This window comes from Myotis daubentonii, chromosome 10, assembly GCF_963259705.1.
Source record: "Myotis daubentonii chromosome 10, mMyoDau2.1, whole genome shotgun sequence".
NCBI lineage: Eukaryota > Metazoa > Chordata > Mammalia > Chiroptera > Vespertilionidae > Myotis > Myotis daubentonii.
Genome location: NC_081849.1, coordinates 57,602,368 through 57,674,456, shown reverse-complemented (window position 1 = coordinate 57,674,456; position 72,089 = coordinate 57,602,368). Strand labels below are relative to the sequence as shown.

At 40.3% G+C, this 72,089-nt stretch overlaps 1 protein-coding gene across 2 annotated transcripts; it reads left to right on the top strand.

Moving 5' to 3' along the window:
* Positions 1–53,191: 53,191 nt before the first annotated feature.
* AGR3 (anterior gradient 3, protein disulphide isomerase family member) lies at positions 53,192–70,591 on the top strand. Of its 2 annotated transcripts, none has more exons than XM_059656157.1 (8): positions 53,192–53,294; positions 56,450–56,585; positions 61,059–61,122; positions 67,119–67,171; positions 67,699–67,775; positions 68,019–68,082; positions 68,426–68,509; positions 69,975–70,591. In XM_059656157.1, exons 2-8 carry the CDS (start codon positions 56,480–56,482, stop codon positions 70,022–70,024), a joined length of 498 nt encoding a protein of 165 aa, XP_059512140.1. In that variant the 5' UTR covers positions 53,192–53,294; positions 56,450–56,479; the 3' UTR covers positions 70,025–70,591. The 2 variants fall into 2 exon arrangements, with proteins under 2 accessions (XP_059512140.1, XP_059512141.1); XM_059656158.1 differs by lacking the exon at positions 53,192–53,294 and adding an exon at positions 53,443–53,449.
* The last annotated feature ends 1,498 nt before the right edge of the window (positions 70,592–72,089 follow it).

Here is a 72,089-nt window from a genome sequence, read left to right as displayed (position 1 = left end):
CACTATGTTGGGTTCCGTGGGAATATAAAAATGAATGACAGCCTCAGCCCTTCAGAATAATAACTTGTTCAGGGAAACAGACATCTATACTATAATACAAACAGAAAACATACCAAGTGGAATTTTAATTAGTGATACATATATGACACCATGTAGGTGGGTGGGTGAATAGAAAATCTTAATTCATCTGGGGGAATTTAGGAAGGCTTTCCAGACAGAAGAAATAGTTGATGAAAAAGTTTACAAAAAGTATAAATTTTAAAGTGGATGGGTATGTACAGGTTGTTGGCAGCAGTGCCCAGGGAGAGTATAGGGCAGGGGTGGGCAACCCCTGGCACGTGTGCCAAACATGGCACGCCAGTTACTTTTGCTGGCACATGACACCCTCTCTTATAATCTTCCATTTACAATTTTTTTTTAATATCGACTTTTTTATTTTTCAGATAAATTCAGTGTAGGTGCATCTTAGATAAATAAATAATTTTACATAACAAGTTATCTTAAAGACCATAGACATGGATTGACGAGAGAGGGGAAGAGCAATTTCTATGCCTCTGCCTTAACTCTCCCTGCCTTCCTAGATCCGACCAGTGTTTTGGTTTCAGCCTCAGGCGCAATGGGTTTTCGTTGACAAGACAACCGCCTCACCTACTTATTCAAAATTTAACTCTATAAAAATGAAACCTTCTCTCTTGCTTTGCCCACCAGCACTAACAAAAGGGGAATAAATTTCTATGTTTCTCTCGGAAGCAAAAGTCCCACTGATAATATCAAACGGAGTCATAAAGTTTTCTGTCAGACTATCAGTGTACATGTATACATTAAAAAATAAATGTATTTTTCATCATCATATACTGTGTTTTTGTCGCTCGAATGCATTTTATTATTTCTTCAAGGTTCTTCACATACATACACCTTAAGAGATATCAAGTAGGTGTAACATGTTCTCTAAAAATTAGGATTAGCAAGCAGAAGAATTTTGAGTCAGAGATTTTGCTGGTTTTGGCACGCACTCACAAAAAGGTTGCCCACCCCTGGTATAGGGGAATGTGATATGAGAAAAGTGAATGAATGGCTCATATGAAGTGTGAAAGACTCGGGAATTCTAATAGCAGGAATACTAGTATATTCGTGCTCCAACGTATTTACGGGCTTGGGCTGAACCTGGCTGCAATGGCAGAATCTAAAGGGACAGGTACAGATTCTGATGCAGAAGAGGAAATGAGATACAGTCCTAGAAGAGTAATAGCAGCTGTCATCTTCAAGGGACAAGCCTAAGAAAAGGAGGAAGAACTTAGGACCACAGACCTGGAGTATGTACATTGGAACAGGTGATGGGTTAAGATGTAGGCCCTTCCCAGCCAGCGTGGCTCAGTGGTTGAACATTGACCTATCAACCAGGAGGTCATGGTTCAATTCCTGGTCAGGGCACAGGCCCAGGTTGTGGGCTCAATCACCAGTGTGGGGCATGCAGGAGGCAGCCAATCAATAACTATCTCTCATCATTGATGTTTCTATCTCTCTTTCCCTCTCCCTTCCTCTCTGAAATCAATATATATATATATATATATATATATATATATATATATATATATATATATATATATATATATATAAAGATGTAGACCCTGGACACCTCCAGCCATGTCCTTGTGGTGTAGGAGGTGTCCATAGGGGTGATGTAGCCAATTTTATGACCCAGTGCCAAGATGCAATGACTCTAACGTCATCTTGGAAAAGCAGATGGTTTTCTTGTCCACATAATGCAAAACAACTGGTCACATAAATTTTTTGTTTGATTTGACTGATTCTTTCAGAATTTATAAAGCTGGTCTTCCTTTCATACGAACTCAGAGATGACTTAGATGCGACAGCACACACATTTTGGTTTAAACAACATGCTTTATTAATTGGAATGCATCACTAGCACATATTTTGGATTCTACAGATTATACCCCAAGCCTTTTTCATATTAGTATTTTGGAAACTGACACTACTTCTCATGAAACCTGTAATTAATGAGCCATTTAATAATCATTTGTACATACTTGGGAAAAACAGAAGATGTTATAGTTCTTAACTATAGTAAGAGACCAAAGGTAATACAAGTTAGAAGACCAACACTTGTATTTTATTCTACCCAATTTTATTTGTATCTATATTATAAAAGAATTTAGTAGCTCATTTTAGAGAGATGTTGACATGAAATTTCTGCTAATGCCCAACACTATGTACCCCTTAAATACATCCCAACTCTCTTTCATCCTGCTTCCAAACTTCTAATATATCCCTGCCATATCTTTTCCTCCAAAACCTAACCCATGTTTTCCTGCATGATTTCATGATGCAATCAGCAATGTACAGTACACAAACTAGTCTACCTCCTTGCGAACATATGAGGAAAGGGGAAAGGATTGTTTTATAAAGGTGGTCTCCTCTTCTTGTCATACCACCCCAAACACCTTTTTCCCCACAAGAATTCCCTAATAAAGGGGCGGGGGGGGGATACAAATAAAAGAGTAGAGATGAGAGTGTGAGAGAAGAAATAGAAAGTCCAACAATGATGGTTCAGAAAGCATCAAGGTAAGTCCAAGAAACAGGAAGAGACATAAGTAACTGAACTTCAGACAATGAATACGAAGGGCAGTGAAAACTGTGATAATTGGCTGCAATTGCTAGAACCTCTGTTTACAAAAGCAACCATGTAGTTCAATAGAGGTCATTCCAGTTTTAGCCCCAAGGTGTTTGGCCCTTGCCCCAAAACTATTAGTTCCTGCTAAAGGATTTTAATCATTTTTCCCTAGGTTTATTGATTATATAATCAAATATAACATTCTATAAATTTTAAGGTGTATGACATGATGATTTGACACACATATGTGTTGTAAAATGGTCACTACAATAAGGTTAGAAAGTGGAGAATAAATGATGTTATTAGTGTAAACCAATAATACATTATCAATCCTTAAAAATCAATTTTACAAACAGTTGTTAATACTTCAATGTATTAATCATATCAAAATAATTGAATAAAGCAGGATACAGAAAGGAATGGAAGATTTTAAGCCAGGAGGTAAAAAATGCAGTGTCTAAGGTGGTCCTTAGTTCCTGACTTAAGCAATCACTGAGATAAGAAACTCTGGGAGAGATCACGGTTTGGGGAGGAGAAGTGGGTGTGGATAGGAAAACCTTTGAGGAGGAATCAGGTGGAGTATGTGGAGAGATCAGGAGTTTTAATTCCTTGCTCCAAGCCTGGGTAACACACCTCTTCCCTGTGATTGCATAATTCTCCATCATGGCAGATATCACACCACATCAGAGCTATTTTGATTTATTTGTTTGCTTGCTTCCTTCATTTTATTTTGTTTTCTTTATGGAGTTTATTTTTAAAAAATTAAGAACATAATAACCACTGGCATTTCTGAGCACTGAAAATGTGCCTGTTATATTGCACCAGATATTAGTTGCACCTATTCATCTGCTGATCAACAAATGAGACAGGTGCCATTTTATCCAGGAATAAAAGATTTAAAAAGTTGCCAAAGGCAACCAAGCTTAGAAGCCACAGAACCAAGACTTCAACCCTGGAGGTATAGCTCCAAAGTCTATGCTCTTAACCTCTCCACTCTGTTTTCACAGATCAATGATTATATCATATCTAGAGACAAATACCCTTTATATTCTCTTGACTTCTTGTCTTTTAATTCAGTTCACTCAAAGAAAATATTTATTAGAGTATATTCACTCTGTGAAACTGGCAATGAAGCGGTAACAAATCCTTGTTTCCATGTTGATATGTAATAACACAGGTGTTTCCTATCTCTCTGGTCATCTTTTCCTCTGTTTACAAAAGCAACCACGTAGTTCAATAGAGATCATTCCAGTTCTAGCCCCAGCCCTACCATTTGCAGAACGGCCTTGGTATTCTAGGCCTCCCTGGGACTAGGATCGCTAACATCCTCCAGCTTATAATTCTGGCATTTTACCCTGGTCGCATTACTTTCATCCTCCCAAAATGTCTTTATTACATAGGACACATTTAATCCAAATTTCTTGCATGAACAAATTTAGGACTCCGCACATTAAAATCGCACTGTTTGCCCATTAAAGACAGCTTGCCCATTGAATCCTGACTGTTCCAGGGCGGGTGGGAGAGCGGGGAGACCCAGCCATCCTCTCTTCCATCCACTAGTTCTTGCTAATTCCAAGCCGATGACTTAACTGCCTTTATGGGCCATCCAAAAGCCTGTGATTCACCACATAGTTTAGCGTTTACTTTGTAGACTTCAAATAGAGCCCTGCCAGGCCGCTCGCGGCAGCTTTCATGTGCTGTAACTCCAGCCCGTCCCCAGGATGGGTGTTAGTACCGCCATCTGTGTCTGAAGAGCTGGTGCCCAGCCCTCCCTGAGCCGATCTCCGGAGTGAAACAAACGTTTGTAAAAAGGCAGAAGCGACTGCTTACATTTCACTTCTTCAAAGCAGTGCCTACAACACTTTTTCTCCCACGTAGTTATGCTTCCTCAAAATCCCGTCTCTGTGCTGCCGTTGTGGGTTTTTAAGAAGCCATTTTTCCAAGTCTTTTCACTTCTTGTAAGGGCACATCCCTTAAATTCAGATTTAGGATCCTCCCAATCCCCCCGCCCCCATGCCAAACAGAACACGTGGTTAAAATCTAGTTTCTTACTATTTAAAACAACAAGCTTGCCATTTTATAAATATGCTGTGGCAAGCATCCTCAATTCATGGTGAATCTTCAATCTCCAAGACTCCAAATATTTTTTTATGCTCATATGAAGGTGCACATGTTTACAACTTAAAAGCATCCAGTTATTAAAATTGTATAACCGAGCTAAGAGTTTCTGGCCAATTTAATCCCATCATTTTAAACTCCAAACAAGAGCAATGAGAAGCCAGTGGCAAGGTTCAAAGAATACACAGAATTTTCAGGCTACACAAGAAGCTTAAGATGATTCAGTCCATCATTTCTTTCACTACACGGTGATTTTAGGTGTCCCACAGGAAATAGTAAATAAATATGTGTTTTATATAAGTAAATAATGTATACATACAAAAAATATATGCAAAATACAAATTTAAATGTATGAATTACTTGAAAATGGAGAAATACTGAAATAAGTAGGAGAGGTTTATTTTTATGTAACTAGAGCCATGGTGGGCAAACAGCGGCTCGCGAGCCACATGTGGCTCTTTGGCCTCTTGAGTGTGGCTCTTCCTAAGCTTTAGGAGTACCCTAATTAAGTTAATAACAATGTACCTACCTATATAGTTTAAGTTTAAAAAATTTGGCTCTCAAAAGAAATTTCAATCATTGTACTGTTGATATTGGCTCTGTTGACTAATGAGTTTGCCGACCACTGAACTAGAGCAACTATATTGTGCATATAGACAAATGATTAAAAAATAATTACTTCTAAATACATTTTAGCATGCACAAAGTGATGGGTTACAAAACTTGTCCATATCCCAGACAGCCCTGAAAACAAGAAGCCAATACTTTTATGAGAGACAGAAAACGAGACACAGGAAACCTAGTAGCAAATTTAAAATGAAATCAAGGACAAGATTCTCTCCAAACCCTAAATCCTGGAGCAGTCGGGGCACGAAGAAGGCAGACCCCATCTGCTGAACTGGGTGTGTGAGTGCAACCCTGATGGGTCTGTGGGTCTAAGTGAGGCATGTTGGATGTTTGAGTGACAGGCCTGAGAGAGAGAAGGCAGAGCAGTCACCTCCAGTGGTGTCCTAGTTGAGTCTAATTTGGGATTCCGAATCTGGGTACACCAGGTAGACAGAAGGGAGAAGTCTTCGTAAGGCGTCCTTTGTGGTGGGTCTGGAGACTGCAGAGAGTAACAAACTGAAGCTCTGTCCTCGGCGGGGCTTCCCATAGATGTCACCCAGGAGAACTCCGTTTTCAGTCATGCCAACGAAACTCTTTGCAGAATATTTTTTGCAAAAGGAAAAGCAGCAGCCAGGTAGTAACTGTTATCTAGTGACAAAACCTTAGTGTCAAAGGAGTAAAGTGATTTTAGTCACACAGAGATGGCTGTGACTCCAACCACTACCTAGCTGAGCCTGGACACATATTTGAGTCCCTAGTTAAAAGGATTTAAGTAAGAACATAGAGTCTAGTTCTGTTAACCCCCTGACGCCAATCAGCCTGGACTCAGGCCTCTGATGCAGTGTGAGTCTCTCAGGAAAGAGCCTTTCTTCCTCTCTGCACTTCAAATTACCAGGACATTGTAATACCTTTAACACACAAAACACCCACGGGAACTGTGCCTGGAAAAGAAGCGGGGAAAACAATGCAGTACATCTTTGTGCAGTAAAACAGAGTGGACCGACACTGCAGCAGTGCTGGCGTGTAATTTCGGTGCTTCCAAAACACTTGGAGATAATGCTCAGGGGAATGGAGTGTCTGCATTAGTATGTGTACGTGTCAAACTAACAAAATTTACACGGATGTTCTGTGACCTTGTTACTACCTATTGCCTGAGAGACTGCAGAAATGTTAGTTACAGGCTATGCTTTAATGTGGCATAACTACTAGCTACTAATCCTCTATAATAAAAGGCTAATATACAAATCGACTGAACAGCAGAATGACCAGTCACTATGATGTGCACTGACCACCAGGGGGCAGACACTCAATGAAAGAGCTGCCCCCTGGTGGTCAGTGCACTCCCACAGGGGGAATGCCGCTCAGCCACAAGCCAGGCTCACAGCTGGGGAGCGCAGGAGCAATGGCAGGAGCTTCTACCACCTCCGCGGCAGGGCTAAGGATGTCCGACTGATGGCTTAGGCCCACTCCCCACCAAAGGGCACAGGCCAGGCTGAGAGAACCCCCACCCCCCCGCCCCGAGTGCACAAATTTTGTGCACTGGGCCTCTAGTAAATCATAAAAGAAGCTATAGTCGTATATCTTTCATGTCTCTGCTCAAGTCCTTGTTAGCTCCCCTCCACAAAATAGGAAGAGTTGCTAATCAGATTGGTCGGAAATGGAGAAATTGATTGATCATGGTAACTGTTGGGCAGGGTGACCATGCCTTAATAAGTCAAGGATCTGTGAGTCATCCCTCTCCTCGTAGCAGAATAAAGGAGCCATGTTGGAACATGGATTTGGAGGTCTGTTCCCATCCTCACTTCCAGATTCCATGGAGTCCCATCTGAGTTGTGCATCCCTCCCTGTCTCTGGACACACCTAAACATACTAGTCCTGAGCTTTAGAAGGGGGTGGGAAAAGAGTGGATGGAGGAGGAAGCTTAACTCAAAACTCTAGTCTAAGTTATAGAATGTAATGTGGCCTTTGACCAGAGTTCTACTTTGCAATATGGACGTGTCTACAGCTATTAATACAGGGATCACTTTATAGCCCTTTTAGCCTACATGGAAGAAAAGAGATTGATAGGCAAGATTTAGATTTATTTATATGCATCAAATATGTCAACACCTTCTACCCGTCATTTCTCACAATGCCATAATAATTTTGTTAATTCTGAAGAATGTAAAAATCTTTATGATATAATTTAAATAAGTACCCTGAGATTGCATGATCACAGCAGAACATTTCTATATCACAGATTTGTATCAAACTCTTTACCCTTCTCTCCCAATACACCATTGTGAACGGTAATGCAACCTCTTGATGTTCTTTGCCAAGAGAATTTCTCCACAGGGAATTCACATCCATGCCCACGCCGGAAGGAATTCATTAACATGATTTCCTCAGATGACTTAGGAGCCAGGCTCCCACCTGCCACTGTATGCCCCACTACACGTCGCAAATACACCTGTTTTATGTAGATCTATCCAGAGAGGGAGTGTGTGTGTGTGTGTGTGTGTGTGTGTGTGTATTTGTGCATCGACTGTGTAATATTAAATCACAGTCATCCATCTTGTTTGCTATTTTCCACGTGCCCGCAATATGTCTATGCTCCTGTATTTTCTAAAAATTCATCAGTTAAGCGATATTTCATGAAATCCTTCAATGTACCTATTGCTGCTCTAATTTCCAAGTGTTGTCCATTATTCCAGGTACTGAATAACTACTCTGCAACTATTGTTAAATGTTATGGAATACAAATATGATGACTATAAAGATTTTTAAGAGAATTTTCAAGAGTTGCTTAGAAAAAAAAAAAAGAGTTGCTTAGAAAACATGGTGACTCACAGGGAACCCTGCTGTGATCACTTGGCAGGTTGATACACATGAGGACACAGGGCTTGTGATCTGTCTCCACTTGGATTTTCACTGTGGTTTCTGGGGGTTACTTGTTAGCCATTCCAGATGTTGGAGGCAGTGCCTCTGGAAGGTCCAAGATCAGGTGCCACTTAGTGTGCTGGCCACCACCATTTATTGCTAAACTTGAGCTTGGACTGGAAATACTGATTCCATCTTGGAATGTTGGCACTCAAACAGAGTGACAAGGAACACATGTAACTTTCCTTTATTGTATTTTAAGCTCTTTTATCATGGCATCTTGACCAGCTAAGTCATCACAATTCTGACTGCCTCATCATAGGATTCACAGTGACTTCTGAAGGTCCCTAACTCAGTTCTATAACCCAATTAGCCCAATAAACACATTATGATATATTTTATCCTTTCAGAAGATTATTACATAGTGAACCTAAAAAGATGTGCACATACTTTTTAAAATACGTTTAGTTATTATGAAATATTTGTAGCTGAAATGATATTTTAGGTTTGTTTGAAAATCAACTGACTGGGTTGGGAAGAAAAGGTAGGGGTATAGCAAAAATAATATTGCTCGTGTATAGTTATTATTGAAGCTCTGTGATGAACAAAGCAGGCTCATTATAATCTTCTATTCACTTTCATATATTTAATTTTCTATAATAAAATGTCTTTTGAAAAATGCAAGTAGTACTGGGACATCAACTATAATTTGGGGGGAGGTAATTAATTTATTACAAAGTCTAGTACTTCCCCTTCTTAGAAAAATTTTTAAAAGACTTTGAAGTGGGCAGAGGTTGCTAAGGGTCTCTATTGGTTTCCTCTCACTATTGTAATAAACCACAAACCTAGTGGATTCAATCAATGCAAATGTATCACCTTATACTTCCGGAGCTAAGAGGTCTGAAATGGGTCTTACTGGGCCTATCATAGGGCTGCATTGCTTTGGGGGATCTAGGATCTGTTTCCTTGACTTCTCCTGCTTCTGGGGGCCACCTGCATTCCTCAGCTTACGACCTCTTCTTCCATCTTCAAAGTCAGCCTTGTATATAGCATCTTCACATCTCTGACTGTGACCTCTCCTCTTGCCTCTCTTTTCCACATTAAAGGGCCTGCTAGTTCCATCAAGATCAAGATTATAGTTGGACTTTAAGATGAGAAAATTGTCCAATTTCCTCATCTTAAAGTTCAACTATAATCTTGATCTCTATAGATATATAATCAAAGTTGCTCAATTAAGAATCAATTGTGGAAAAAAAAGAACCAATTGTCAATTTAGCATAAATATGTCATGAGGTCTTGCCCAAATGTTGCTATAGAAGTATCTATTAATCAATCAGCAAATGTTTGGGTAGCTATTATATGTAAGCACTGTTGGAAATTAAAGGTGAATCAGATATAGATCCAGTCCCCAAATAGCTTTTAGCAAACTTTAACAAAGATAAAGTTTGAATATGTGTAAGAGGAAAACAAGAAAGTGTTAAGTGACAGAGACAAAGCTCTCTGAGAGAAAGTTATATCATTTTAATAGTATGTCCAAGATGGAGAGAGATGGCCAGGATTCCCGAGCCTACTACTGGCTACCTGTCATACCCCCAAATGGATCTCTTATGTCTCTTAATTGTGTGCGTGTGTATGTGTGTGTGTGTGCTCACATGCACATACATGGGCATGCATACATGTGCACACAAAGGACAAGGACATCCAAAAGCTAAAGTAGAGCTTTTTTCCAAAACATACAGGGAACTCCCGACCATGGAAGTGTGTTGACTGTGGAAGCAAAGCGCCTCTCTCCCTCCTACCCCAGATGGAGGCGGAGTAGCTCTCTCAGCCCCGATCCCTCAGTCCCTCAGGTCACCTCCTAACCTAGGCCCACTAGATTGTCGCAGTCCAAAAGGGGAAAGAAGCCAGAAAAGATGAATTTAAGCAAAAACCTGTGGAGGAAAGAGGGCATTTTCCTCTCAGGCCATGACCAGTATTCAAAACAGTTCAGCCCAGTCTCCTTTCTGCTGGGTTTTCCAGGAGCTCATTGGCCGCCCATGCGAGGGGGGAGGAGCGAGCCCCCCAATCCCTTTTAGCTTCATGGCAGAAACATAGAAAGTGAATTCAAAATCAGAGTTAATCACAAGAAAAAGGTCGTACCTCCAAAAAGACGAAATCTCATTAACAATTCATATACAAACACTTGCACTTTTAACCTTCTCCATCTTCACATTAAAATGCCTGTGCCTAGTGCTGTTATCCCATAAGGACTCTGAGGACTCCACGTTGTCCCTGACCCAGGCCACTGTCACCCCCCTCCTCTTCCTGACTTAGATGAAAAGAGTCTTCATTTCCCATTAGAGGAACACACAGAGCATTGAATGAGATACTTGACCCCTGTTGGAATCTCGCATGTCATACAATTGTTTCCTTTGTGCATTTTTCTGTTCTTCTTACAGGAAATTAAAAAGAAAAGTCTTCAGGGCTATCACTATTTCTGACCTAACTCAGAATCTGAACCACAGTTCAGTTTCACCTACTTTTCATTTTAACACACACATTATTTTCTCTGTGCACAAGAACGAACCAATCTCACCACCCAGTGATCCATGACTACATCTGAAAGGCTTCCAGCCATCGCAGTATATTTGCCGTACAGACTCGGTGCATTACCAGAAATGTATGAAATGAAGTCATATATTTTCAATTACTCCATTCATGGAAATGCCTTTTCAAGCACAGCTTCTTACTGTGAGCCCAGCTGTTTGCTTCATATTACAGTTCAAGAGCCAAGTTTCAAGGGCAATAAAAGTTGTGCTATACATCACTGTCTAAAAGACAATGACATACCAGCTAAGCAAAAAACAAAGGTTTTACAGGCTTTCCATCGTGTAAAATCTCCCACAGGTCAAGGGCAACAGTTTTCAATACTGGTGAGGATCATTGAAAAAGTAACATACCTAAGAAAATTTCCAAATTTGGCTGAAGGTGGGTTTTGTTGTTGTTTGCTTGATTGTTGTTGTTGGTTTCTTGGCTATAAAATCATGCTATTGGGAAGATATACCTACCTAAAAACAGAATGAAGTATAATAGATTATGCTATATGAATTGGCCAGTCCAGAAAATTGAATCCCATGTCTAGTTTAGCCAAAAACTTTGAACAGAATAATGTACATTATTGTTGAAGATATATACAAGGATGAGGAATCCAATTTTTTTTTAAGCTTAAAGTATACAATTTTACCTGCCATTGATACTTTGGAATGGAGGCAATGAGCATGAGTGTCAACCTATTTAATCTTTGGGCTGCTATAATTACAGAGACTGTGTCTACTTCTACTTGAGAAAATCACATAAAGTTACATTTACTTAGCTAGAAGTAGGCGTTCATGAAACAAGAGTAGATGAAGAAAGCAGGAGATAGGTAGAATTTCCATAACCTAAATTTAACACAGCTTACACTGAGCTAGAGAATCAAACTGTCCATAGGAGCCTTCATCTTCTCCCCCACACATGTATTCAATTGTTTTGATTGATTTTAGAGAAGGGCGGGAGAGAGAGAGAGAGAAACATCAAGTGGTTGCCTCTGATCCAGGATCAAACCCACAACCTAGGTATGTGCCCTGACCAGGTATTGAATCCACAACCTCTGGTGTACGGGACAACACTCTAACCAATTGAGCCCCTTGGCCAGTTAATGAATTTAATGAAATAATGAGTTGAGTGTATTTAGGGAAAATATTAGAAAGCCTCCCCAGGATGGAAGAAGAGTAACCTCATCCTATATAATAAAAGGCTAATATGCAAATTGGCCAAACGTCAGAACAACCAGTTGCTATGACACGCACTGACCACCAGGGGGCAGATGCTCAATGCCGGAGCTTCCCCCTGGTGGTCAGTGCGCCAATAGCTGGGATCAAGACTGGCGAGTGCAGTGGTGGTGGCGGGAGCCTCTCCTGCCTCCACGGCAGCGCTGAGGATGTCTGACTGATGGCTTAGGCTTGCTGCCCCCAAACTGCAAGAGGGCACAGGCCGGCTGAGGGTCCCTCCCCTCCCCCGCCCCCCCGCCCCCACCATGAGTGCACCAATTTCATGCACCAGGCCTCTAGTTCCTTTATAACATCATAAAAAATCACATGTACATCAACGTGATTGGGTTAAAATATTGGCATCTGAGGTCACAGGTAAAACATAGAGTTTAACCATTCAATGCTTTATTGAGAAAGTATTTGTTATATAGCCACAGTCAGTACCTGTGATTTTATCCAATAAGATTGAAATTAAATATCAAATTCTGTTCATTTCATCAAAGAAAATAACACCTAGAAAAATTATCACTCATAGGACTGAAATGAAATCCTATATAATAAAGAGCTAATATACTAATTAGACCGAACAGCAGAATGTCCAGACGACCTTCCAGACGAAGCCGGGGTTGCGAGGGCCAAGCCCCTTGCACAATTTTTGTGCACCAAGCCTCTAGTTTTATAATAATCCCCTCACAATGAGCAAACGGCCATTTTCCATATTACATACACTAGCAGTTCAACAACTAACAATAGCCATGTTTGGACAGGTTACTATCACTGACAGCCTTAGACTTAATACTTTCTAAAAATACAAGGACTCTGAAAAGTAAAGTGCCTCTGCTCACCCCAACCAACCAGCTTTGTGAATTCTGCAGGCCTGTGCCTGACCCTGCAGGATACCTAGGCTGGTTGCTTCAGCAAAGTCAATGTGTGGTTTTATCTCCTTGATTCTTGCTTGTTTCTGGAGACATGCAATCAATTCTATTCTACACTTGTAGACTGAAAAATGTTTTTCAGTGATGTATGTTGTTCAGTGTTTATCTCTCTGCATGGTCAGGAGAGAAAAACTGAGAGAAAGTAAAGACTTTCCTGGCAAACACACACAATCTAATGTTTTCTTTTACAATCTAAGACTGTGGGTGTAAGACTCTTGAGTGGGTCTAACCTTTAGTCTGGCTAACCGCCTTTGATTCTTCCTGTTTATATACAAGTTAATGTGTTTAGAATGCTAAGGATTTCACTTTACCTAATCTTAGCTGAGGAACTAAAACTACATAAACAGGAAGACTGAAAAAAATCAATTTATTAAATAGACCCAGGTTAGATCTGAGGTTAGCCTCAGATTTGAAAAAGAAAGTGACAGACTTTTGTACAAATATGTATATTCTTTTTTCTCTATAGACTATTTTAAAACAATAGGTGTATAACTGAACTATTCTTATATAGCATAGTGATTTCTTATGTGAATATTATTATACACATAGGAAGGTCTAAACACCATTCATCATTTTTTAAAAAACATTAGTATAAATATAAAATTAAAATGTCAGGTCATCAGATCCCAATCTACTAACCATGTTAAATTCATCCAAAAATTATGTGAGCTTTTGAAAAGCTAAGCTCCTTTAGACAGGTTCATGACTTCACTGTTGTCATTGTTACTAACTTCTTGTAATGCCTGACACAGTCCATGATGATGTACAAGTGCAAATAAAATACTTGGTATATTTTGATAGTTACAATCTATCAGATCATTCCAAATAACATAATCCAAGAATGACAGTGCATGGGCAGATAGTAAGCCTATTTAGAGGATGTGAAAGATAACATCATTATAATGTTATTTCATATTTTGATAAGATTATTTAAAATTCACTATGTAATAATACCCATGATTACTAGAGTAAAGATACGCATATTTAAATTCTTCTAACCAACAGTTTCGCAACAGTGATAGTTTCTCCAAGAGTAGGTTTTTAAACAAAGAAAAACACTTTCTTCATCCAAATTATTTTGTTTCTTAATGCTTGAATAATGGTGCCATTCCTTCGACATAAATTTCTGGTAGACTTAATAAATTAAGAAAATAGTGACATGTAAATAAAAAGGCAAACCATAAATATATTCCTAGTAGTAGTGTGTTAATTGCATATTCAGTTTTAACACGACATTTAATTCATCCAAGGGAAGTTTATAATTATTCAGTTATTTCTAAAAATTATTGTCAGTGAAGATCTATAGCTTAAACTTCTTAAGTTATTCTTAGTCATTTTATGGTTTTTGAATGGTGTTTTCAACCCACAATATTTCCCATACATTGCTTATAAATTGAGTAGTTTCCCATTTCTGCTTATTGTCTTGTTAAGCAGCCAACTTGCCTCTTTGCCCGTTTGTTTGTTTTAGTTCTTGGTTTTTCAAAGAAGAAAAACATAGATGCAAATATTGACACTTTTTTCTTCTGGATCTATTTTTTTTTAGTCACAGTTCTTACTGCACTGATTAGAATTTTTCAAGTGACATCAAATAATAATGCTGTTACAAACAGTACCTGTGATGTTACACTAGTAAGTATGTTGTTAGCTCTCATTTTATGCTACACATTCCACATTATGTCAAAAAATTCTCTTCCACCCTAGCTGGTTTGGCTCAGTGGATAGAGCATCAGCCTGTGGACTGAAAGGTCCCAGTTCAATTTGGATCAAGGGCATGTTCCTCAGATGCAGGCTCAATCAGGGCCGAGGTGCATGCAGGAGGCAATCAATCAATGTGTCTCTCTCACATCAATAGTTCTCTCTCTACCTCTCCCCTTGCCTTTCACTCTCTCTAAAAAATCAATGGGAAAAATATCCTTGATGAGGATTAACAAAAACAAAAACAAAACTTTTGATTACCTTCCTATGTTTGAGGATGTTTATGCATTATTGAATCTATGAATCCCCAAGTTAGAAGCCAGAAACTCATTTCTCCAAAGAGAATCTCGTTTCTCCTCTTACAAAGAGAAGTCCCATCACATAACACAGATCAGCTAATCAGATATACACACAGAATAACCTAATGTCTACGTCACTGCCATGGAGAAGCAGGTAGTGCATAAACTCCAATCTGGTGAGCATGGCTGCTGGAAGGCCCAGCTGTTGAAAGCAGCAATGGCCAGGTTCCTGCATCCTCCACATCAGCAGCACAGCCGTGAAGTCTGTGCCCAGCAGGACCAGAGAGTCTCCTGAGCAGCCCCATGGCTGGGTGTGTGGGCCTCAGCCCCATCTGCAGAGCCTCTGCCCCGTGAAAGTGTAAGCTACATCTGGTAACTTTATTTCTACTAAAGCCAGAGTGGATTCTGGCTACAACTGATTGAATTAACAATCTCAATTAGAGATTATTAATTGAGGTAATCCTATATGTTAATTGAGATAATCCTATATAATAAAAAGGCTAATATGCAAAATGTCCCCTCAGGAGTTCGACCAGGAGACTGGGAGTTCAATCGCTTGCTATGACATGTGGTGACCACCAGGGGATGGCACAGAACATGGTGGGTGACCAGTGGGGCAGCGGGATACTGAGGGAGCGAGGGAAGGGGGAGGCGGGGAGGCCAGGAGGTGGGGAACCTGATCACCAGCCAGGCCTAGGAATACTACCTGTGCATGAATTTTATGCACTGGGCCTCTAGTTAATATATAATTAATTTTATATATCTACTAGAGGCTCGGTGCATGAATTCATGCATCAAGGTGGGGTCCCTCGGCCTGGCCTGTGGGGATTGGCCTGGAACCAGCACTCTGACATCTCCTGAGGGGTCCTAGATTGTGAGAGGGCAGTTCTCGGGTGATGCACCCCGGAATCGGGCTCCCTCCTCTCTGGTTCTGGGTGTCTCGCCCAAGAACCACAGCTGCCAAGTCACTGCAGCTCAGCAGCTCCTGCGTTGAGCATTTGCCCCTTGATGGTCAGTGCACATCATAGTTACCAGTCTGATGGTCAATGGTCGAATGGTCACTTAGGTTCTTATATAGAGAGATACAGCATTCTTCCCATATACAGTGTTATTTTATAAATAAACTTTAAAAACTAAACCTCAGAGAGGTTGGAACTTGCCAAAGTAACTTAGATAAACATGTTTTCATTTCTGATGCAGAGTCTTCTCACTTCTCATTTTTGCAGAAAGATTAAAATAATATCATTAGAACTACTACTATTGGTTGATATCCTATCTAATAAAGAGTGAATATGCTAATTGACCCTCATGCAGTCGCAAAGATGGCGGCAACCACAGTCAATAAGGAGGCAATATGCTAATTGACTGCCCCACCCTCAAAGATGGCAGCGCCCACAGCCACAAGATGGTGGTGTCCAGTCCCCTCAGCCCCACAGGGGCAGCAGGCGCGTGGTAAGGCTGGGCCTGGCCTTGCCACATGTCTGCTTCTGGAGTCCCTCAGTCCCCTCAGCTCTCAAGCCGCCCAGGGTTGGCCAAGGCTTGCGCTGCTGGCAGTGGCAGCAGCAGAGGTATGATGGGGGCATCACCTTCCCCTGATTGCCAGGTCACCTCCCACCCCTGAGGGCTCCCGGACTGTGAGAGGGGGCAGGCCGGGCTGAGAAACCCCCCTCTCCAGTGCATGGATTTTCATGCACCAGGCTTCTAGTTCAGTGGTTCTCAATCTTCCTAATTCTGCGACCCTTTAATACAGTTCCTCATGTTGTGGTGACCCCCAATTTCATTGTTACAAATTGAACATAATTAAAGCATAGGGATTAATCACAAAAACAATATGTAATTATATATATGTTTTCCAATGGTCTTAGGCGACCCCTGTGAAAGGGTTGTTCGAGAACCACTGTTCTAGTTCCTATATAATAGGTACTGTTCTAATGCCTTCTTATTTGAGTCTCATTTGATGGGGGGGATAAACACTATAAAAGTAAAATTATTTTCCCCACAATTGAAACTAAAAATAATTCATTCACCCCAGGCACGGGAAGCCTGGAACAGAGGCCTAGTTGTTCTTCCAGATGTAAGGAGTGGGTAACGTTTCCTGTCTCCTTCAGCAAAAATAACCTCAGAGTTCATGTCTCTCAGTAAATTATCCAGAGTTATGGAAGGAAGGAAGGGAGGAAGGAAGGAAGGAAGGAAGGAAGGAAGGAAGGAAGGAAGGAAGGAAGGAAGGAAGGAAGGAAGGGAAGGAAGGAAAGGAAAAAAAGGAAGGAAGGAGGGAGGGAGAGGGAGAAAGAGAGATTGTAGTCTATAATACTCTGCTTCAAATAATGCTGCATTTCTTTGTTAAAGAGAAAAATTGCACCTGATGGTTGTTAAAAATAGCATGAAAGACTTTATTCAAGACTTTATTCAACAGTGGTTTAGGAAAGAGAGATGGAACTCAATCCCACTGAGACCAAGTGGGGTTGGGCACTGTCACTAGGCTATCTGCAGTGGCTAGTGGGTGCTTCTCGAAGTTGGATTCCAACCCTCACACGAGACTGAGAGACAGGGGCCTTGTTTCTTCATGATTGAATTTCCAGGTCCTTGAGAAAGACATTCCTGGGGTGTAGAAAATTTACATGTCAAAGAGGCAGAGAAAAATTTACAATTGCAAATCAGGGGCCTCCAGTCTGGACAAAAACCTGTCTAAAATTTGCCAAGGTGAGAGAAACATTAAGACTGTGTTGGGCCTGACCAGCATGGCTCAATGGTTGAGTGTCAACCTGTGAACCAGAAGGTCATGGTTCGATTCCTGGTCAGGGCACTTTCCTGGATTGTGGGCTCAAACCCCGGGGGGGGGGGGGGAGGAGGAGGGGGCATGCAAGAGGTAACCAATCAATGACTTTCTCTTATCATTGATGTTTCTCTCTCTCTCTCCCTCTCCCTTCCTCTCTGAAATCAATTAAATAAATTAGAAAAAAACAACAACTGTGTGGCTTGGTGAAGTATGTCATTGTCTAACCATTATACACATCTGAAGGGAATATAAAACACCATTGAATGTCAACTGCAATTGAAAAGATAATAATAATAAGGCTGTGTTGATCATCTTTGTCTCTAAATCAGATAAATCTATCCCACTCATCTCCTAGCTGTCAAGTTCTTCTAAATCATAAGTGGTTAAGGAGAGGACTCTCTCACTCTTCAGCGTTTTGGACGAATTTCAAATGCTTCACAAAACTTGGAACATTTCGGGGTGGGGAGAGGCTCTATCTCAGTCCGCACTAGACACCACTGACACACGCACTGCCCAAGTTCTCATGGTCACTCACGAGGAAGCTCAGAGCTCCAAGCCTTCCTTGCCAATCTGCTTTCTGGGAATGCCTCATTGACCTCCCAAGATCACAGCCCTTGGCAACCTCCAGACTGCAGGGGCACCTCACTGCCTCTCATGATCTGCCCTATGACCCAAACCCCCAAGGGGGAAATCCAAATATCAGCAAAAATTTGAATCCTTTTTTTTTCTGAAGAATGGCCTGTTTTTGCCTTTCTCAGCATATATTTAAAAACAAAAGTATAAATGGACATTATTTTCTGAGTGCCTGGCTACTTTTGCTTTTGGTCAGCCAACACAAAAGTCATAAATAAGAATTTTGGAGCACAATATATGGCAACCTTCATAGGAAGCAAATATGATAGTTCTTTGTATTTCTTCCAGATTCCTATGGCAGTGAATGAAACAGAAAATAATAACAAAGTAAACTCATTCTGTGATTTAATTAGAAATACATAAACTTTGAGAATGAAGATAACAAAGATTAGCAACGTTGCCTTTTTCCATATAGAGAGAAAATTAATGAACGAGTAGTATTTTATTATTTATGTTCCATTATCATTTGTTTTGATTTGCCTGCATGTTCTATGATAGCCAACATAACATCAGGGATCTCTTTTGAAATGAAGAAATAACAGAAATTACAAAAATCATTAAATATTTAATGTAGGTGAAGCTCATAAAGAAAAGAAAATCATTAAAGAAAGGAAATAGGAAAAAACCTTATAGCAATAATTTTAGCACTCCCAGAAAATGAATATTGTAGGTGAAAACTTGACATGAGTAGCTAATATGAGATTTTAGGCATAGCAATCCATTTTTTCCCCCCATAATAGTCTCAACTATAATGGTCTTAGGAGAAATTAAATGGTGAAAAGTGATATATTGATAGAAATTTGAGCATGCACCGGGACATTCTAGGACAAAGTGTCTACTAATAACCTTGTGTGAGGGTTTCACACAGAATATCTGTTACAGACATGTTTCCATCTTATATTCCCCACACAATACCCAGCCACTATTAGTCTCAACTATTGAACCAGTTCAGTAAACATTAGTCTAGTAGGCTATTCTTCTCTTCAGAACAGTGCTTCAAATAGTAAAGAAAGTTCTACATTCTATGGGGGATTAGTTATATAAAAAAGCCGCTACTAAGAATAGAACAAAGGTACCGTATTGCAAAAAGGTTTCTTACTCTCATATTTTCATTGTATATCTTTTTCCCTCCAGGGCTTGCCCCTGAGTTCCTCAAACAAAGTTTCCAATTAACTAAAAGGAAGTCCTGTCTAGACTAGATAACATCAGGTTTTTCTTATCTAAAGGATAACATTTCTTATATTTCTTGTTAATGTTCTAGATATGTTTGCCTATTTCAACTAGAATGTTACAGTCCTTACAATCTTGCTTCTCGAATCAGTGATCAAGGAAAGCAGCTTTAGAATAACTAGTGTTACTATAAATGGCTACTTTTTATTTTTAAGAATCAATAATTTTTTTAATAAATAGTTTTGGGAAAACTGGACAGATATCTGCAAAAATTTGAAACTGAACCACTTTCTTATATCATATACAAAAATTAAACTCAAAATGGATTAAAGACTTAAATGTGAGACTTGAAGCCATAAAACTTCTTGAAGAAAACATAGGCAGTAAACTCTATGACACTGTTCTTAGAAAAAAAATTTATATATATAAAATGTGTGACTTTTAATGTGTGACTATTTTTATAAATATATATCATCAGGCAAGGACAACAAAAATAAACAAATGGGAATACCTCAAACTAAAAAGCTTTTGCATAGCAAAGAAAACTTTCAACAGAACAAAAAGACAACTCACTGAATGGGAGAAGATATTCGCAAATAATATCTCCCATGAGGAGTTAATATCCAAAATATATAAAGCTTGTATAATTCAGCACAAAAATAACCACACACACAAAGAATCTAATGGGTAGAGGATCTTCATAGACACTTCCTAAAAGAGAACATACAGATGGCCAACATGAAAAATTGTTCAACAACACTAAATAAGAAATAAAATGATATATAGGTAGATGATAGGTGGGAGGGTGAGTGGGTGGATGGAGGCATGGAAGAATGCATGCATGGATGCATGGATGGATGGATGGATGGATGGATGGATGGATGGATGGATGGATGGATAGATGGATGAACAGACAAGTGGACAGACAAACAGACCAACTGGACTATTCCCCAACAATCTTAGAATTGTTCAGCTATTTCCCCAAATAGAAATTCCTCTGTCTATTATCAGATCCTGCCTTAACAATCTATTCTTTTTCTTCTGACTGCCCAATTTAAACTCCCAAATTTCATTTATACATTTCTTAGAATCTTAATGCCATGAGATACTTATTTGTATAAGGATTGGGACTGCCACCTATTCTTTCTACTTTCTAACATGCATTGTGAGTTGATCCCTGAGACATCCTGCAGTAGGGAAGACTGTTTATGTGTGTTTAACCAGCATTTCTAAACTCATTTGACCTTGCAACTCTCTTTGGGTATAAACTTTGAAAAAGATGGCTCTTTTCTATTTAATTTAATTTTATAGATCCCAGTCACTTCACCTGGGATAGAGAAAACAGAAATCAATCATATCTGTCTATTTAAAAGGGAAATCATATTAAGTATATCACAACAGCACAAATTCCAGCACACACATTCCTTTTTTATTTTCCTCTACATTATAATGTGTGACTATTTTTATAAATGAATACATGCTCACTGCAGAACAATTCAGGCACAGACATTTTCACTAGTCATTCCTGATTGAACTCCTTTCTGCAGATACCTTCAGAAATGTGATCTAGCATATTCAGATCCTGGTCCTACCTCTTTGCTTGAAATAGGGTGGTGAATTAGACACAGCCTCCCTAAAAGCAAACAGCGGGGGTGGGGGGGCGGGGAGCTCTGCAAGTATCTGTCACTGTCAGTAACACACCTGTAACAGGTGAGGGGCCAAATATAGCAGTGCAAGAGGCAAATGGACTCATTTTTAATAGCAAAAAGTAAATCCGGTCACTTCAATACAAATAAAGCAAAGTAGTTTCAATAATCCAGCAGAGCAGGAATATCATTACAGGAGTAAATGTCCTTAAATATTTTTTCAAACAACATCTTTATTTGATGATGTTAATAAGATTAAAAAAACCAACCCTTTATATTTTAATTTTTATTAAAGCAATATGTGTATACGCTTTTAAATTTTAAAAAGCAATCACTATAAAATAATCTTCACATGGAAAGCAAAAGTCTCCAACCCCACCCCTACCCACCCAACCCCATATACCACTTCCTACTTCAGTTTCTGTTTTTAATTCTTGTCGTGGTTCCCTGTCCCACTCAAAATAATACACATAATGTATGATTTATTTTGCTTAAACATTTAAGGCACTATCTATTTACTTTAGCTCTCAGAATGAGAATTCATTTTGTTATGTTTATTTTAATTGTATTAGCTACACTTGTATCTGCTAACTGTATACTTATTTTGTATTCTGTTTACCTTAAATATTGATAGTATTTTTGTTCTGTGCTGCAGCTTTATTTTTTTTTTTTTACACCTTCCATATTTTACCTATAGGTTGATTCTAAAAATTGGAAATAAATAAATTACCTGATGTTATCCTTAGTGGAGGATTTTGCTTATTGGTAACCCACATGCATTTCCAATCTGTTGTAAACTCTGTCTTCTACTGCGGGGGCGGGGGGGGGGGGCACATTTCCCTCATACTCCCTCAGTAAGATTCCATTCAAAGCAGACCAGTGCGATGCATTTGGAGAAATGTTGGCCGGCAGAATGGAGGCAAAAGCCATTTTCTCCCTATCAGAGGTGGTGGCAGGCACACCAGACTTGCAGTGGTGTGAGTGTGTTCAGCCGACAGCTAGATTCTATGTGACCCGCCAGCCCCCTACTCTGGGGCCAGCAGAGTGCTGGTAACTTCTGGGATGATTTCCTGCACCTTTCACCCCTCTGGGGCAATCGCAGCTTCCAGAACTCCAGATCCATCTTGCACGGGGGGACTAACGATTCTACTAGTGGCAGCTTCCTTTTCACTCCTCCAGTCCTTCCCATGATCACAGGAGCTCCTGATCCCCTGCCTTAAGCCCCTTTGTCTTTGGAAGACTTTGCAGTGTTTTTCCACAATAAAACCTGACTGGCACGTATTTGTGTATTTTTCATTGAGAGAATAGCCAACCAATGTGTTAGAAGTACATTTTCTTCTCCATAGGCCCAATGTCATTATCACTGTGCCACTCAAAAGAGAACATTCTCTTATTCCACATCACCTGCTCCATTTCACACCCCATGTCTGTTTGCTTCACACATGAGCCATGGCTTTGTTTATCATAGAATTGGCCTGTTTTCTGGTTGAGGACAACTATGCTTTCATCACCATGTCATTAATATCATCTAGCTTCTTAATCATATCCATTTCAATTTTCTTCTTTAAAACAATGCTACCTACATTTTAGAACTATTGTCTTCCAGGTCTGCTAATACAAGCACTCTCCTAGGATTACCTCAAACCAAACTCCTGAATTAGCACCACAGTTTATCATATCCTTTAAAATCTTCCCTTCCCTTCCCCTTCTTCTTAGCATATTTCTTTGAGTAACTTCTTCCAAATATAGATACATAAATGTATAGTAAAGGAAGGAAATTTGATTTTGGGTGGTGCACACACAATGCAATATACAGATGATGTACTATAGAATTGTAAACTTGAAACCTATACAATCTTATTAACCAACTAGAGGCCTGGTGCACAAAATATTGTGCACTCGAGGGGGGTGGTCCCTCAGCCCGGCCTATGCCCTCTTGCAGCCTGGGACCCCTCAGAGGATGTCCACCTGCTGGCTTAGGCCCGCTCCCTGGGGGATCAGGCCCAAGCTGGCAGTCAGATATCCCTCTGGCAGCCCTGCAGCCCTCAGGGGATGTTCACTTACCAGCAGGGAGCAGCCTAAGTTGCAGTCAGACATCCTTAGTGCTGCTGAGGAGGCGGAAGAGGCTCCCACCACTACCACTGTGCTGGCAGCCATCAGCCTGGCTTGTGGCTGAGCAGAGCTCCCCCTGTGGCAGCGCACTGACCACCAGGGGACAGCTCCTGCATTGAGCATCTGCCCCCTGGTGGTCAGTGTGTGTCATAGTGACCAGTCATTCCAGTTGTTCTGCTGTTAGGGTCAATTTGCATATTACCCTTTTATTATATAGGATAGAGGCCTGGTGCATGGGTAGGGGCCAGCTGGTTTGCCCTGAAGGGTGTCCCAGATCAGGGTGGGGGTCCTACTGGGGTGCCTGGCCAGCCTGGGTGAGGGGGTGAGGGCCATTTTCAGGTTGGCCACACCCCTTTCAGGGAGGGGGGGTCTTGCTGGGGTGCCTGGCCAGCCTGGGTGAGTGGCTGATGGCTGTTTGCAGGCTGGCCAAGGCCCCCAGTGGGAACCCTCACCCCATGAGCATGTGGCCAGCCTGGGTGAGGGGCTGATGACTTTTGCAGGCTGGCCACAGCCCCTTCAGGGTCGGGGTCCCTGCTGTGGTGCCTGGCAAGCCTGGGAGAGGGGGTGAGGGCCGTTTGCAGGCTGGCCACAGCCCCCAGCCACCCAAGCTCCCAGTGGAGGCTGGCTGGAAGCAGGTATCTGGGATTTATTTGTCTTCTATAATTGAAACTTTGTTGCCTTGAGTGGAGCCCACAGCAGGCCAGGGCAGGCAGGAAGCTTGGCTTCCTCCATCACCGGGGCAACCAAGCCTCCTGCTTGCTCTGGCTCATGGCTGCTGGCCACTTCTTGGTTGGGTTAATTTGCATATAGTCACTCTGATTGGCTGGTGGGCTTGGCTTGTGAGTGTAGCAAAGGTACAGTCAATTTGCATGTTTCTCTTTTATTAAATAAGATGTCACCCCAATAAACTTAATTTTAAAAACTATACTTCCTTGGTCCCTGTACTTTGAGGCACTGTAGTTTGCTTTCCCACTGATTAATAGTTTGGTTGAGGATAAAATTCTAGGTTGAGACAATTTTTTCTCAGACTTTTCCTGGCATTGCTGTTGTTCTCTGGTATCCAGGATTTCTATGCTGTTCTGATTCTTCCTAATCTATGTGAGCATTTTCCCCCTGACTTTCCAGTAGCATTTAAGACTCTGCATTAGTATAAGATGGGAATACAGATGTGTCTTCATTTACTCTGAAGACTTGGTTCTCTCTTTAGCTGTGGGAAGTTCCTTTCTCACATTTCTTTGAAACTTTTCACCCCACACTTTTCTTTGTTCCCCATTTCTGGACCTCCTATAACATTAAGGTTGACTTGTCTCTGTTTTATCTTTTCTTTCAAGCTTCCTTGATTTTTGTCATTGCCTCATTTTCTAGGCAATTTCTTTAGCATTCAAACACTCGTCTGAAAGATTTCGCTTTAGTAAGGACATGTTTCATTTCTAAAACTTCCTTCTTATTCTCTAATTTTTCATATGTTCTTGATTTTTTTTCATTACGTTATCCTCTGTTTACGAATTATCTGTTTCTTTTGGAATCTATTCTATTTCTTTTTGTTGTTTTTTCTCTTTCGTGCTATTGGCCGTCTTCATGTATCTGGGATGTTTTCCAAATTTAAGAATGAGGGCTTGCGTTGTATTCCCAAGTAGGTGGTAGGTTTCCTCTGCCTGGTATGTGTTGACTTCCTTCACTTGGATAAATAAATATATGCATTTATTCTTTAATTCTAGTTCTTTTCAGTGTGTAGGAATGTGTGTACATGGGCAGGACTTGGAACTCACTGCCTTTGCTTGGGTCCTCAGATAGGAAACCAAGCTTTAGGTGAGAAAGTCCTCCAAGTGCCAGATTTGGGGAGGAGTTAATCTAGGGCAGAGGTGCCCACCCCGGGAACCTTACATTTCAGAACAGGAACTCCCTTTTTTTTTTTATTTTTGCCTGCTCTGAACACAAAGGCAAAAACAGAGGGAAGGCAAAGAGCTTAAGGAGGAGACAGTTGTAGAAAAATGGAGATCTACCTAGTGAGGATGTTTAGAGGAAGGTTGGGTGGGAAAAACCATAACCAGAGAACCTCCTGAGGAAACATCAGGCAGCCTCAGTAGCTGTGAATGAGGGGGAAAAAAATGTAAAAAGGAAAGTGGTACCCAGGGTATAAAATTTATCAAAGGGCTCAATCATTTAATAAATTACAAATGAGCACTCTCTGTGCTTAGATCTTTTTAACTTGATTGTAGGTGGGTAATTCTTCTGACTTCTGACTTCAACAATCTAACTAAAGAGTTTTCTTCCTGCTCCTGCCTCTCAGAAGACTACAGCACAGGTCAGAGTGGCCTATGCATGTCCTTACCTGCTGGCAAGGCCCTGGCTCCTGGGAGGGGCAGAATCTTGGCTCCGTTAACATTTATATCACCACAGCCTTACAAAGCTGAACTCCATAAGGAAGTTGCAAAAATTGGAGTCGGGCTGGGAGCAGCTTCTAATTCTGATCATGTTATTTGTCCTTCCAATTACATACATTAGGTACACAGTATTATTCGGAATTATTGTAACAGTATGAAAATGTATGACTTTATTTTTATAAGCTCTTACATATATAGGATGTCTCTATATTACATATTTATTATAAATGTATGTCTTTATCATTTGCTTACTCTTTAGCCCCTGGAAAATCTGATGGGATTTTTTTAACTTTTTGAATATTTTCCTAAATCAAGATTTCACAAAGTGTTGTCTGTGACTCAAAAAACAGAGGCGCTTGGTGACAAAGGAGTCTCCTGGAAAGTTTCTCCAAACCCAGGCTATTAAAATGGGCCTCCTGCGCATCTGCATTTTAACATGTGTGCCCAGGGTGATGCATTAGCTCTTTATGAATCTTTATGTGCATAATTAAGTACTGTAGGGGATGCAAAAGACTACCCTGACCACCCTGTGTTGTGAGGACTAGAGACTGGCAAGAGAAGCCCATAGCCCTTCATTGTCAAGTGCAAAGGGAATGCCAATAGCAGCTGTACACTCAATGGTCTCAAAGGCCTTAGGCCTCTCGAATGGAGTTGCCATTGTGGGAGTGTCAGCTTGGAAAAGCCCATGAGAGTGAGTGTTGGGTCCAGGTTTTGACAAGGATAAGCCTGGACAACAATAAGAAAAAGTATTGGTCACCATTAGCAATTTCTTAATTAGGAGTCTATTGTTTCCTCTTGAACTTTACCTTAGAGTAAACTACCCACACACAAAGACAACATCCATTCCTCCCTGCTTACCAGGTGAGCTAGCGTCTCACTAATATTTTCTAGCAGGGCCAGGTAGTTCAGGGCTGCAAGTGTGCACATATACGGAGAATTAATTAGCCAGGCATGGGGAAAATACTCCTGGGAAGAGTAAACATTACGTTTTTTGTTTAGATGAAAATGTTGATTTTCCTTCCTTAAAGGGGAGAAAAGAGGTTTGTTTTGGTTAAGACCTTGGGACTGCTGAGACATAAATATACATAAACAGTGAGCAAACAGCCCCACCCTCACCGCCAAATGTGCAGTCCTATTACCCCCCATGTTCCAAAAAAGTGCCAGCAAAAGCGGTGGGTTAGTTTAAGGTGGAAGCTCATGTAAGTGAATGGGCATTTAAATATCCTGACAACGACCTCATAATGACTTCAGTGTTCTTTTGAAAGCATGGATTCTGATGAAACAAAAATGAATTTTTTCAAAAGTTAATTAAAATATGAGTATACTGTCACCAACATTATGGATAGCGGAAGGAAAGAATTGCACTTAGAAGGAGAAGCTCAAAGGAAAGAGGAAGCTGGATATCAAAATGGGAAACAGCTCGGAAGAACTAGAAAGACACAGGAAGAGGGAGTACAGCAGAGGAAGTAGCTGGGCCTGCCCCCGTCTCACAGCCATGGACCCGAGAGACAAACATCCCTACAGCCTACTACCCATGTTTTCAGATACAGATGCTAAAAAGTGGCACCATTTTCCATGGCTCATCACACTACAGCTGAAGTAGGGGCAGAAATAGAATATTGGGGACCAGCTAGACTTGTAAGAAATATTCATCATGCTCTGTTAACTGTGATTGTTTTGTTCTGATTAAAGAAGGCACAGTCTAACCTGGCTGGGAGTTGCACGTGGGACCTGGGAGTTCACCTGGAAATGTAGCCCATCCTCCCCATCAGGGAGCTGCCTATTATTATGGAAAAATTAACAACCTTGTTGCAGAAACCAACCAGAGCCGCTAGCTCTTTGAAGACCCCCAGCCTTTGCATACCCACAGGCCTTTGCAAATCTCCAGCCCACATTACCTGTAAACTGCCCATTTGCATCCCCTTTGTCTACTTCCCCGTGTACTCTTTGTCCCCCTACCCTATATAAGCGGCTGGCTTATGGTGGGGTGCAGAGCAGATTTTTGTGGATGACCTGCTGCTCTCCCATACAGCTGGCATTATTAGAATAAAATAATATATAGGATTCAATCCTGTCTCTGCTTAATTGGCTCAGTTTAGTGCAGGCAGCCTAGACCCATTGGTTGTCCCTTTATACATTTGGATTAAAAACAAAAAATAAGAGGGGGAACCATAAAAATATCTACTCTTTTTGTTTGTTTGTTTTGTTTTTAAGTATATTTTTATTGATTTCAGGGAGAGGGAGAGAGATAGAAACATCAATGATGCTAGAGAATCATTGATCGGCTGCCTCCTGCACACTCCCTACTGGGTATCAAGCCTGAAACCCAGGCATGTGCCCTGACCAGAAATCAAACCATGACCTCCTGGTTCAGAGGTTGATGCTCAACCACTGAGCCACACCAGCCAGGCAAGATGTCTACTGTTTTGACAATGTTTTCTCATGCAGATGAAAACTTGCAAGAGCCTGGGTATAAAAGATTTTAGTTGTTCGTGTTGTCCGTCCATTTTATTGTTGGCAGGACCAATGCAAACACATTGAAGCAGTGGTTCTCAACCTTCTGGCTCTTTAAATACAGTTCCTTATGTTGTGACCCAACCATAAAATTGTTTTTGTTGCTACTTCATAAGTGTAATGTTGCTACTGTTATGAATCGTAATGTAAATATCTGATATGCAGGATGGCCTTAGGCGACCCCTATGAAAGGGTCGTTTGACCGCCAAAGGGGTCGCGACCCACAGGTTGAGAACCGCTGCATTGGAGAGGCATCACTTACTCCAATCTTATCACATGGTCCTCAAAGTGGAGAAGCAAGAGGAAAGTACCATGAGGATAGGAGACGGGATATAAAAAGCCACAGCTCCTAGTACTGAGGAGTCACTTTTTATTTGATCTCACCATCCTAAATTTTAGTTAATTTATGAAAAAAGATTTCATTAATATAACTTTACAAATTTTATAATCTACTGAGGATTTTTTAACAGCTGTCTTTGTTGTTTCTCTAAGGTAGAAGCCATATCTCCTTTTTTTCCCCACTTCTGCTTAGAGAGAAAGCAATTCATTCTGTCCTACTTGAGACACACATGCCACATTCCTCCTGAGACAAGTAACGAAGAAATTATTTTTTATTTTTAGCTCCTGTTTCCAAAATAAATCAGAGCAATATAGGACTGTTGGCAGAAAGAAACAAAAAGTTCTATCAAGCAAAAACGAACTCACAGCAGATCCCATGCCGCTACCTTTTCCCATCAGCCAAGAGATCATTGTCCCTCCTTACCCCCTCCGCCCGCCACCCCCCCCACCCCCCCGCACACACACACGCACAGTCTTCACAAACCCACAGCAACAGTTGTACTCGTGCCTTCAGGTGTTCACCCAGCCCTGCCTGGTAACAGCACAGGAAAAGACCCTCCCATTGATAAGAATGAAGCAATTGCCAAGAGGACCAGGAGCAATGCAAAACTCTGCCTAAGACAGTGGCTCCCAACCTTGTCTGCCCATTAGAATCACCTGGGAATCTTTCTAAAATCCTGATTTCCAGGCCTCATCCTTCGGAAATTCTGTTTGTTACTAATGTTGTGGCCCCACCCCATAACAAAGAAACAGAATTTCCGGAGGATGAGGCCCAGAAATCAGGATTTTAAAAAGATTCCCAGGTGATTCTAATGTGCAGCCAAGGTTGAGAACCACTGGCCTAAGAGCAAGCATGCCCAAACTGTCCAAAGCACTCTGCACTGAGGGGCCTTCTGAAGTAAAAAAGAAATTACCGCCTGATGGTTGAGGTGGTTGAGCATCAAGCTATGAACCAGGAGGTCACGGTTCTATTCCCAGTCAGGGCACATGCCTGGTTGTGGGCTCCATCCCCAGTGCAGGGCGTGCAGGGGGCAGCCAATCAATGATTCCCTCTCATCATTGATGTTTCTATCTCTCTCACCCTCTCTTTTCATCTCTGAAATCAATAAAAATATATTTAAAAGAAATTACAGTTTTCATTGTGTTTCAAACCTTTATAGTCATAATGACTTGTGAACTCAGAAATGCCTATCATCTCTGAGGTTAAAAAAGTAAATTCAACTAAAGAAAAGAACTAATGCATTTGCCATCTCAACCTATACCTAAAAAATGTTGACATACACACACACACACAAAAAAGCCCTAGCTGGTTTGGCTCAGTGGATAGAACATCGGCCTGAGGACAGAAGGGTCCCAGGTTCGATTCTTCAGTTCCCGTCAAGAGCACATTCCCAGGTTGTAGGCTAGATTCCCCAGTGGGGTTGTGGAGGAGGCAGCCAATCAATGATTCTCTCTCACCATTGATGTTTCTATCTCTCTCTCCCTCTCCCTTCCTCTCTGAAATCAATAAAAGTATATTTTAAAAATGTTGACACTATTATTTGTTAAATATATATATTTATTATAGATAATTTTAGAAAACATTTTAATTTTATATAAAAGATTTTTTTGTTTGTTTCTGTCGCATCACTGTAGAGTTAGTTCTGCTTTTAAATTCAAAATCCTGCACAGGGCAAACATAAAGCATTTTGAAAGTAATGTTAAAATATGAAAAAAATAATTATTAAATGTTTAAATTTCTAAATGAATTGACAGTTTTGAAGGGGAAAAAACTTTCTCTCCAAAAACCTTTCTCTCACTTCCTCATGCATCCACCTTCATAAGAGTGTCAGTATTATTTCTCTTAATCATTACAGGGTTTAGTAGGAAAATGGCTAAATTTGTTTATGTTTCTTTCTAGTAAGAGGAAAATGTGTCATATCAGTTAGATCAAGACCTTTAGAAAAAAAGAAAAGCTTGGATTTCTAATAAAACACTTCAAATAAGGAAGTTAGAAGTGAATGGTAATGATCCCCTATGGACCTCCCCTTCACCGAGTCTCTTACATAGCTAAGGGGAGTGGGGTGGGAAGACTTCCCAACTTTTAATATAGTGGCCTCAATGTTTCACTCCTCTTTTTGTAACTTGACTTTTAAAATAAAAGTTTGGGGATGGGCGGGAATAATTAGTGGTTGAACATCTACTTTGCCAAACATCTAAAGGGAAATAAGATTACTCAAAAATAAAGCAGCATTTAATATTGGCTAGGCCAAAAAAAAAGTAAATTCATATTTGGAGTGAAAGTGAAGGAGAGCTTGGAAATAAGTCATGGAAAATTTTCCGTGATGTTGTCAGTTGTCTGACATAATGGGGACTAAAGAAGAAAAGCACACTGGAAAAGCATATTCAAAAGAGTGGATAGGGAATTCATGAATGATATCTCAATTTAGTCTGGACAATCATAATGCTATCTACAACAAAGGTAGTGAAAGCATTAATTTTTTTAAGGAATTTAAATAGTGGATTAGAAAAGGAGTACCACCTGATTGATTGATTGATTGATTGATTTTAAAAAAAAAACCAGCTGGTATGGCTCAGTGGTTGAGAGTTGACCTATAAACCAAAAGGCCACAGCTTTGATTCCCAATCAAGTCACATACACAGGTTGTGGGCTCAATCCCCAGTGGGGAGTGTGCAGGGGGCAGCCAGTTGATGTTTTCCTTTCTTATCAATGTTTCTATCTCTCTCTCTCCCTTCCTCTCTCTCTCTAAAAAATCAATTAAAAATATTTTTTAAAAATGAAGAAATTCTGGAACTTGTATTCTTAGATGGGAAAATACAGACAGATGCTAGCATGCTGAGGTTGGCACCCTGTGGCCCATGGCATTGGCGGACCTCTTCTGAACTGTACAGCTCCTTCTTTCTCTGCCAACTGTTAGCCCTGAGTGTTCTCCTTAACATGTTTAACCCTCTTTGGACAGGTGTCTAAGCTCTACCAATAGACTTGGAGAGTCTACAGCTGCAAAGAATGTCTTCTATTTCGGGACGTTCAGCCTTTACTATGTAGAGGGAAATGGTGTTTGTTTGGTGTTAGTGGTATCCCTTACAACATTAATGGAGAATACTATATTTTCCTATAAAGGCAGCTTTAAAATTAAGAGGAAAATGCTTGATGTTCAATAGATATACAATGACCAAACTTTAAATGGAATCCACTTGAGAGATTTTAAAAACTGCCGGGAGCCGGTCCATCCTTGCTGTTTCAAGGGACCTGGCATATATGGCATATGGTTCTTAATATGTTTGCTCACCTTCTTGGCGCTGTGTTTTAACCAAGGTCACCTCTCCGAGAAAGGTTGAATCCCCAGGTAGGGATTTTCCCCTGAAGTTAGGGAGGGAATAAAACCCCTCAACTAAGTGCCAGGCAGGTAATTAATCACTTTAACTATGAACAATCATGCTGAAGCTACATAATCTTTACTCCCTGGAATGGAGATAAGAAACGCCCTAACCTTTGGAATAGAGATTGATAGGATTGCAATCAACTGGTATAAATACAGATGCAACAAGACAACAACAGACAGAATTCAGAACACAGAACCTACACAGAACGTTCTCTAGAGACAGAAGAATTTCGCTGGAGAGAACATGGCAAAAGATCCTGGACTGAACCTGACTATAGAAATTGGCAAGAGAGCCTGACTAGAACCTGGTGACTGAACCTGGCTGGAGATCTCAGACAGAGCCTGGCTGGAGAGCCTAGTGAGGGAACATGGCCACAGAACTTCCCTGGAGATCCAAAGCAGAACCTCTCTGGAGATCGAGACCAGAACTTGGCTGGAGATCCTGGCTAGGCTGCTGATCAACTGAACGCTATTTCCGTGTCATTCCTTCTTCACCGACTCCATCCACACCTTTGGGGACCCCTGGACCTGCTGGGGTTGGACCCCGGCATCTGGCGCCCGAACAGGGACCCCTAGGTAAGCGCCCCGCACTCGGAACGGATCGGACTCCACCGTAGGAAGAAGGTGGATAGTCTTCGCCGACTCCGTCCACACCTTTGGGAACCCCTGGAACAGGATTCCCCTAGGTAAGCCCCCCCCGCATTGAGAACCCCACACTCGGGGCGGATAGGACTCCACCAGGGTACTGCAGACCCCCCTACAGAGGATAAGTAGGGTAAGAAAGTGGATAGTACAGAACTTAGATTGAGAAGATGTGCCATACTGAGTCCAAAGAAAGAAGACTCTGTATTGATCCTTAGATTGAGAAGATGTGCCATACTGAGTCCAAAGAAAGAAGACTCTGTATTGATCTTTAGATTAAGAAGATGTGCCATACTGAGTCTAAAGAAAGAAGACTCTGTATTGATCTTTAGATTAAGAAGATGTGCCATACTGAGTCTAAAGAAAAAAGACTCTGTATTGATCTTTTAACATATATGCTTGTTAGCAGAGGAATTAAGGTTACTCCCAGTCAGACAGAACGTTTTATACAAGAAGTATGCCCATGCTTTTCTGAGGAAGGAAAGGTAAATGTAATGGCATGGGAGAAGGTAGGCCCAGGGAGCCTTATCCTTAACCCCACTGCAGCCTTTCTACCATGGGAAAGTGCAGGATTGGCAAGCTCTCCCTGGGATGATAGATCAGGACTCAGGTAATAGCAGAAAGCGACAATCCTACTCTTAAAATGGATATAAGAGAGCATTTCAGGTTTTTCTTTTTAATGCTTGCTTTTAAAAAATAAAAAAGGGGGAATTTGCCAGGAGCCGGTCCATCCTTGCTGTTTCAAGGGACCTGGCATATATGGCATACGGTTCTTAATATGTTTGCTCACCTTCTTGGCGCTGTGTTTTAACCAAGGTCACCTCTCCAAGAAAGGTTGTATCCCCAGGTAGGGATTTTCCCCTGAAGTTAGGGAGGGAATAAAACCCCTCAACTAAGTGCCAGGCAGGTAATTAATCACTTTAACTATGAACAATCATGCTTAAGCTACATAATCTTTACTCCCTGGAATGGAGATAAGAAATGCCCTAACCTTTGGAATAGAGATTGATAGGATTGGAATCAACTGGTATAAATACAGATGCAACAAGACAACAACAGACAGAATTCAGAACACAGAACCTACACAGAACGTTCTCTAGAGACAGAAGAACTTCGCTGGAGAGAACATGGCAAAAGATCCTGGACTGAACCTGACTATAGAAATTGGCAAGAGAACCTGACTAGAACCTGGTGACTGAGCCTGGCTGGAGAGCCTAGCGAGGGAACATGGCCACAGAACTTCCCTGGAGATCCAAAGCAGAACCTCTCTGGAGATCGAGACCAGAACTTGGCTGGAGATCCTGGCTAGGCTGCTGATCAACTGAATGCTGTCTCCGTGTCATTCCTTCTTCACCAACTCCGTCCACACCTTTGGGGACCCCTGGACCTGCTGGGGTTGGACCCCGGCAAAAAACTAGGTAAAAAAAAAATAAGGATACAGGCATGTGCATTGCACCAAGTTCTTGGTAAACCTAATGTGATTGAATCATAAGATTTAAGTCATCCTCTCTTCTCAAGTGTGAAAAAAAGAAAAAGACAGGGAATATCTATGTATACAAATTGGATTGAAAGGAAATGTGAGAAAATGAAACTTAGGCAATAGGATTTTAAAGATGGACATAGTTCTTTAAAAAACAGATTTGACCACAAAACATCCCAATTACCACCAATAAATGAAAGGGTGATAATCACTAATGTATTTATTGCTAAGATTTCCTGTGTCTACGATTTTGGCACTGTCTCAAAATATAATTTTCCCTTTTTTAAATATAGTCTTAACAAACATTTATAGAGGACCTTTTGCTGAGGACTAAGATTCATTCCAGGTACATGCACATAAGCAAGGCAGACACAATCCCTGCTAACTTTTCAGAGAGGGAGACAGATGATGAGGGTGAGGGTTTCTCAATTATTCACTCGTGCCACGGATAGTCATTGAGTGCCTCCTACCTGACTCTACTGGACCCTTGAAATATAGCAGTGAACAGAACACACAAACCTCTTGTTTCCATGGAATTTAAATTACAGTGACAAAGAGATGCCATCAATAAAAAGGTAGATATAGGAAAAGTTTAAAAATGCATCAGAGATAAATAAAGCAGGGCCATGGGACAGGAAATAGACTGGTTTGGCTCAGTGGATAGAGCGTCGGCCTGTGGACTGAAGGGTCCCGGGTTTAATTCCGGTCAAGGGCATGTACCTTGGTTGCGGGCACATCCCCAGTAGGGGGCGTGCAGGAAGCAGCTGATTGATGTTTCTCACAGATGTTTCTAGCTCTCTATCCCTCTCCCTTCCTTTCTGTAAAAAATCAATAAAATGTATTTAAAAAAAAAGAAAAGAAAAGAAACCTGGGGGAGGGAGGTGTCTGGCATGAATTTACATAGAACTAGAGGCCGGATGCACGAAATCATGCAAGGGCCTTGGCCTCAGCCCCTGTAGCAGCCCCTGCCCGCTGCAGCTTTGTCCGGAAGGAAGGACGTTCGGTCTAATTAGCATATTCTGCTTTTATTATTATAGATGGTCCGGGGAGCCTTCCCAGAAGGAAGGGAGACAGGGAAGAGATGGTGACGACAGCACTAGTAACCGGTGACAGACACAGGGGCCTTGTTATATGCCAGGCAGTGTTCCACACACTTTGCATGTATTAACAGGCTTCATGACAACCCTGTGTGGTCAATATTATGCTCACTTTACAGGTGAGGAAACTGAGGTATGGAGCAGCCCGTGATGCATCAAGGTGCACAATTCAAAGTATGGGTAGCCACAGTTTGAACCCAGGTAGACCTAGAAAAAAATTCTTTTTGAAAAACAAACAAAAACAAGTGCAAGCTCTGGTGAGTGGCTAAATGCTGTGGATAAAGGAAACGTCTGCTTAAGATAAGGTCAAAAGGGAAGGCCTCTCCGAAGAGACCACATTTCACCTGAAAACTGAAGAATGGAAAGGAGTCCTCTGAAGGGGCATTGCAGGGAGAGGGGCGAGCATGTGCCTATGCCCTGTGGTCAGAGGGTCCGGGCTAATCGGAGGAGCCGGGGGAAGACCGGTAAATCTGGAGCTCACGGATAAAGGGAAGTGCCTTGAGAGATGAGATGGTTCTGAGAAACAGGCAGAGGTTGTGCTGGCCTGATAAGGATTTGGATTTTATTATAAGTCACTGGTGAGCCACCAGGGCTTTATCCGGTTTTGCTTTTAAAGAATGTCACTTCAGTTCCATGTGAGAAAAAAAATCAGGTTTTTATGAACAGTTGATAGAAACTGTATTGGGAAGCGGGGGGTTAAGTCTCATATTTTCTTTATACATAAAGCATACAGGCAAACAGCTGCTATGAGTATGATATACTAGTATGATGCACACATATATATATGAATCCTTGTGTCCAATATTTACTTACAGAAAAATCAAAACTGTTCTTAAGACAATAGTACAGTGATTACAAGAGGGAAAGGCAGGAGTGGGGAGGTAGAAGAGGGCATGGGGGGTGGTAAACAGTGATAGAAAGAGACATGTAAATACACAATACAATATACAGATGGTGTATTACAGAATGATACACCTGAAACTTATATAATTGTATTAACCAATATCACCCCAATAAATTCAATTAAAAAAGTAAGAAGCAAAAACAAAAAAACCACAAAACTATGTTTAGGAAAACTGTGCAGGCTGTGCTCACTTTGTGTTTTTAAAACAGGCCTCATGCAAGGGGCATAGCCTGCCTGCGTTCCCTGGGATTGCTGAATCCTCGCTGTCACTGGACTTACTGAGCGAGGGAGGGATTGTGTTCGCTGATGCTCATGAACTTCATCCTTTAACTTTTTGGCCATTTCTCTAACTACAGCAAGTCATCAGAATGCTAGCTATGGTTTGCCTGGACGTGACATGTCCAAATACCTTCAGCCACACATTAAGTGTGAGAAGAGGCTGTTGACAGAAGACTGCTCTGGAACTGCACAAGCTCCACCTTCGTCTGTTCTCACAGGATGTTCGATGTTTTATTGCACACTGTGGTTTCCACTGAGGATCAGATTTGGAACTGAGCAGCTTTCTGTTCAGTGGAGCTGAACTAAAATGTCACAGCTGTGAAGATGTCTTTTTATTTTTCTTTTTAAGAAGAGAGCATTGTCCTGCCAAGAGCACCCCCACGTGGCCAGGCAGTGCTGCATCCCAAGATGTCACTTGATTGCAAACTCCCGCCCAAAGACCAGACTGGCTGTTTACATGGAGAGGATCAGCTTCAAGCACACCTTTTGATAAACGAAGTCCATGACTCAGGGAATTCATTTGTTAAACTTTTCCGAAATTTAACGAAAGGATAAAAATCACAGTATTTCAGAGTCTGAAGTATTGCTATTATTAAGAAAAATACACACCAAGATTGCCGATTCAATCCCCAGTCAGGGCACATGCAAGAATCAACCAATGAATACATAAATAAATGGGACAACTCTCCTCTCCTCTTCTCTCTCTCTCTCTCTCTCTCTCTCTCTCTCTCTCTCTCTCTCTCTCTCTTTCTCTCTCTCCTTACCTCCCTCCCTCCTTTCCTCTCTCTCTCTAATCAATCAATCAATCAATCAATCAATCAAAAAGAGAGATGCACCACCTCATTTAGAGTTAAGAAGACTGATTCTTTCAGAGAAAATAAATTATTAGTTGGTGGCCGAGAGCTGACAGCTAGAAACAGGCCAAGCTGCTTCTCTCAGCAACAATCAGGTGAAAGTTGAGTTTTTAAAGTACCACAGTGTTTCTTTTACTTTTCCCAGGACTCCTGCAAGATGGGTAAAGAAGACGTCATTGCTAATTAACCATTTAAAAACTGGCATTAAAGGGGGAAGTAATTTGCCTAAGGTCAGACAGAGCTAGAGCTGGGAGTAAAACTCTAACCCAGTTTCCCTCCCTACCATTCTTTTCTGCTACAATCTATAATTTTTACGTCATCTACTATAAGAATAAAAGCTGAAGTGACTAAAAGACCCAAAGAAATTGGGAAACATAATTAGATAGACTTTTTCCTAAGAAAAAGTGGGGCTAAAAATGGAAACTATTTATGTTATAATATTTACACACAATCATCAGAAAGAGTAAAAAGGGCATATGCACAAAAATCATACTTTATTTTCTTATTGACTTTTAGAGTGAGAGAAAGGGAGAGGGACAGAAACATCAGTGTGAGAATGAAGCATCGCTCAGCTATCTCCTGCACAGCCCCTACTAGGGATTGAGCTAAAAACCTACGCATATTCCTTGACTGGAAATCGAACCAACTGGCAACCTTTAGGTGCACAGAAAAATGCCCAACCAACTGAGCCACACCAGCCAGGGCACAAAAGTCATACGGTGAAGTCATACATTAAAGAAAAAAATGTCTGTGCAGGTTAATGAGTTAGAAGACAATAAAGAAAAGAAATGGCCCTAACCGGTTTGGCTCAGTGGATAGAGCGTCAGCCTGTGGGCTCAAGAGTCCCAGGTTCTATTCCTGCCAAGGGTAGGTACCTTGGTTATGGGCACATACCCAGTAGGGAGTGTGCAGGAGGTAGCTAGCTGATCAATTTTCTCTCTCGTCGATGTTTCTAACTCTCTATCCCTTTCCCTTCCTCTCTGTAAAAAAATTAATAAAATATATTTTTTTTAAAAAAAAGAAAAGAAATGGAGGAAGTCTGAAAGTATGTCAGTGAATTTAGACTTCAATTGCCACACAACATTTTTCCGCAATTACTGGCCTGAGAAAAATAGTCTGGTCTATAAAAAGGCCACTTGCCTGGAGATTTTATATTTAGTAACAAAAGAGTACGAGACAGGTGAAAATTCTAGAGCCACAGCCTTCCAGTCTGGTGATTAATCAGGTTTGGAAGCTAGATTGGCACTTTCATGTAGAGTGGGATAATGACAGGCAGCATGGGACAGGGAGTGGAAAGACCCTCATTCTGAAGCTCGCTGCTGACACTCAGGACTACCCAGCTCTAAATAGCACCTGCAATCCTGGTTCCAGCTCTACCCTGCCACTCGGGAGCTAGTCAAGTGCTTTCAACCTCAGACTCCTCCATTGTAACGTGGTGTGAGTAATGAGGTGACTCCACTTATGTCAACCAGATTTTGCATGCACCTCTCAATCATTCTGCACACAGTCCCGTTATGTAGGTACAGTTGTCCCTCGGTATCCACAGAGAATTGGTTCCTGGACCCCCAGAGATACCAAACTCTAAGGATGCTGACGTTTCTTATATAAAACAGCACAGTTTTTGCATATAACCCACATTTGCATGTAGGCTCCCGCAGGGTACGCCTACACCTCACTTTAGCCGCATGGGTTTAGCTTTGTGCTCGGCGCATGGCAAATTCAACTTTTGTTTTTTTGGAACTTCCTGGTATTTTTTTTCCCCAATGTTTTCCATATACAGTTGGTTGCATCTGTGGATACAAAACCCAAGGATAAGGAGAGCTGACGGCACTACACTACTCCCATTTGGCTAAACCAAGGTCTGGAGAAGTTGTTAATGTGCTGGTCAGAGACACCACTGGTCTCTTAACCTGCTTTACTGCATCATTTCTTTTTCATGGTCAAGTAATACATTGGCATTCCGCTTTCACACGCGAGTCTCTCCGGAGCTTTGCTTGTGAATTAGTCCCTGCAAGTCCAGCTCTCAGAGTCATGTCAAATGTCCGACACTTCAAACTCTGGTAACAGCGAAGCTTTTGTGTTCATGGGCCAGGGAGCCAGTCACTGGAGACACCCCTCAAGGTCTAGTTCCTGCAGAAATCCTGGCGACTCCCATCATGTTGCCATCACCCCTTATAAACTGTAAAGGGAGGAGAAAAGGCAGCAGGATTCGAGCTGAGGTCTCCTTTCCAGGCTGGGTGTGTCAGAGCCCGCATTTATCATGCAAACACGGCAGGAGTGAAGAAAGCCAGCACCTGGACCCTATCCGGTGACTAATTATCGTGGAGACCACAAAAGAGGTAGTAGGAGGAATAGAAACTGAAAGGCGTATTTACCAGAAGTGGGAATTTGAACTCGGCCTTGGGACAGACCTGTGCTGCCATCCTGAGTTCTGTGTAAAGCTGGCTAAGACAGCTTTGGGGGCAAGCGGAGAGGTGGGCCGAGGGTGTCTCAGAGGGGGAGTTGTGTTGCTTGAGGAAATGGATCTTAGCTGAGGAAAGCAACAAAAGGTTGATTTTACAACAAAGCACGCTCTGGCGATAGGCAGGCTGACACCACCAGTTCCCATTTGCTTGTAAGAGACAGGGATTTAGAGACCAAACCAAGCCCCCAGCTATTAGAGCAGAGAGAGAGGACAGTTTTGTCCATGCAGGTTTGGGTTTAGGTAGGTGGAGGTGTGAAGAGGACAAATGTGACCCACCTGAAATGAAAGGTTGTGTAGCTGTGTGTGCATGTGTGTGTGTGTGTGTGTTGAAAAAGCATTTACATTTTGGCTAGATGTCCTCTAGTTCTGGGGAGTGGAGGTGGGGTGATACATAAGCAGAAACAAAAATTAGTCTTTCACTAGAGAAACTCTTTGAACTTATAAGATATTCCAATAAAATACACTTCCTGCCACTCCCTAGACAAATATTTAGAGCATACAGAAAGAAAAATCTCCCTTGTGTAGATAACACTCCACCCCATTTCTCTAAGACGGACTGGCTCTAGAAAAGGTCTAACCAATCGAACGCCACGGATCACTGCTCAATTGTATAATTTGACCACATCTCCTCATGGCGTGGGGACTTGGACTAGCTGGTGGAAAAGGTAAATCACGAGGGAAATGAGAAACCAGCCTCGGTGGTGAAGGTAACTTCTGAGACGCAGGACTACTGCGCGCGTTCAGAGAGGCAGGTGTACCTGTGTGTGCTGAGCCAGAGGACACCACTGGGCCTCCTGCAGGGGGATCTGTTAAATATTAATGAGCCCACAAGCTACAGAGAACCCTGGGGGCGGCCTAGTTGCTTTTAGAACTGCTTCGTTCCTGTCCCTAACCCACTTCATTAATGTTGCCAAGCAACCCTTAGCCTGTGTTAGACCTTTCATGGCTCATTTCCAAAATGTTAACATTAAGGCAACAACACTGTTTGCAAACCACAGTGTGGCAAATAAAACATTAAAAGAAACACCAGAAACTTTGAATTACATTCACCCTCCTGGACTGTTCCAGGGAATGCTTTAAAGAGTAAAACCCCTTGATCTAAGCTGCAATGGACGTAAATGCCTCTGCGGGAGATTAAGGAGTAACTCTCCAAAGATGTCCTCCACCTAATTCCGTGGACGTGACCGTAAGTGGAGTAGGGATTATGCAGAATGATTAAGTCAAGGGTTTTGTGTCAGGGAGATTGTGCTGGATTATCCTGCTGGGACCGATATAATCAAAGGACCCTCCTGAGAGGAAGGTCAAGGACGGAAGAAGGCAAGTAGGAGATGGAGGCAGAGGTGGGAGTGACGTGACGCAGCCTCCAGCCAACAATAGGCAGCCTCCAGCAGCTGGAAGAACCAAAGAACAGATTCTCCCGAAGGAACCAGCCATTCCAGCAGCTTGGTGTTACATCTGTAAGACTCATTTCGGACTCCTAACCTCCAGAACTGTAAGACGAAACATTTGTATTGTTTTAAGCCAGGAGGGTACACAGCAACAAGAAAACCTAGACCAGACCCACTTGTAAATGTATGAAAAGTTTGAAACATGGCAAACAGCCCGTAGAACACCCTCCATGTCTGCCTCACCCCTTCCCACTTTTTGAGAGCACGGTGTTCAGACAGTTCCGCGGGTATAAGCTGTCCACTGGCCCAGATACATCTGATTGGACCACCTAGAGTTGCACTCACAGAGGCCTAAGGGTATCCGGAAGGCTGGTGCAACCAGTCTGCCTGGTGAGATGGTCCAGCAGGGACAGTGACCAACCAAAGGAATCAGATTCTCTCCCAGGATGTTATGGGTGCAAGACACCAAGAAAGCAGTAACAAAGAGAGACAAAGAGGACCCAGTGAGTAGAAGAGGGGGTAGAGGACACCAAATTCTAGGGGCCAGGTAGCCACGCTTCTCCATGGTTCCCAGGCCTCGCATGGCCCAGCACAGGAAACTGTGCAAATACCTGTTAAATGGATGAACAGTAGTACACTGCATTCAGTTCTTATGAGACCTGGATTGCTACTGAGATTGGTTCTTGTGTTTTCTTATTCCCCATGTAGCTGTAAATGACCTGACCCTACCTGAGGTGACCTGAGTAGACTCTGTTCTCTATCATCATAAAGAGCTTAATCAAGATTCTCTCTGCCCTAGTCTCATCCTCTTAAAAGATTATTGAGGACAAAGCAATTGACATTTCTTCAAAGAAGCTATACAAATAGCCAATAAACACTTAAAAAGATGCTCAAAGTCATTAGAGAAATGCAAATCAAAAGTACAATGATACTACTTCACACACATTAGGATGGCTATACTCAAAAAAGTACTGGTGAAGCCCGGCCAGTATGGCTCAGTGGTTGGGCATTGGCTTATGAACCAGGAGGTCACCGTTTGGCTCCCCAGTCAGGGCATGTGCCTGGGTTGTAGGCTCCATTCTCAGTGTGGGGCATGCAGGAGGCAGCCAGCCCATCAATGATTCTCTCTCATCCTTGATGCTTCTGTCTCTCTCTCCCTCTCCCTTTTCATGATCAGATGTTTTTCTGAACGTTTCAGGGGACAAACCACTCGTTTGTTGTGACACTATCCTGAGTAAAAAGTAAGATACATGAGGCAAAAGTTGAAGAAAAAGCAGGAAAGGCACAGGAAGTAATCCTTCTAGACTTTTCTGATAGACAGTTACCATGTATTGGTTTATAAAGGTTATCTGATAAAAAATGAAATCAACACAGTAAGAGTGTTTCCCTCCATCTACTAGTAAAACAACAAATGCTAGTCATCTCTGAAGTAACGATGGACTGGGAGCTTGTCGTAACCCAGCACTCCATATTCCCATTCCATCATTTAATGCCCCGCCTTTCAGGAGGGGAAGGGACACTCCCGGCTTGTGAACGCTATTTTAAAACATGGAATAAGATTTCCTCCCCAGGGACCTAGGACAGGCTCTAGTGAGCTAGACTGGATCAGGTTGTTTCTCTTGTTTCTCTGGCGTAACACAAAAGCCAAATGAGTCCCTTTACCAGAAAGTACACCTGACCACGGGCCCATGACATTTTACCTTCCAGAAGCAAATCAGGACAGACCTGAGATGAGAGAAAGCGCTCTCTGGCTTTCCCAGGACAGCGAGGCCCTTCTAGGCATAACCTCTGACACCAACCCCAGGCAGCGACTTGGGGACAAAAGCAACTCCAAGAGGCCCCAGCGCACAAAAGCATGAGTTCTAATTTATTCATTCCTCAACACTGCCCTCCCCACTCTGAGCAGCACAGTCCATCAGTTTTCCTCTTTTAGATATTATTTCTGGTGTGCTGGCTATGCATAAATCAAATCGTATTCAAAATATAATGAGAACAGTCAGCAGAAAACAGAAGTATTGCTCAACTATGGAATAAGAGTAGGACAACTCCTGTGGGCTCATAGTCGAAGCCCTGCAAATGAGGCAGGAACACCTTGGACACGATAACCCCTGTCCTCCGGGCTCCAAACATGTAGTCTTTCCTCTCAACCAATACACCTACATCAGTTTGTACATAAGGCAAGTTGGTATGTCAGTTATCAGGAACAACAAAGGAAATAAGTCCATTTTAAAGACACCTTAAATATATTTTTATTGATTTCAGAGAGGAAGGGAGAGGGAGAGAAAGATAGGTTGGCTGCCTCCTGCACACCCCACACTGGGGATTGAGCCCACAACTGGGCATATGCCCTGACCAGGAATAGAACCATGACCTCCTGGTTCATAGGTCAATGCTCGACCACTGAGCCACGCACCGGCTAGGTTCAAGACACTTTAAAATAAACTGTATTTGTCACCAGTAATGAGAATGCCACTCCTATCCCCAATATCAGCACCCTCCTTGGATTGCCCAAGGTCACGCCATCGTGTCAGATACTCATCTGGCTTTCTGAATTTTCAGCAATGTATAAACTCATGATGCCCATTAGCATCATGAGAGGAGATGAATCAAGGCCTCCATCATCGCTTGTGGAAGGAAGATGTTGTAGAGATAGACAGATTAAGCTTCTCCCTAAATCTTTCAGTTTTTCCCCAGGTGCAACCTTCCCATCACTAAGGCCATTTCTCTGCAAAAACTGGCAGTAGGGGCCATTATCAAGAGGGAAACAAACTAAACCTTTGATACATGTGTGTAGAGGCTAACCCAGAGATCTTGTGAGCCCTTGATAAGCCGAGCAATATACACACAAGACTGATATTCAGCCAGCAGGTACTGATACCGTCATTCCAGTTGTTAATATGTTGAATAGCTTCCTCCATGGGTTGATGAGTAGGTGCTGCCACAAGTCCCCTCCCACAGTCACGGAGCTCCCTTCTTTGCCCCAAGGACTCCCAGCCACCACTAGAGTTAGTATCCATTGATTCGTCAGTACCTATGGCATATGGATCATTAGATACCCTGAATCTGTGCCAACAGTGTATGCCAACTCATACACATGGGAAATACACGTAATACAACATCTCTTGGGAGGATAGATTTTACCATTTTGCCTAATAATAAAGGAAACATTAGATGGGCTCCATTCTCTCCAATAGTTTGTAGATATTTTGCTTAAACAAATGTGAATTACCTACCTGGTAACTGTACACTTAACACCAGAATATTAGAACTTCCTTCCTAGTAGGAAACAAATTTTTAAAGTCATTGAATCTCTTGGTTCTTCACACCTTTATTAAGCAAAAGAACTTCTTAAACATCTGGTAAGTTATATGATTTAAAAATATTTAAGGGAAAATTTAAAGTATAAGCTTTACACTCAGTAGAAGAACTAGATGCCTGGGGAGGTAGTCTGTGAAATTCTCACTTATAACCTATTAGGATTATTCTGCTTTGAAAACTCTTGGGGGGCCTTTATTAATTTTATCATTGATTAGGAGAAGAAATAGTAAGATATACAAAGCAGTTAGTGGTTGGGTCTAATCAATATTTTAGCAAAATGGATGTTTTTGCCATGTCTATGTTGAGATGTTCTTGCCCTAGCCGTTTTGCTCAGTGGATAGAGCTTCGGCCTGCGGACTGAAGGGTCCTAGGTTCAATTCCAGTCAAGGACATGTACCTCAGTTGTGGGCACATCCCCAGTGGAGGGTGTGCAGAAGGCAGCTGATTGATGTTTCTCTCTCATCAATGTTTCTAGCTCTCTATCCCTCTCCCTTCCTCTCTGTAAAAAATCAATAAAATATATTTTTAAAAAAGATGTTCTTTTTTCTGCCGTGGCAATGTGGATATGGAAATCTTGACATCACCGGTTCTTCTCCAAATACTTTGTACCACAATATAAATATACTTTCCCCTCCACATTCAAGTTCCCCTTCACTGCTCATTTGCTTGCTTGGCTTTCCCTTGATTGTAGTGACACCTAATGTCAGAATCAGAGAATATCTTCAGTTCAGCCCCTGTCAAGCTCCCCAGCTGACTGGGCTCTTCAGGTTAGGAGCTCATTAGAATAACTTGTTGGGCCATGAAAACATGACCAAAACTGCGCATCATGTTTGTTTAAAATGAAAATAGAATTACTGCTTGAAACTATTTGAATCATATTTTTTAAACATTGACTGTTTTTTGAGCCATCTCCTTTTTACCCAATTACCTTTATACCTAAAACCTAATCAGTCCACCTTATTGATAGTTTTCTTACTTAGTTCCTAGTTTCAGTGGGCTCATTGTAATAATAGTTGTAACAATAAATAAGAAAACTAATGGTTACTGTGAATTCATCAAACATAATTTTTATGTTTATGTATTATCGCTTCCAAAACAGAAAGCAAGTTGACCTTGGTACTCTCTGTCTTATCTACAGTAATTCCAAGAAGCCTGGTCCAGAGCATTACATGTCTGGAAAGGTACTTTCTGTCCCTTTTGATGTTCACTCTCATTTAATCTTCAAAAGAACTCTGTAAGACGAATGAACATCGTTATCATTTCTATTTCTATGAATAACTTGTTTGAACAGTGGTTGCTAATCTGATGTTGGAACCCAGACATCATGGCCCTAGAGTAGGACGAGTGGGGGCTGGGTGCAGAGGGCGAACGGCCCCATGATCCTTGTTCCTCAAGTGACTCCCATAAGTAACAAGTTGGCGTGACGATTGTTAAGGCAACGTTAGATGAAGCGTTATGAAATATGGGATTACAATCAGTGGCCCCAGCGTGCAGTGCATAATAAAACACATTCCCCTTTCAGGTTCTTGCTTTCCCTCCAATCTTCCTTAGAGAATGAGTTCCCCACCACAGGACCGCTCTCCCAGATGTTGGAACCTGTCGAGTCCTCTTCCCTAGGCCTATACTCTTAACCGCTATGTTTATCTCCTTAATAGAAAACAAAAAACAAACAAAAACAAACAAAAAAACACACCAAATTTGGGTTCCAAAGATCTAAATTAGAAATCAGTCTCAGTCACTGTGAGGTTGGGCAAATCCCTGAACCCATTTTAGGCTCAACTGGAAGTGAAGTAAATGGTAACTTTCAATTCCAATGGCAAGCTGAACCCGTATTTGTCTAAACTCACCTTTGAATATTTTAGGAGAAACGTTTTTGCCTCTTTGTAAACTAGAGAAAGGGATCTTCAGCCACACCGAATAGTCAAAGAATCTCTGTAAGACAGTACAAGCAAGATCATCAGAATGAACGAAGGAAAGATATGCCCACAAGCTAAAATACATGAAGGAAAGCCTTTAGGGGCATAAATGAAGGGACCCCTCTAGACAGTTTGCAGGGACGCCTGAGACTAAGGCTAAGTCATGGGATGGTGTAAATCAGGCTTAGGAACCTGCAGTCACCCCCACGGCCTCACACCTGGCTGGACACACCTCTTTGGAGGCACCTTACCTTAAATGTATAAAATCCATATCTGTAGTTATAAACAGAGAACAATTTAAAAACAGAAAGAGGTTTATAACTGAAAAGTGTGCTTGCTAACTTTTATACTATAAATGGAAGAATTAATAATAAATCAAACACTACAAGAATCATGCCAGTTAGTTAGAAAACAAACTTGAGGAATTCTGGCCTCTGAGGAAGGATAAAGAGATGAAAACATATATGTCTAGGAAATGAAATATATAAATATGTTAAATCAATAACTAGCTACCAAATAAGAAGAAAATAAAAACACTTCTAGAAACTGAACACAGATTTGGGTGTTTACGTTAAACAAATGCATTGAGTTCCAGGCAACATTAAAGGGTAGAAATTTATACGTTACAATATCTTCATTAATTTGTTTTAATTTCAAGAGACTCGAATTGGCCTCAAATGTTTCTTCTACACTAAACACTAAACAGAGAAGACATAAAACAAGCAGAACACTAATCAGCTACATCCAGAATTAACTGAACCACAAATAACTTTATATCTGAGCAAGCTCTCACTCCCATGAGAGGAACAGAAAGACATCCCAGACTTATACAGATCAATATATATCACCCACATACTCTTGCTCTAAAAATCTATAAAATAAACCAAAAAAAATCTGTGAGAAAGATATGACATGAAAAATGCCAAAGAGAAACGAAACCTGTGAAGTGAAATGTCAAAAAAGGTTAAGAGTTTAATTATGAAACAAACAGATTCTACATAATTGTGTCAGTTAGAATGCTGCTAAGGGACAGAAAACTCTGACTTAGCTGGCTTAAACAATAGAAACAAAGGTATCCTTTTGTAGAATAAGCCCTAAGTCACGATGGTTCCAAAAATAGTTAAAGCAGTGAGTCTGATATTTAAACACACACACACACACACACACACACACACACACACACACACACACACACGGATTCTTTCCATTTTCCTATCAGGAATTTTAAAGCACAGCAACTTTGTCCATCTTAACCGCCCTCATTATAACTGCCACAGTTCCATCCATTGCATCCAGACATGACTATACACAATGGAAAGGGGGGCATTTTCTTTATTTCATTGATTTTTATTAAGTGGAGAGGACTTTCTTTTACTTCCCCTCACATTTGAATTGGTGAGAATCATATCACAGGCTCAGGCTAAACCAACACTGGTGTAAAGTGGGACCACCGTGATTGGATTAAAATAGACCAGGGTTTCTCAGCCACAGCACTCCTGACATTGGGGCTGGATCATTCCTTGTTGTGGGAGCTGTCCTGTTTTTTCCAGGGTACTTCAAATCATTCCTGGCCTCTAGCTACTGAATGCCAGTAGCACCCTCTCCAGTCGTGACCATCAAAAGTGTCTCCATGGGGCCCACCTCCCCGCAATATACAGCAGCACAGAGAAAAGGGACTCTCTGAACAAAATGAGCCTCTTTCACAAAAGAGGCCTGTATGAAAGAAAAGTGTCCTAAGTAAGCAACCACTGGCATTTAATATAGTAATTCTTTAAAAGAGATAGACAGCTCATTTAAAATATGAAATCAGTACCCTGTATTACCTGAAACAAAATGAAAAATAAGAGCTTTAGCAGGACGGAGGTCCATTAGTGAATGGTTCACTCATCAAGCACACAAAGTCTAAGTCTGCACTTAGATACTATAATAGCAATTCAGTTGACTTGTAGAATGTCTTCAAGCATTAATTTTCACGGTGGATTTGTATTTACAATACTTCGTCCCTAAGAACCGTGACCAAGTATTCCATTTGGCTTTATGAAGTGAAAGACCGGCTGGAGGAGCTGTATCTTCTTTCAGGGTACATTCTTCTATTCATTTTTTTGAAGTTATGAAACTAAAGCGATTCCCTACACAAAGATGTGTAATTCCCCCAGAAACATAATTTGCTCTGTGGTCTGGTGCTTTCATGTCTGCAGCTTATGAATATAATTTAGTTTTGAAAGATTAAATCATAAGCTTTTAAACTCAAATGTATCTCATTATAAACATTCTAGTTGCCATCTTAAGTTTCTTTATTCTCTAACCTCATGACAAGGCCATATCCACACCCGCTCCAGCTCTTTAAATGGAGCCAGCTGTCCCTCCCACACACGGCGAAAGCTTCCACCTCTGTTTACCCCCAGACCCACTGCCTCCTCCTCTCCTTGCCTGGTCCTGGGACACACTGGCTCTTTCTTTTTCCCGTTGTCTGAACTGCTCTTCACCCATTTGAAAACCATTTTTGGATACCTTGGCAGACTTGCCATAGCTACTTCCCAACTCTGAACTCTCTATTTTTTTCCAAATGTATTTTTTTAACTTATTGATGAGAGAGAGAGAGAGAGAGAGAGAGAGAGAGAGAGAGAGAGAGAGAGATTAGTTGTCCCATTTATTTATGCATTAATTGGTTGATTCTTATATGTGCCCAGACCAGGGACTGAACCTACAACCTTGGCGCATCTGGATGATGGTCTAACCAACTGAGCTAACTGGCCAGAGTGCACTCTCCATTTCAATTTCACCCATGATTTCCAAAACTGGCTCTCTCCCAGGCGGACCTGGGGGAACTGAGTGGCCAGTCCAGGTCCCTCATCTCCTTCCCTCCATGGGAGGAAAACTGCTCTGCCTCGCCCAGGCACTGAGGCTTCTCTATGGGTAAACATAAAATGTTACCCCCCAGGCTACAGGCAAGAGCCTAACTGAAGGACTTGGATCTTTAATCCAAAAGCTGAATTCACAATTCTATTTAATCTTATCTGGCCCACAGGACAAGAGCCAAGGAAAGGGATAAATTCCATTTACATTCATATTGTGAAAATACTACATGACTATGATGTGTTTTGTTTCACTAACCTGAGACGAGATGCTTCACGAAAGGGTTATTACTTTGCAATGGGAAATGTAACCATTCTTGAGAGAGCAGGAATCTATAGGTTGCAAACACTAAACATGACAGGCTTATAAAAACACTATGATTTTAAACGTTTAGCATAAAATAACAATTCCTAGATATCTGTCCTTTATTCCAAACATCTGGTATGTCTTTTATCCCCAGAAACCACCACATTTAAGTTAGTATTTGCATCTACAAGTCTTAGAAAATACAGATAAATTTCTCTACAGAATATTCTTTCTCTTTGATTTACTAAATAGTCTCACAAATACTTGTTCTGATATGGTACACTAGGCACTATTATTAAACAAAAGTAGAGGGTTAAAAATATTGATAGAACGGCACCATTTATGTTAATAATAAAAAAGTACATAGGTGGGTATATACAGAGATGATAAATAGATAGATACATAGGTAATAACTGGATAAGGACATGCTTGAATACAGAGAACATATTTCTGGAAGAAGGCTCAAGAAGTTGGTAATTATTGTCTCTACTTAGGAGACTCATAGACTAGAAGATAGATGGGAGGAAGATCTATTTTCTACTGTTGGCCTATTTGTACTGTGTATTTTTAATATATATTCTGAGAGACACTCAAACATAAGCATAAAGCTGGACAAGTACACATACATACACACATACAGAAAGTGGATAGGTAATCCTAACTCTAAATTGAATTTATGACTATGTGACCAAGTAATCTTATAAAAATATGTGTCACTACTCTTGAAAAAATTAGCCCCAAGTATGGAATATCTTGATTTACTAAAAGAGTCTTTATTAAATTGGATAAATTTATATTCTGTTTCTAAATATAATGAAATAGAAAAGAACTGCATTTTATAGCTTGGAAATTGAATGAAACATTTAAAATAATGATAAAGAAAAATAACTTACTTTACATGTTTTATCTTATAAAATTCTCTTGAAGAAGGGACTCTAAAAAGATACTAAAGTCAGTATTTAAGGTAATTTTTCAATAAGATTAAAATTCAACTTGAAACTACCCTCCATTGAAATAAATTTTCTCAGGCTTACTAGGTAACCAAGCTTCTACAGAAAGAGTATTTTCCTTTTTTAAAAAATATTTTTTTATTGATTTCAGAAAGGGAGAGGCAGAGAATAGTAGAAATATCAATGATGAGAGAGAAACATTGATCAGCTGCCTCTTGCACGCCCCCCACTGGGGACCGAGCTCACAACCCGGTCATGTGCCCTGACCAGGAATCAAACCGTGACCTCCTGGTTCATAGGTGGATGCTCAACCACTGAGCTACACTGGCCAGGCAAGAGTGTTTTCTTAATTAAAAATAGTATGGTCTACAGAGAAGTGCCAATTGAAGCTGATGAAAATCCCAAATATACTTACCATAAGGACAACTTTGTAGATGACTGCAGGCAATTTTATGAAAAAGTAAATATAAGACCTCATTGGAAAAATAAAAGACTGATAATACTAGAAAAATACTCAGAAAAAAATGCCAGCCACCTGGTATTAGAGACAAGCATGGTTAAGAAACTAATTAACATAAACATATACAAAGAATAATTTTTTAATTTTTGACATAATGTACATGTAGTACTTTTAAATTTTTTTAGTTAAGAATAATCTCTAAGAGAACTATTTGTGATCTATTATAGTACAAAAACAGTTTTGCCTGACCTACACATATTTCAAATATTATTTTAAAATGTTGTAACTCACCCTGGCCGGTGTGGCTCAGTTAGTTGGGCATCATCCTGTGCGCTGTAAGGTTCTGGCCCAATTCTTAGTCAAGGCACAGGCCTGGGTTGCAGGCCTGATCCCCAGTAGGGGGGATGCAGGAGGCAGCCCATCAATGTTTCACTCTTATATCAATGTGTTTTTTCTCTCTCTCTTCCTCTTCCTTCTTCTCTCTCTAAAAATAAATTCTTTTAAAAACTTATGTAATTCCAATCAATTTTATTACCTCTTTTTAATCTCAAAGTTGCCTTGGTTTAGAAAATACATGACACGGTCACACTAGTGGGAGAGAATCAATGATGTTGATCAATCAGCTCAGACACCATGGGACCTAGTCTCACTACCCCTCAGATACTTGACTTCTTTCCCATTCTCATCTCATCATCCACTAAGATAAATAATATGTCAGGAGCTGAACAGGGAGGTCAGGCATTTTTGAGATTTTTCTGTAATCCGCTCCCAGTCAAAAACAAGGTGAAAGCGTTCCCACCCTCCTCTGAAAGAGGAAAACGTGAATCACTGCCCAGCTCACTCCTCGCTTTGCAAATTCTGGACTTCAAATTAAAATTGTAGGTCAAGTTCATTAACCTTCAGCAGGTAGAATTCCACTTGAATAGCCTGTCCCAGGAAGGTTCCCTTTGAGAGTCCTTCATAAGAAAGGAAGCAGAATCTTAAAAATCCACAAGTCAGGGGCATAGAACTAGAATACTACAACCCGGCGATGCGGGGTTCCTCTCGGGATCAGAGGAAGGTTCAGTGAGGAAAACTATACATATCCTATGTGAAATGAGAAAACCCATTTGTCCATCTATAGAGAACAAAATCCAGCATTCCCGATTTTGAGAGGTGTAGCATAGGAACACCTAATGGCTCCTTTCTTAACAGGGGCAATCAGACCCGCACTATGTCCAAAGTTAAAATACTGGAGGCACACTCACTTCAATGTCAGAAGCAAGACCAGCATCACCCCTCTTTAGCAGTGCATTTGTTAATATATCGAGTAATTAGACAAAAGGAGAGAAAGAGAGGAAGGAGGGAGGAGAAAATCAAGGGAGGAAGAGAAGGGAAGAAGAGAAGAAAGAAAAATTTATGGAACAATATCCTTGATTAGGGATCAGCAAACATTTTCTGTAAAAGGCCAGACTGAATATTTTAGGGCGTGCAGGACACACAGTCCCTGTCCTAGGACTCAGCATTGCAGTTACTCTGCAGACATTGCCATACGCAAAACCTAAGGAAAGGAACACGGCTGGGTTCCATCCAGTAATCTCCACTATGGACACTGAAATTTCAATTCCATGTAATTTTCACATGTCACAAAATATTATTCTTCCTTTGATCCCCCCCCAACCAACCATTTAAAAATGTAAAAATAATTCTTAGCTCCTGCATTGCCCAAAAACAGATGGGGCAGATTTGGTAACCCTACCCTAGATCGTTTTAACAGTGATTAACTTGGGGAAGTGGAACTTGAGAGGTGTGTGGTGTGTGTGTGTGTGTGTGTGTGTGTGTGTGTGTGTGTGTGTGTGTGTGTGTGTTGGGTGGGGTGCCCAAGGAAACTCAGTACTGAAGGGGAAAAAGAATTTTACTTTTTGTTTTGATTCAACTCTATACTTGGAAGATGTTGGACCATAATTATGGCTTAATTATAAAAAAAATTTACATCTAACAGATAAATATAATCACACTTATCTAATTGCCTTTTTTCTTTTTTTTTGCAGAGTAAGGAAAAGGGTTTTCTAGAAAGACTGTACAGAGTATTCAAATTATAAAAATGTTGAATTTTAAAACAGCATTTTCTTTTCTCTCTCGGTTAAAAAGGACCCGGTCGCTTTAGCTGTTAATTGCATTCCTGCCTTAGGAATTTCTGTTTGCTTTATATCTAATCTGCAAGCCTCGCTGAGCTTTCATGGAGAACAATGGTGTACACACAGCTCCTGCATTCAGACCAGCTCCTTTCTTCCCCCTGATTTTTTTTTCTGGTGTTGAACTCCAACCAAACATTAAGTTACCATGGGAAGTAAAAGGTAGAAGAGGAAAAAAAAAACAAAACCAAAGGTTGTATTTGGCCTCATTTTATAAGGACACTCAATCTGAATTTGGAGAACAAGAGAAGAGGTTTTAGCATGAGGAGCATGAGAACTGGAGAGGGGTCCCGGGTTCTTCAGACAAGCCTGTTTTTGTAAGTTTGCAGGTGAATGTGCTCTTGTTTCCATGCAGGTGCGGCTGCAGGTCAGGGGTGTGGGTGTGGGTGCTTGTCTGGGTCTATAAATCCACGCCCATTTTTAACCAGAAACATCCAGAATACACTTCCAGCGAGAGCCCTGGCTAGTTCAGGTAAGCAAGCGAAGTTTCTCGATTATTTAACCAGTGGCCAAGCTCTGCTATGCTTAAGTGTTCCACGTATTGCTATTCCACAATGAGAGCTTCAGTAAAGGGTAGGGAACATTCCATGCAATTGTATATTTTTCTTTTAAGGCACTGGGTTTCCTTTGCTGGCTTCACACTTTTATTTTCTTTATTAATGATACTGTAATAAACTAGCATTGACCAAAAATGATCCTTCAAAAAAAGTATGCGACAAGTAACACTTGTTTTTCCCTGTTGCTTTTTAAATGTTTTATTTTTAAAATAGAAATTTTATATGACATCTAAGTAAATGACTTATGTTAACTTACTTTTGAAAAGTAAAATATTGGTGTCATAAGATGCTCACTGGCCAATGTTTATAACATCTAATTGTAGACATCAGGTTATTGCCTCCTGAGTGCATTGCTGTAGGCTGCCGTAAGGCTGTAACCATGGCATTTTCATTGGTTCCCCGAGCAGCTTAACCTTGCACCTGGGGTTAGGGAACCCTCAGTAGTCAGCATTCTGTTTTCCCAAGGAAAACATATTTGTCCAAAAATAACAATATATAAATTGATCAGCTTTATCATAGAATATATTTCATATCTATTTTACATTCTTTCACCAGAGAATGTAAAACAAAAATTCAATATTTTGATTATTTTTTACTGTCTTTAACAGTAATACATAATAACTTGAAATATGAAAAGAGAAGTGTGATTCCCATGCTACTATAAACTTGGCAGCTCTCAGTCAAGAAGGCATGAAGTTACACTTTCTCTGTTTCAATACAGATTTCACCTATGCATCTGTCTCTACCTATGAGAACCATTCCTGATGCTGCCTCCAGATTAGCTTTCCCTAACTCTGCTTTCTATCCAAGACCCTTGGGAGAATCTTCAGGCAGGTCTTCAGGCAGATCTTCCCCAGGAAAGTGAACTGAGGCCCATAAAACTTTACATAGAATTTCAGGGTGTTTTGAGCCTCTTGTCACTCAATCATAGACATTTTGAGAGGTCACTGGGTCAGGGTTGCTTCAATTTCCCTGCTGCCATTTTCAGCCTGACAGAGACTACTCGCCCCAACTCGGACTCTGTGGTCCAGATTCAGCAGCCTCTTTCCCCTACTAAAATCTGCCTTCCCTTTGTTTCAGTCTTTAAGGTATAAGATGACCAGTCCTTGAGGTACAAGAAGGCATTCTGAATGCTTTATGGTATTAATAACTTACAAGAACCTGACTTGTCATTCTTATCAGGCACCGTGGTTCCTTTTTTAACAGGGTTTTTTAATAATTAAGGCCAAAGAAATAAAAAAAAAATGGGTTCATTGCAGATTAGGAAGGGAATTGATTTAAATAGAGGGGGACTGCAGGGAGAGACCACTGACAAGGAAAAGATACTAGATGAGAGGAATAAGGAAATGTCTAGAGAACCCTAGAATCTATAAACTTCCCACCACCAAACTGTTCTCTCCATGACTATGATTGCTATAATATATAATGAACCTTTAACACTGTCAAACAGTAAGTTATTTTAAGGTGCATTTGTCTTATTAATCTTTCAATTTTCCACAATGCCTAATACAATTACATATAGCAATATTCATGTTTGTGCAGAATTGCAAACTGGTCATTCTCTTATTTTGGTGGGGAATTCACTAGTAAATAATGTAAGTCAACAGGAAAACTGCTCTGAAGGAATCTATATAATAAAAGGCTAATATGCAAACTGACCAAACAGCGGAACAACCGGTCACTATGACATACACTGACCACCAGGGGGCAGACACTCGACACAGGAACTGGCCCTGGTGGTCAGTGCACTCCCACAGGAGGAGCGCTGCTCGGTCAGAAGCCAGGCTCACAGCTGGTGAGCTCAGCAGCAGTGGCAGGAGCTTCTCCTGCCTCCACAGCAGCACTAAGGATGTCTGGCTGCCAACTTAGGCCAACTCCCCAGGCCTAAGCCATCAGTCGGATATCCCCTGAGAGGTCCCGGACTGGGAGAAGGCAAAGGCCAGACCGAGGGACACCCCCCCGCCAAGTGCACAAATTCCATACACCAGGCCTCTAGTTTTAAATAAACATGAAAGATGTCTGTACATTTATTTTATATTTTACAGTGATTTCAAAACTGCACACATGTTAACTACTTTTCACGTGGGTTTTATATGCTATAAATGCTGAAAGTGTACATCTAACAAGCATTAAACATATCATGTAAGATATTAATCAAGTGGTTGAAGTCCAGCTTAGATCCAACTCTAGACTTTTGATTATATCTTAACGTGCAGAGTATAAGGAACAGTACATTGACTTAAAAATCCACTTGAATCCTAGCTAACCAAGGAATAACTATAGATGCAACAAGCCTGTTCTTCTTTACACATATATTTAATTTATAACCATGTGACAATAAATTTGATTTCTAAAAGAGCTGGTTTGTAAGCTGAAGGGCAAAAGGCTGAGTCACTGATGGAAGAATGAAAATGATGAATGACTACAGAAGACCTGAAAAACAAGAATCTCCATATTCTATTTTTCCCTCTGAACTCAATTGTAAGCAATAAGTGTTCATGCCTAATCTTATTATCTTGGCACAGAGATCAAGAAGAATCAAATGAATATGCATGCCCACACATCACCTTTGCATTGCACTTTAGAGTTGAAAGGCCTTTAATAAACTTGATCTTATATGAGCTTCACTGTAATGCTGTGAGCACTGAAACACAGTCAGATGTGAGCTTTGAGTGCCCCGATCAGTTTTCTTTAAACATCATTGTACTGCTCCCAGCATGCCCAGAATGTGGCTTTTCACCAAGTGGACATTATTGAGTTGATAGCATTTTTAAAATATTTTATAAATAGCAAGTGAATGAAAGTTCTGGGGGGTTGTACCATGTCAACTCACACAAGCAGAGCAAGCTGTCTGATTCTTAAATGACTGCTTGAAGTAACCTACTAGCTTCTGAACATTCTTTTCTACCACCTAGCTTCATCGGCGGGATTCTCAAGAACACGTGATGTTACACTCGGCTTTGGCTCTCTGCCTCTTCCTGGTTGCAGTGTCTTCCAACCTTGCCATTGCCATCAAAAAGGAGAAGAGGCCTCCTCAGACACTCTCAAGAGGTACTAGAATCTCATCTTATTCTCTAAACTCAGCCATTTGAATGGTTTCCAAATTCCTAGTCTCTTACCCATATTCTACATTTAAAGCAAGCTCAATTAACTGCAATATTTTGTTGTTTACCACATTAAAGTAGGCAAAAGCAAAACCCAGAAAAGACTAGTTGATTTTAAAGACTGAACCAGCCCCCTAGCTGTTGTGTCTCAGTTGGTTGAGCATTGGCCCATACACCAAGAGGCAACCAGTTTCCGGGTCGGGCTTGGGTTGCCAGCTCAATCCCCAGTTGGGGCCATGCAAGAGGCAGCCAATTGATGTTTTTCTCCATCTCCCTTCCTCTGTCTCTAAAGTCTATAAAAACATATTTTTTAAGTAAAAAAAAAAAAAGAGTGAATCAAAGCAATTGAAAACCAATAATAATTCGCTATAGTGTTTGTAGAAATGGTGATGAATTGGTTTGGGAGCCTGTAACTTTGGTAACAAGAGTCCTAGAAAATAATAATTGATGTGTCATAATGATATCTTAAAGGCAATTAAGATCTCTCAAAATCTGCTCCAATTCCCTGTCTTCTATTCATGCAAAAATGATGATTTGGAATGATTATATACAAGAACCCCCAGAAAGTTATATTTTATTCCATCCTCTGAAAAGTTTGGGTAACCAAGTGTTTGTTATACTGACTCCAAAAAACAACTGCAGTGGTTTTTGACATCATAATCCAGGTCTATCATTGGCTACATGTTTAGAAAACATTTCTATTTTGTACTTAGTACTTTCCTTTGACCTAAGAAACAAATATATCTTCATCTGTAAAGAAACAGTTTGTAGAGAAAATTCTCAAAATCAGCTCCTACATTTCCAGGTAACAAAAATGGGAGGAAAATCATTTGTCTCCATATAGCTAATTTAAAAATAGTAGTACAAACCTCAAAACACTTGACCACCACTTGGAATAGTATATGAATGGAGCAAACAAATGGATTATAACATAATTTCAAATTTTAAAATATTGACTTTCCAAGTTCATCATTCTTAACAGATGTATAATTACCCATCAAAGTTCAGCCAAGTTAATTCATTCTACTTTAGTTCAAAACCACAAAAACTATAAACTAAAAAGACTAGCGAGTTTTGAAAAAGAAGTAAATTAAAAGAAGGAAATATTTTTCTAAGTATAACTTATCATGAATCTCTCTGTATAAACACAATAGTTATAAAGCAATGAGCTCAGTAGTCTTGGAGTGGAATACTAAACTTATCATTGCCCCTACAGACCTTCCAGGACTAAGTTAAACAACTGTACCATAAAGCACCAACATTCGTGGCCCTGGCTGTGTGGCTCGTTGGTTAGAATGTCACCCCATACACCAAAAGGTTGTGGGTTCAACTCCCCATCAGGGCATATACCTACATTGTGGGTTTGATCCCAGGTCAGGAGGCAGCCCATTGGCCCATTAATGTCATTAATGTCTCTCTCTCTCTCTCTCTCTCTCTCTCTCAAAAAAAGGCAACGAAAATATATTCTTGGGGGAAGATTTTTTTAAAATTGGTGAATTTCATGAGAAATATACTCAACATACATGGTAAATTTTAAACAACTTGATAAGTCTGCTAATTCCGTTATTTAACACTACTTTAATAGGAAGATGACTGATATCAGCTGTGAATTCTATTATTAAGAACTGGTTTACATTTGGTTAAGCCTTTTAGCATCTGTCAGCATATAGGAAACAATTGAGAGAATACGGCTCAGAATAAATGAGGCTTAAAGGTAGGGTTAAGAGGGAAGAGTTTGGGTACAGTGTACAGAGTCGTACATGGAGCCCCTTAGAGAAGGGAGCAACACCAAACAATTAAATAGAGAGTGTGTTAGGAAAAAGAGGGAAGATTATTGGGAAAAGGTAATAGAAATTTCAAGAAAAAAAGCAACAGTGACCCCAAAAGCCTAACTTCCTTTTGAGTCAAAAGAATTGCCCAGCACCCAACACCCAGCTCAGTGCCTGGCATATAGTAGGTACTCAGTCCTATATAATAAAAGCCTAATATGCTAAGTGTCCAGTCATCCAGTCGACTGTTCAACCAATCAAAGCGTAATATGCTAATGATATGCTAAGGCCACTCAACCACTTGCTATGATGTGCACTGACCACCAAGGGGCAGACACTCTGACCAGTAGGTTAGCTTGCTGCTGGGGTCCGGCAGATCGGGACTGAGCGAGATGTGGCCGGACATGCCCTGGAGCCCTCCCATGGTCCTTCCCGGCCCCAATCATGCACCAGTGGGGTCCCTCGGCCTGGCCTGCACCCTCTCGCAATCTGGGACCCCTTCGGGAGATGTCGAAGAGCCGGTTTTGGCCTGATCCCATAGGCCCTTCCCCTCAGGAGGGTGTTCACGACTGGTGAGCGCTGCTGCAGCAGTGTGAGCCTCTTCCGATTGGGACTGACAATAGAAAAATTAAATAGGATCCCAGTCCCACTGGCTGTTCCTGAATAACTCTTAGTTAGTGCAAAATATAGTGTGAAGTTACTACATAGATTTGAGCAAAGCTATAAAGAAAATCTTTCAGGATTATTACAGATAGAAGGGGTATTAAACCAACATAATATGTCTTCCAATGTTAAGATACTAAAATCAGGCAAAAACAAACCAATAACATTACTATTAAGAGTACAAAATAGTGCAATCATTTGAATAAAAATCTGACAGTTCCTCAACTGATTAAATGTAGATACCATGTGACCCAGCAATTCTACTCCTAAGTAGATAGCCCAAGATAAAAATATGTCCATACAAAAGCTTATATACTAATGTTCACAGCAGCATTATTCATAAAAAGCAAAAAGTAGAAACAACCCGTGTCCCTCAACTGATGAATGGATAAATAAAATGTGATATATCCATACCATGGAATAATATTTGGCCATATAAAGGAATGAAGAGCTAATACATGACACAACACAGATGAACCTTGAAAACATTATATTAAGTAAAAACATCCAGTCACAAGACTACATATTGTATGATTCCATTTATATGAAATATCAAGAATAAGAAATGTATAGAGACATAAAGTAGATTAGGTATTTTTTAGGGCTGGGGGAGAAGGAGGAATAAGGGGTGATAACTAAAGGGTACAGGGGTTTTATTTGAAGCTATGAAAATGTTCTAGAATTGATTATAGTGATGGTTGTACAACTCTGTGTATATACAAAAAGAGGGTACACTTTCAATGGATAAATTGTATTTGCATGTGAATTATATTTTAATACAGTGGTTACCAAAAAGCAGACAAAGCAAAAACAAACCAACAAGCAAAATCATGGAAATGTGTTTATCTTACTTTATAATTCTGCTTCATAATTTTTGGCCATCTTGTAGCCATGGTATCAAAACCAGAAACTGCAGTCTGACAACATGGGAAACATACAAGAAAATCTGGGTCTAAATTAGCCTAGAAATATTTCTATCTTCAAGTTGATTCAATCTTTCTTATCCATAAACCAAGACATTTTCTGAAAATACCCTGTAGTATTTCTGAATGTTTTGTGTGCGTTCTACTCCTCAATGATCTTATTCTTTAATCTCTAATACACATTCCCAACTACCTGTATCAGTTTTTTAAAAGCTAGTGGGTCTCTCTCTACTCATTGCTCTCTGTTTCTCTGGTCTTCACTCTTCAGGATGCTTCCAGAACACCTGTGTCTCAAACATGAAACACCAGAGTTTTTTCTGAATCAAAATTCAAAGCAAAAATTTGGAATTCATTTTTCCATTTTCACGATGTTTAAGGACTTAGAAGGGGTCAGCATTTCTTGGCACTCAAAATACAAGGGCACTATATGGTATTGTTCAAAGGTATTCCGACTATAATTACAAAGTGTACAAAGATTAACTGCTATTTCCTGCTGTTCATTCTGAAACCAGAGGTTTTGCACAGTCCTGAGATGTCCTTTCAATCGTCACTAATAATAACATTTATTGAGAACTTACTGGGTTCAAGGCCATGGACCTTAAGGGTGGAAACACAATCACAAAATCTCAGCTCTATGATCTGGAAGGATACCACCTCTTCATATCTAATTATAATTATACTAGAGGCCCAGTGCACAAATTTGGGGAGGGGAGGGGGGGACGGACCGCAAGAGGTTGGCTGGCCAGGGGGGAGGGACTGCAGGTGGTTGGCCAGCCGCTGGAAGTTGGCTGTGGGAGTGCACTGACCACCAGGGGGCAGCTTCTGCATTGAGCATCTGCCCCCTGGTGGTTAGTGCGCATCATAGCGATTGGTCAACCAGTCGTTCCGGTTGCTTGTCGTAACAGTCGCTTAGGCTTTTATATAGAGAGACATCCTCTATACCATATATCAGGCAAGTGCTTGGTAGCTTACTAGTATCTGTAGATAGATATCTGCTTGTCACATGCCTACTTCAGAGCTCCTCTGTGGTCCTGAATTAATGCATTGATTTCTCTTCTATTCTAGGATGGGGAGATGACATCACTTGGGTACAGACTTATGAAGAAGGTCTCTTCCATATTCAAAAAAGGTAAAACACCTCTCAGTTAATTTTGACAGACCATATAGATACCTCTCACAAAAGAGCCAAAACCTTGCAAGTTCACTTTTGAAAAGATATCACATGCATTTGCTCTACTATTGTGCAACTTAGAGTTGCCATTACAATGTTTTTTACAAACAAAAGCTCTAAATACTTTATTTTAATTTCTTTTTAAAATATTTTTATTGATATTTAGAGAGGGAGGGACAGAGAAACATTTATGAGAGAGCCTCCTGCACACCCCCTACCAGAGATTGAGCCCACAACCTGGGTATGTGCTCTAACCAGGAATTGAACTGGCAACCTTATGGTGCCTGGGACAATACCCAACCAACTAAGCTACACTGGCCAGGGCTGTATTAATTTCTTAACTGTACAAGCAAGCTTTTGAATATAAGTTATATAAAAGAACAATATCCATCAGTAGGCATTATACAAGCTTTAACAAAAAACTGGTTTAGAATAGCAGTTCCCAGGACTGTCTGATCAGAACTATTCAGATAATTTTCTTTAAAATCCATATTCATGATCAATCAGTAAATTAGTACTGAGTGGCCACAGCTATGTGCCAGGCACTGTTCTATGCTCAATGACCAAGAGTGACATGATTTTTATTTTTACAGACTAACTAAATCTTTGGGGATGGAGCTGAGAAACTTGTAATTTTTAAAAGCACCCTGGGAATTTATCAAATATCTGAAGAACATTCTATTCTAATACTCTTTTAAAAAGAAGGAAAGATTCCAAATTAGAATTGAGTAAAAGGCTGTCTCAACACTGAACAAAAGATTGAAAAATAAAGAAGTCTACAAAGTAATCATTTCTAAAAGGAATATAAAAAACAAACAACATATTAGCAAAGAGTAACCAGTAGAACATTTAAAGAATACACCCTGATTAAGTGAAATATAGTCTGAGAATACTAGGCAGATTCAAGATTAAGAAATCTATTAATTTAAATAATATTTAATATTTATAAGGAGACATATCATATAAGTATCCCCTATCTCCATAAATGCTGAAAGGCATTTAATAGAATGCAAACTCCAGGTTTGAATTTTTTTAGAAAAATTATTTAACAAGATTAATTTATTTTCATTTATCCTAACAAGGAAATATTCAACCCAACAAAAAAAATCCACATCATGCTTATTGGAAAAACAAATATACAATACCAGATGATGTATTATAGAATTGCATCCCTGACACTCATATAATATTATTAACCAATGTCACCCAAAAAATTTAATTAATTTTTTAAAAAGAAGTGTCCCACTGAAATCTGAATAAGACAAGAATGTCTATAATCACCACAATTAGTCCTTAATTGATATGAAACATTTGGCAAAGTTATAATAAAATAATAAAATATTGGTAAATAAATCAAAATTAAGATTATAAAAATAAAACTGGATATTACAGAAAAATGTTTACACAATAAACTAACATTTTAAATCGAGGTAGGGAAGATAAAATATGTAAAATAAATTAATGTTAGAGAGAAGAATAAATCATCTGGGAAAAATAAATCATTTTGATTCATAAGTCAAATTTCATCATAATAAATTACGAAGATCCTATATAATAAAAGGCCAGGGACCATAAGCATAATGACCAGAATGACCGCTCGACCATTCACCATGAGGTGCATTGACCACCTCTCAGTCCCTCCCCTCCCCCACCTCCCTCACACCCCAACCCCACCAGCAGGCAAATGGGGAACCACGGGGAAGTTGGTGGGTGGCAGCAGAGCGGGACTGGGGACTGGCGAGCTGGCAGAATGGCTGACCTCTTGGTCCCTCCCCCTGGCCTGCAGGCTCCGATGGATCAGCGATGGTGAACAGGGGAACCAGGGTGGGTGGCAGGAGGACCGGGCTGGCTGTCAGGCCGTTGGGATTCCCCAGCTCATCCCTGCGGCTCAGGGACTCAGGCCAGCTGGAGGCGGCGTTCAGCCTGGGGACTGGTGAACGGGCAGAAGATGGCCATGATCACAGGCTAGGCCTAGGGACTCTACCCGCACAATTTCGTGCACTGGGCCTCTAGTTTCATTATAAAAATGAAGCTATTAAGGTACTAGGGGATACTATTGCAAAATACTAATTTGTTTTAAAATATATTTTATTGATTTTTTTACAGAGAGGAAGGGAGAGGGATAGAGAGTTAGAAACATCGATGAGAGAGAAACATCTATCAGCTGCCTCCTGCACACCTCCCACTGGGGATGTGCCCACAACCCAGGTACATGCCCTTGACCGGAATCGAACCTGGGACCTTTCAGTCCACAGGCTGATGCTCTATCCACTGAGCCAAACTGGTTTCGGCAAAATACTAATTTTTTAAACTCGTGGAGTAGGGAAGGGCTGGTAGAAGGGTGAGGTAAGAGAGGGTCCTTGGAAGCCAAAATAAGACGCTTAACTTTTTCACCCTAAGGCTTTTCTTGCCTCACCCCATTCCTTCTATGGAAAGCATATACTGTATCAAAACTATAAATGCACATACTCTCTGACCTAGAAATTTGACTTCTGGAAATTTACCTACCTATATGTAAAATCTTAAATAACATCACCAAAGCAGTGTTTTTGTTTGGAGATAATCTAAACACAAAAAAATTGGAAGCAATTTAAATATCTATCTTCAATGAACTAATTAAACTAAAGAATATCCATATCCTGAAGCACAGGGAATGCTATGCGGGAGGTGCCATTATGATAAAAAAGCAAAATGCAAAAACATATGCATAGTGCACTCATATTTGTATATTTTTAAAAGAAAGGGATATATACATACATATCGGCATGCATATGAACATACTCAATATATTCAATAGTGACATATCCATTTGCATAAACATATACATTTACAGAAATATGTGCATGTACATAAACACATACTTATGCTTATCCTATACTAATAAAAGAGAAAAATGGTAATTGGCGTATGACCGATACCTTTTTCATTGGCTAATCAGTGAGATATGCAAATTAACTGCCAACTAAGATGGCAGTTAACCGCCAAAAAAGATGGCGGCTAATTTGAATATTGCAGGCAGGATGGTACAGCACCATCAGAGAGCGGGTTGGGGGTGTGAGTGCCAGCAGTCGCCCGAGACCTGATCCCGCTGGTAGACCCGGACGCGGGCTGGCGAGGCAGCTGCGGCGTCCGCCCGCACTCACGCTGCCAACCCGCGAGAGCAGGTAGGGGGCGTGAGTGCCAGCGGTCGCCCGGGACCCGATCCGGCCGGCAAACCAGGACGCGAACCGGCGGGGCGGCTGCGGCGTCTGCCTGCACTCACGCCCTCAACCCGGGAGAGCGGGTTGGGGGCGTAAGTGCCGGTGGTCGCCCGGGACCCGATCATGCGGGCCGGCAGGGCTACTCGCCCCCAACCCGCTCTCCCGCCCAGCAGGGGACCCTCATTTCCCCCCATCACTGGTTCTGCCCCAGGCCTGGGCTGGGGTCAACGCCTGAGGGCTCCCAGTATGTGAGAGGGGGCAGGCTGGGCTGAGGGACACTCCCCCCCCCACACACACACACACACACACACCCAGTGCACGAATTTCGTGCACCGGGCCCCTAGTTTATATTCATAAGCATGGACATATACATGTACACACACATACACATATTCAGGTACATGGAAGGACACATAAGAAATAGTAACACTGTTTACTTCTGAAAGGCAGGAGTGGGAGGAAAAATTTTTACCTTTTTACCTTTTTGATTTTAAACTATTTGAATTTGTAACCCATTTTAAAAGACATTCTCCAAATGATGCTGATAAACTGGGCTTGGTAGACTCTGGTGTTAGAGAATCTTGGAAATACAGCATTCAAAAATGTTTACTCTTTCTATCAACTCGTTTCTCATATTCTGGTAGGCTAGTTGTGAGATTGTTAGACCAGGGACCACCTAATTTTATTTGATCTGTGAACTAACAATGATTTTTACATTTTTAAAAAGTTTTTACTAGAAGAAAACTAGTATGTACCCTGGCTGGTGTGGCTCAGTGGTTGAGCATCACAGTTTGATTCTTGGTCAGAGCACATGCCTGGGTTGCAGGCTCGATCCCCAGTTTGGGGCATGCAGAAGGCAACAGATCAATAATTCTCATCATTGATGTTTCTATCTCTCTCCCTCTCCCTTCCTCTCTGAAATCAATAAAGATACATTTTTTTAAAAAAGATAAGGCTTTATTTATTGGAAGAAAGGAAGGAAGGATGGAGGGAGGAAGGAGGAAGGAGAGAGAGAGAGAGAGAGAGAGAGAGAGAGAGAGAGAGAGAGAGAGAGAGAGAGAGAGAGAGGCAAAGAAAGAAAGACCAGTATTTTGGACATGTGATAGTTACATTATACTCACATTTAAGGATCTATAAATTAAGGTTTACTGTAATACAGCCACACTCATTTTGTTACATATTGTCCATGGCTGATTTTGTTCAATAATGGCAGAGTTGGAGAGCTACAAATAAGACACCACAGTCTGCAAAACCTCAAAAATATATGATTTGTCTCTTTGCCGAAAAGAGCCCTTATTTTAGACTGTTCCTACTTCAGTGTCTGCCAGAATTACTTCTCTGCTTTTCCTGAAAGGAAAGAGTGTCTTGCTTTGAATGCCTAAACAACCTATTCATAGCTGAACTGTTAACACTGACATTTCTGTGGTCTTGATCAATTTTTCCTTGGACTCCAATTGCCCAGAAATCTGCTGCAAAAATTAGTTTTCCAGGAGTTATGTCAATGTCTTTCCCTACATTATCTGTCGCTGTTGCCACCCGCTGAGCAGGTGCTGGGAAGAAATTGGAATGACTCGGGCCGCTAAAGCGTTCTGTCTCAGGACAGTATACCTACCTAGGCTCAACCAGGCCAAGAGTTATCTAGTAAAAAGATTACCACTTAATGCTTACGAGGATCAAGTTCTATACTTGCCTCTAAAAAACTGTAAATAAATATTCTAAGGGTTAGTTTTCCTAAAGAGCAGGAATAATATTTGATTAATCGTATTTCTAGTCTGCTTTTTCACCAATAAGTTTGCAGTTGGCAAATGCTAGCTTTATATCCATGCCATAAATCTTAAAGGTGAGTTATAAGACTTATTCTTACCTAAAATATACTTATAGTTCAAGTTTGAGGAATAAATAAAATAACAATTCAAAGTTTGCTATTTAACACTTTTAAGACTAAAGTTAAAAATAGGGTTATTCAATGACAAGTATGTCACATGATTATCTCTGTTGTTTTTAAAAAGATTTAGGGTCTATTTTTGTACCCAGCATCCTCTCAAAATTAAAGAAACATTTTAAAAACATCCTATATATCTAAATCATAATTCCTTTCTCCTTCGTAATAGTTAATATTCTAATTTCTTTCTAACTCTAACAAGCAGGAAAGTCAACTAGCTACCACAAAAACTTTTTCTTAGAGAGTTAAAACCAAAATGAAACCGAAAAATGTATAGAGAGGGAACTCTCACTGAGATTGTTTGTAAACTGTGAGTTGTTAAAAGAATAACAGGATGTGAAAATAGTCAAATATTAATAGCATTTTGGTGAAAATTAAAAAAAAAAAAGTGACATAAAAACTTTGACTCTCCTGAACTCTTACACCAGATGTTCATTGGAAATTAATATCTTGTTTATTATATCCTTTCATCTCTGGAGACAGAATTGATTTTTATTAGTATAACTACTACAGGGTACATAGCAATCTGCTGGTAAGCTTCTTAAGCTACAGGTCCTGGACCCCACCCCAGAGGCCCTGAGAGGGCCTGGGAGGGAGCCTGAGAATTTCCACTTCTATTGAGCTACCTGGTGATGCTAAAGTTCTGGGGCCAGGCACTGGGTAACACTCCTGCAGACTACATTGCTATGCTGTGTCAATCAGATTTCTACTCTAAATCTTGTTGAAAGTGTGAAAACTTTAAATCTAATTTGAATGTACCATTCTGACTCAGAGTTAGTCACCTGACTTAACTCCACACTCTTTCTGTTTAGTAACAAGCCATTGATGGTCATTCATCACTTGGAGGATTGTCAATACTGCCAAGGTAATTTCAGCTCCTCAGATCGTATTATATTTCTAAGAGAACTAGAAAAAGTGACCTGGTAAAAATTGTTAAGACAGCGCTCAGGCAATCCCATTTAAAAAAAAGAAAAAGACAACTGCTATATCACCATTTTACTCAGTGCTTAAAGACTACAATGATTGTTAGCAATCTATTGAATATGTGTATATGTTCTTCAGAATTTTATTTCCCTCTTCCTCCCACCAAAAAAAAAAATAAAATAAAAAAAGAGGGGGTGGAAAAACTTGCTATTTGCACAAATGAGTTACATGAAATTATAAAATTGGTGGCTTCATTAATTGGATTATACTCTGATATCTTCATTGGCAGACTCTGTCCATCATTGCTTCTCAGTGAGAGACCAAGTGGCCATAGGCTAATAAACAGCTTACATCTAAGATATAAATACAAACAAGTAGAAAATACTAGTTTGACTTTGCTATGTTATTTATATTGAAGGTGTCTTTATCGTTAAAGCTGACTGGTGTTCATTATGTTTTCCCCAACAGAACTCAAAAAAGTGTTTGCCCAAAATGAAGAAATACAAGAAATGGCTCAGAATAATTTCATCATGCTGAATCTCATGGTACTTGACTTCTACAATGTTTTCTTAATATCACAATTCAATGGAAAGTTTAAATCCCTTTTTTAAAATCTATTTTTGAGACAAAAAGAGGTATAAAAAATTGGTAGGTATAAAAGACTATATGAACTTGAAAAGGCCAAAATATACAATTTAATGAAAACCTTGTTCACATAAAATATTTTCAAAAACAATTGTCAAAAACAATGCAATCCAATACCAATTATTTTTTTATTTTCTTCCTAGCATGAGACCACAGATAAAAATTTATCACCAGATGGGCAATATGTGCCTAGGATCATGTTTGTGGGTATGTGTATAATCTCATTCCATCAGGTTTACAAAATCAATAGCATTCTTATTTTATTTATTTTTAAATGCTAGTTCAAGGGAAGCCATGTCTAACCCAGTAAATAATAGCTCTTGTTAGTTCTATAATTGAAATTCACTGCATCTATTAAATCAATAGCCCCATATACTTTCAGTAAAGTTCCCCAAACTGTATTGACAGAAAACTATGACACACTAAAATGGAAAAATTTATGTTAACTCATCATAAATTTGTTTAACATTTATTTGTTTTAGATTAAGAGTCAAGAATGATTTTTAAAACATTTAGATAATGCATTAGTGAATTATTTTTTTCTTTGCAGATCCTTCTTTAACAGTCAGAGCTGATATAACTGGAAGATACTCTAATAGACTGTACACATATGAACCACAGGATTTACCGATATGTAAGCATTCACAGATTATCTTGAACAGTGGTACTAGCTGACACTTGACTGTTAGAAAGGTCAATGATGCCCTACATCAGTGCTTCCCCACAAACAGTACCATCAACAAATCAGAATCATTGGGTTAGATGGTGGTGGTAGTGTTTAAAACTGCAAATCCTTGCACGACCAGTATGGCTCAGTGGTTAAGGGACAACCTATGAACCAGGAGGTCGTGGTTTGGTTCAATTCCCAGTCAGGGCACATGCTCAGATTGTGGACTTGATCCGCAGTGGGAGCATGCAGGAGGCAGCCAATCAGTGATTCTCTCTCATCATTGACATTTCTATCTTCTCTCTCTCTGCCTTTCTCTCTGAAATCAATAAAAATATATATTTCAAACAGTGCAAACCCTTATCTCCCATCAAAATCAGAATTTCTAGGCACCTCAGAGTCTCTTTTTTAACAGGGATGTGTAATAATTTCCACAATCACTAATTTGGAGACCACTAAAAAGAATAGAATACACATTAAAGTTCAACTTTAAGAAAGCCAGCAATCATATATGATTTCCTCACAGTGGTAATAATTAAATCTTTTTCTCTCCCTTTAATGCCTGTAAGCAAGGAGATACAGTCTGTTTTGAGATTTTAATCTAATTTTTACAACATTCATTGTCAATTATGTTTAATTAGAGGCCCGGTGCATGAATTCGTGCACCAGTGGGGTCCCCTTGGCATGGCCTGTGGATCAGGCTGAAACCAGCTCTCTGACATCCCTCGAGGGGTCCCGGATTGCGAGAGGGTGCAGGCCAGGCCGAGGGACCCCACGAGTGCACAATCAGGGCCAGGGAGGTTGGCCAGCCAGGGAGGTCCCGCGGGAGGGCTCCAGGGCATGTCCGGCCCGTCTCACTCAGTCCCGATCAGCAGGACCCCAGCAGCAAGCTAACCTGCCGGTCAGAGCATCTGCCCCCTGGTGGTCAGTACACATCATAGTGAGCAGTTGAGTGGCTTCAGCATATCATTAGCATATTATGCTTTGATTGGTTGTACGGTCGACCGGACAACCAGACACTTAGCATATTAGGCTTCTATTAGATAGGATAAGACAACTATGCATGTCAAATCCAATGATACGATACAAAATGATTAATTTAAAAAATAGACACTCTCTCAAAACCTCTTATAAAACTGTTTAACATAAAGAAAGTCGATTAACCCTATCTGAATGGTATAATCCCTACATATAAATATACACCTTTAGCGCAGTGTGTGTGTGTGTGTGTGTGGTGTGAGAAAAGGAACTATATCGGATGTCAGGAGTTCAAATGAGGTCCATGAAGGCATAGTATTCTTTAATGTTGTAAATAAATTCCCACATTTTCATAGCCATTAATTTAAACGGGCCAATTTTAGATTTCAGGGGTTAAAAGAGTATAATATCTGGTATTTTCATTTACTAACAGAATAATATGTTTTTATTGCAGTGATAGAAAACATGAAGAAAGCATTGAAACTTATTCAATCAGAGTTATAAGAGATTACCTCGAAGAGGTCAAATGTATGAAGACGACCTTCTGGTGAACTCACTAATACTAAATGTGCAACTATATGGACTCTGTGATGTTACCATTTGGATTTTTAATGTGCTTGGTATATTCTTGTGAAGGTAAAGTTATATTTCAATAAAGGTCACAATCTGAGCATAACAATGTAGTAGCAGCTTGACTTCTGTCTGCATCAGTAGCAACGGAAGCTGGACACGAACTGGGAGTTAGGTTAGGGTAGAGAAAGGGCCTCCAGAAGAGATACCTACATACACTGGTTGTCTTGATTTCCTCACCTCCCTCTCCCTCCACCATGTGATCTCATCTTAATTCTGCTCCTCCACTGTACTGAACCTGCCAGCATAAATCATAAGGAATGTGCACGCTGCCAGAGCAAATGGAGACACTTCTGTGCACTTACCATTTGAACTTTTAACCGCATATTTCAGAATTAACCTTTTACTTCTTTTCTTACCTTAAATTTAAAAACTAATTGTAATAAATTAAAGATATACTTTAAAATTTTAACAATGAGTTTTCCTTAATTATTGGGTGGATATTTAATACTTTTAATAATTTTAAGAAAAGTGTACCAACTGCCTCTAGAAGACTGAAAATGTTTCCCAGGTAACTAGCAGGAGAGGATTACATCCCTTCTGAAATTATCAAACACACAACTGCCAATTCAATTCTTCACAGGAAGCTCTGGAGGATCAGTACCATGTCTTCTATTCCTTTAAATTCCTAATTTTTTACGGAAAATCTTCCCAGAATCAGCTGGGAGTAATTCTCAGAGGTGAGAGAATGTTTGAGATAGACCAAAATTTTCCCAACCTATAGGATTTGATTGCACTGAAAAAATTTTAATTATTTTGAGATATAAACGTGCACTTTAATATGAGATAGATGTGTAAAAATACAATGTATATGATATAGATTTTTTATTAATTCCAATGTTTCCTGATTCAGAGAAAAACAAAGTTTTTCCAGGTTTTATTTTATCACTATTCCATTCATTTTAAGCCGATTTAGTATCTGACTTATTTGGATATGAGGAGGCTACCTGACCAATAACTAGATATCAGCGCTAGATAGCCATGTGGAAAAGAATATTAAATATCTTATATTTAATTTTTAAAATTTTATACCAAAGTCTGAAAGTTGATGTTTTTCATGAATGCTAAGACACCCAAGTGCATTGGCATTCTCTAACTTAATGATTTAAAGTATGATGACTAAAGTAATATAGCTGATTCCATTGTTGCAATAGTAACACAGAGGCAGAAAATGTCAGTGGTCATTTGCCATGAAGTAAGAAAAGGTCAGTTGCTCTTTTAAGAACTAATAAGTAAAATCAAATGTTCATTATTTTTCCTCAATTAGTGTACAAAAAAAATGTTACTAAATGATACATTTATTCTTCTTTATCATAAAAATATATGTGCCTTTGTATTTTAATATACATATAATTAAAAGTTATTGTATACAATTTAGTTGTGGATATAATCATATAGGCTAATATTTAATATACATATACAAAATTATTTGGTTAGTTACATTAGTCAGTATAATCTTGCAACCAATTCAGTTTTGTTCTCTGCCCTACTTTAACAATTTAACTCTAAATCCTAGTTGATATTTCTATATAATTTCTTCACTTTATGAAATTAGTGGTTTAGATTTTATCAATTCTAAGGTTACCCGTAACTTTGAAATGTAGAACTGTCTTTAGAATATATATACAGGTGGAGCAAAAGTTGGTTTACAGTTGTTCATATGGACAATAATACACTAATAAATAATAAGACAATTCTAAACTGTGTTTCACATACTCACAGATATAAAACTACTTTTGCTGCACCCTGTATGATTTCCACTTCTCTTCGCCTTGTAGCCTCCAAAAATTATTCCTTTTCCAATGCATCCAGTGTTAAGAATTAAATTACTAACATCAACTACCTGAAATAGCATGCACATCTCTGTGTATAGGGATATTTACAAAGGAGTGTTCAGAGCTCTCATTTGCATTTTAAAGAGATATAGCAGTCAAAAAAG

Coding starts and splice junctions, on each gene's coding strand:
- AGR3 (XM_059656157.1), top strand. CDS start 56,480: ATGTTACACTCGGCTTTGGCTCTCTGCCTCTTCCTGGTTGCAGTGTCT. Junction 67,172..67,698: donor GGATTGTCAATACTGCCAAG/GTAATTTCAGCT, acceptor TTTCCCCAACAG/AACTCAAAAAAGTGTTTGCC. Junction 68,083..68,425: donor GCCTAGGATCATGTTTGTGG/GTATGTGTATAA, acceptor TTTTCTTTGCAG/ATCCTTCTTTAACAGTCAGA.